This window comes from Rhamphochromis sp. 'chilingali', assembly GCF_963969265.1.
Source record: "Rhamphochromis sp. 'chilingali' genome assembly, chromosome: 18".
In the NCBI taxonomy this organism is placed as follows: domain Eukaryota; kingdom Metazoa; phylum Chordata; class Actinopteri; order Cichliformes; family Cichlidae; genus Rhamphochromis; species Rhamphochromis sp. 'chilingali'.
Genome location: NC_137945.1, coordinates 23068749 through 23140837, shown reverse-complemented (window position 1 = coordinate 23140837; position 72089 = coordinate 23068749). Strand labels below are relative to the sequence as shown.

General features: G+C 42.0%; 3 protein-coding genes across 3 annotated transcripts; all 3 read right to left on the bottom strand.

Annotated features, from left to right (window-relative positions):
* Positions 1-32928: 32928 nt before the first annotated feature.
* LOC308385399 (B-cell receptor CD22-like) lies at positions 32929-39849 on the bottom strand (the record flags this gene model as incomplete). Its single annotated transcript, XM_080864250.1, has 6 exons — positions 39790-39849; positions 39163-39546; positions 38513-38818; positions 38140-38409; positions 37736-37817; positions 32929-33187 (listed from the first exon to the last, which is right to left on the bottom strand). The coding sequence occupies exons 1-6, from the start codon at positions 39830-39832 to the stop codon at positions 32929-32931; spliced, it is 1344 nt and encodes a 447-aa protein (XP_080720376.1). The 5' UTR covers positions 39833-39849.
* On the bottom strand, positions 39847-54704 carry LOC308385398 (B-cell receptor CD22-like; the record flags this gene model as incomplete). Its single annotated transcript, XM_080864249.1, has 9 exons — positions 39847-39864; positions 42251-42490; positions 42693-42785; positions 50427-50660; positions 51873-51886; positions 52537-52797; positions 53226-53531; positions 53857-54240; positions 54677-54704. The coding sequence occupies 9 exons, from the start codon at positions 54702-54704 to the stop codon at positions 39847-39849; spliced, it is 1578 nt and encodes a 525-aa protein (XP_080720375.1).
* A 5287-nt stretch (positions 54705-59991) lies between these two features.
* On the bottom strand, positions 59992-66074 carry LOC308385833 (myelin-associated glycoprotein-like; the record flags this gene model as incomplete). Its single annotated transcript, XM_080865013.1, has 6 exons — positions 59992-60238; positions 63674-63764; positions 63958-64215; positions 64303-64608; positions 65469-65852; positions 66026-66074. The coding sequence occupies 6 exons, from the start codon at positions 66072-66074 to the stop codon at positions 59992-59994; spliced, it is 1335 nt and encodes a 444-aa protein (XP_080721139.1).
* Between the last annotated feature and the right edge of the window lie 6015 nt (positions 66075-72089).

The window sequence follows — 72089 nt, the reverse complement described above, 5'->3', positions numbered from 1 at the left end:
GTGCAGTTATGAAGAGGTCTGCTTCATCAGGGCAGTCAGCCAAAGCATCTGTAAATACAGCATTATAGACATTTTTCCCCTCCGTTTAACAGTGTGTGCTGATATTTTTCAATCAGGGAATGAGCAGATGGCTCCATCTATAATGGTCTTTTGGCATAATTCTAAATTAATGTAGAGTATAAATTACCCTTATAATATCTTTGAATAACTGAATAAACAGCTCACCTGGAACAAAGAGGACAATCAGTATCATGCCAACTTTCACCATGTTCATAGACAGAATCTTGTTCCCTGGGCTGGCAGAAAACTTGTTAATTTAATAATATAACTACAAAAAACTATAAATAAAAATGAAACTATAATAACTCGTGTTTTCGTGACTACAAGTAAAGCACTAGTAAACACAATAATATCTGTCAGTACGGTAAAAGAAAAACAACAGAATAAGTTTCAGTATCACAAAACTAAGAAATAAAAGCACAAAATATTTTCTTACCCAACGAGTTCATGTCAGGTCTTTTTTAGCAGAATTCTAATAACCCAACTGAACTACTTTTTGTCATGTCAGAAATGAGGAAGTATAAAGATACTCACTGACAACAAGTGTGAAACAGTCAGTATTATGCTTCCTGCTTAACATGCAAAAGAGGAAGTCAGAGTCTAAAATGACTTGTCCACCCTGCAAGACATCTTGGACTCCTTAAATGCCCTTAAGTTAAACCTGGTGCAGCGGGAATTATAATTACAGCAGACCTGCTGGAGCGGCATTTGAAGATGCTGCAGCATAAAACCAAGGTGCAGAGAGCCCTGTTACAGGTTGTGACTGAATTAAAATGTATGTTGCTATCTTCTTTCGGAGCTGCCAGCAACACGCCTCCCCGCTGCTGCCTGCCCTCTTCCCTCCTCCCCTCCTCTTCTGCCTCACAAGCACCCTGTGCCTGCTCCAGACAAGTTTTCTGAAGAGCTGGACAAGAGCGGAGGATTTCTGACACAATGTGCTCTCATTTTCAGGCAGAGGCTCCGAGGAGCCTTTTTGAACAGCCTGAAATGTGAGTTGGCCATAAAGGACTTACCAAAATAATTAGATGAATGAACTAATATGTGAACTAATATGTGTATTAGGTTAGATGAGCCCAGACCAATGGATGCCCTTTTTAACTGTATTTTAGATATAAGATCTTGGATGGCAGAAAACTTTTTACAGCTTAACCAGGACAAAACTGAAGTTTTAATCGTCGGTCCTGAGGCTCAGAGAGAGAAACTCTTGTCTAAATTAGAGTCATTTTCACTATGTCCTTCGCTACAAGTGAAAAACCTGGGTGTTATTTTTGACTCTGAGCTTGGTTTTATCCCACATATTAAACATGTGACCAAAATTGGATTTTATCATCTAAAAAATATAGCCAGAGTCCGCCCAATTCTCTCTCAGGCCAACACGGAGATGCTGATGCATGCTTTTATTACCAGTCGCATTGATTACTGTAATGCCCTGCTCTCTGGTCTTCCTAAGAAGAATATTTCAACTTTACAACTTTTGCAAAACTCGGCAGCTCGTGTGCTGACGAAGACCAGAGGGCGGGCCCACATTACACCGGTTTTAGAATCGCTGCATTGGCTCCCCGTGTGTTTCAGGATCGATTTAAAAGTTCTTTTATTGGTTTTTAAATGTCTTAATGGTCTTGGGCCTTCTTATCTCTCAGATCTGCTTTTACCATATGAACCCTTGCGGACCCTGAGGTCCTCTGGTACTGGCCTTTTGATTGTCCCATAAAGTCAGGACACATACTCACGGAGAGGCAGCTTTTCAGTGGTATGGTCCTCGTCTGTGGAACAGCCTGCCGGAGGAGCTCAGGGCCGCAGAGAACGTACATGTTTTTAAGAACAGGCTCAAGACCCACCTTTTTAATTTAGCTTTTACTTAGCGTTTATTTATTTTATGCTTATTTATTCTATCCTGTTATTTTATTATTAATTTAGACTTTACCTAATATTTATTGATTTTATTCTTATCCATTTTTTAATCTTCTTACTCTATTTATATTTATATTTATATTGTATCCCGTTCTTTATTTATTTTATCATTTTACCCTGTGTATAGCCTATTGTGGCATATCTCCAGTGTTTCCTCGGAGGGGGCTCTCTGCACTGGGGCTGTGATTGACCATGGCTGCTGGGTCTCTGGGGGTCCTCTCAGCCTGGCTGGGGGGCTCCTTTGCCTCCCTCCTGCTGTGTGCCCAGCCTGGAGGCTTCGGTCTGTGACCGGCTCTCGGTGCAGACGGCTCCCTGTTATAGTGTTTCCTCACTTGGCTCATGTGAACCCAGCCCAATTTTTACTCTTTAAGTGTGCGTGTGGGTGGGTGGGTGGGGGTGGGGGGGGGGATGGGTGTGTATTCACATCATTTATGTTAATGAGAGTGTGGGGAGTGAGTTGGAGGGTGGGGTGGGCTGCTTTTAACTATGTAAAGCACTTAGTGCTACATTTTTTGTATGAAAAGTGCTTTATAAATAAAGACTGATTGATTGATTGATGACAACATGCACAAGTATGGAGGAATGGAAGAAAGTCTGGGGGTTTTTGGGCGAAGTCTCCTCCCTGGAAGTGGAGACGGATGGAGATCACGCAGGCAGACGAGGAGGAGCCCATGCATATCAACCATCATCAAACAACATTTTACTTTCTGTTCCGTGAACTTTAGTTCTGGGTCATCAAAAGCTTCTGTGTACCACCTGTAGGGTGATCATGGCTCAAAGAGTTGGCAGTTCGTCCTGTAACCGGAAGGTTGCTGGTTCGAGCCCCGGCTCGGACAGTCTCGGTCGTTGTGTCCTTGGGCAAGACGCTTCACCTACTGCCTACTGGTGTTGGCCAGAGGGGCCGATGGCGCGATATGGCAGCCTTGCTTCTGTCAGTCTGCCCCAGGGCAGCTTTGGCTACAACTGTAGCTGCCTCCACCAGTGTGTGAATGTGAGAGTGAATGAATAGTGGAATTGCGCTTTGAGAGCCCCGAAAAGCGCTATATAAAATGCAATCCATTATTATTATTAGGGTTTTTAGTCACACAAATCACAGAAAAATCATTGAAAAGCAAAATAGCTAAATAGTTTTAGACTATATCCCTCCTTTTGACACATGGTCCTTCCCATGTGTCACTTCACCATAACTAGGAAAATAACAAAAGTTATTCTGTTCCATTATTATTCTGTTATTTGTCAGGCAATATCAGAGCTTATCCTCTGGAGTAGCTTCGCTCCAGGCCTGTAAACCTGTGTTAGGAAATGAAATCAGTGTGGTTTTCATGTCGTCTGTTTAACTCCTTGCTCCGCCTGGAGCCTGCATTCACACCACAAAGTCAAAGTAAACTTTATTGTCATCTCCACTACATACAGTCCAGTATATAGAGAGACGAGACGACGAGCCTCCAGTTACAGCAGTGCAAGTAAACAAACAACAAATATGAGAAGAGTAAGAAAATAAATATACACTTTAGGACTCGGGGTAAAGGGATCAATAAGATTTAAACATTTATAATTTACAGTTTGATGATTTAAATTCTCACACACAACCCGTCGAAAGGTGAGGGAGACCCGCTGCTTCCAAATAGAGCACATTTCATTCATAATTATGTAAATCCAAGCCCATTATGTATTCATGATTTGAAATACACCCTCGACAAAGTGAATCTGGGAACTAAGGTGTAGGTCCATTAGGTTATGTTGTGGCGATCCTCGAGTTGGGGGATTTGTGTTCATACTGGAGTGCAAAATTAAAACCAATGGAAGATGGACAAGAAAAGTTCAGAGCCATCAGGTGCTCAGTTTAGAAAAAATAGAAAAGAAGAGGAGAAGAAACGAGCAAAAGATACAGGTAAGCAGATGTGTCATTGGATAATGGCAGGTCATCCTAAAACAATTAGAATCAGATACTTTATTAATCCCTAAGGAAATTATGTGGGTTACAGTTGCTCCAAGAAGAAATGGTAAAAAATAGCAACAGTAACAGACTAAACTCCAAACAATTCATTATGTTACAGATTTTAATATTAATTAGTCATTGTTAATTGTTGATTTGTCCTGTTCTCATTGTATGATGAATTATGATGGCTGTTTGGTAGCTGTTTGCATGCATACTCCCTCTCTCTTCATATGTGTGTGCGCGCACCAAACAAGCTAGGACCGCCACTGATAGTGACAGACTCCTTCTCCTTCAGATCACCTGCGATTGTAATATTGGGCCCCCAAGGAGAATCTGTGGTTTCACATCACAAAGATATTAACACTACAGAGCACACTAAGGGTACAGATTGTACAGATTTTAAAGTCTTCAAACCTTATCTTGTGAACTTTTACTCTTAAATTTAGAAGTTCAGAAATTTAAGCAAGTACTCAGAATAATAACAGTGCACAAATTGAAATAAGTATAAATGTCTTCTCATTGTCCGGCTGTTACATTAATGTGAGTCCAATGTAATATTTATATAATAATTCCTCAACAATTATTGATGAAAATTAAACAATTAAGGGTGAGTTTTCAAATGAGTGTTACATTATTATGTAATCATCTTATAAAATAAATCTGAAAAATTCTTTACCTCTGACCAATGTTCCCTCTAAGCTGCGCACGTGCGCAATTGCGCACTGCTGGCACGGCCTCTGCGCACAGAAAATATGCATTGCGCACAAAAAAAAAAACTCACCTGAATTGAAATTAAAATTAATACATTAACAATTCTGTTTTGCAGTGTTAGTCAGTAAGTGACTGGCTGCTCCTGTATGGGATTAGAACGATGCCACCTTATCCCGTAGTCCAGCCAATAATGCGATTCACATTCGTATATACGCAGATAAGCAACGTTGACAGGCTATGACAGCGTCCTTATGTGCCGACACTGGTGTTTTAGCTAGCAAAGCGGCGTGGAGCCACGTTAATGACAACGTGTACAACCATTGGAGATGTGAGCAGGACAGACGGAACAATTGACAGAAAAAGTGTGGACTTTATACCAGTTTTGATTTTGTGTTGATAGGCCACGTAAAAGTTATGATAAAAAATATATGAAATGCTTGGTTTTCTTCCTGAATACTATTGTTGTTTATATTTACTGCGGGAAGAAACGGTAAAAACGGCGTTTTATAAGGAAAATGCAAGCACTCTCCACCTGTGAGCAATAACAAAACCAAAAACCCCCAGCCTTTCCTATTGGTCGAAAAAAGTACCATGTCGACCAATCAAAAAATGATATGGCAACGTGGCATCTAGTTGTTAAGAAACGGGGGGAAGTTTTAGGAGTGACGGCGGTGTTTTGAGATGTGAGAAATTTGAGACGTTTAGCGCAAATCTTGTGTAGTTAGTGTGTAGTGTAGTCAATAGTTTTGTTGTGTGTGTCAGAACAATGAGGCCACTGCTGATTGTTACAGGTGTTACAGGAGTGATACATCTCCTGTTGTCAGGCCTGCAGGTATCAGGCTTGTGACGCTCTCCTTTATCTCATAGTGGACAGAAATTATTTTTTGGAGTGGCACAAATAATTTGTGTGGCATCAGATTTGATGCAGAACAGCTGATTGTTCTGTAAATAGTTTGAAATGTTTGTTTAAAAGCGCATTGGCTGCATTTAAAAAAAAATAGCTGCAAAAAACTTTGCAGCTACTAGACCACATAGTCATACTCATAATACAAGTCAGAGCTTTACATATACATATATATATATATATATGTATATATATATATATATATATATTAGGGGTGCAACGATATTCGTATCGATATTGAACCGTTCGATACAGTGCTTTCGGTTCGGTACGCATATGTATCGAACAATACAACATTTGTAATTTATTTTATCAACTTTCCTTCTGACGATGCTGTCTGTGTGGAGCGCTCAGTGAATCTGCGTTCGACTACTCCGCCTAGGCTGCACTGTCGAGCGCAGATCCACTGAGTGCTCCACACAGACAGCATAGTCAGAAGGAAGAGCGCAGGGCACCTCCCCCACCCTCATTCAGATCTGGCGTTTGGAATTATTTTGGTTTTCATGTGACGTATGACCCTGAAGGTAAGCGAGTCATGGACTAAAGTAAAACAGTATGTTGGATATGCCATGCAATGCTCAATTACATGGGTGGGAACTAGTGTGTTAGCGCAGTTAGCTCGTTAACGTGTTGGCCGTCTAGCCCCATGCACGGGGCGATCGGCGGTAGCTCGTTAACGGAGATTTGCCGTGTTGTGGTGTTAAGGTCATTTCAACGAGATTAACCTGAAAGCACTAGTGGGAACACAACGAATATGACTGCACATTTACGCCGACATCATCCTAGTGCAAAGACAAAAACAACAAGCATGCTACTAACTTTAGCCGAGTCATTTAGACAGCTGTTAGCACATGATTCTCCTTATGCTGCTGAGAATATAGCCCAGAAGAAGCGGATAGTATAGCTTTTATTTTGGAAAGAGACATTTCTCTGTAATAAACTCTTTTCCAAAGATGAGTGATTCCTCAATCAGATACAGGGCTTGCAATATCGCTAGCCCGACGTCCCGGAGCTAGCGATTTTTTCAGTCGGGCTACCAAAATCTATCTCTTCCCTGCCCGTTGGGCTATTGTAGGAAGGAAAAATATATGTCAATGCTTTTGCATTCTTTCAGAAATGTAGCTGGGTAATTATGTCATTGGCATCGGTGAGCCACTGTCAATATGTGACATATTGAAATCGCGTTTGAATTTGCGCTTGTTTTTTTGCTTTCACTTTGCAATCGTGCGAACTGTGTATAGAGAGCGACAGCACTGATCTGTGAGTGATGATAATTTGCGCACCAATTCCTCTGACATCGTCTTATTAATCGTTAGCTTATATGCAAACATGACAAGTGAAATCTCCCGCAGCAAGCTTAAACATGTGAGAGGTTGATCGCGCAGAGAATCGCTGAGCTTATGTGAGTGCGCGTGTAAAATCAGCAGTATATATATTTTAGTTCTGCTGAGCCAAATAAGACAGGTCAGGGTGAAGAAGTGACAGCCAAAGAAAAGCTTACCATAAAACGGAGAAGTTATCACAAATCAGACTATAAGGCAAAAAGAAAGTGCAGCTTTATGGTTTCATGGACAAAATAATTTCTGTGGCTGCAATATGACGAGCTAAATAACCAGGGCTGCACATAAGTGGTCCGCAGGTGCGCATTCGCTGTCAAAACAAAAAACACGCACAAGGGTTAGGGTTAAATTTAAAAACTGTACTTTTGAGTTAAAATATATATTTATAATTTTAATAAATGACAAATTAAAAAGGCATGAACATTTTTTTTGTATCGAAAAAATATCGAACCGTGACACCAAAGTATCGAACCGAACCGAACCGTGAATTTTGTGTATCGTTGCACCCCTAATACATATATATATATATATATATATATATATATATATATATATATATATATATATATATATATATATATATATATATATATACATATAGTTAAAAAGTTCAAGTTTTTTTTTACTTCCAATAGTGTTAACATACTGCACAGGTCAATGACTAGATTTTTTTACATTTTCATTGTAAGTGGGCTAAAGCAGTTAATGAAAAGTAGTCTAACATAAATGTAAATGCTGTAATTTGATTATTTTAATAAACCATGTCACTTGGATGGATTAGATGGTGGCGTGACCACAGTGTACATGTCTGATGTGTCATGATCCGGAGTCTGCGACTCCGTGTTTGTTTAGTTTATTAGTATTCTGTGGTTTTGGTTACCTTGGGTGTTTATACTCTTCTGTTTCATGGTTCATGTTCCTATGTTCTGTGTCCCCCAGTCTGTGTTAAGTTGGTGTGTTATGTCATTGCGTGTATGTGTTTCCTGTTTTATTGTGAAGGTCTGCGTCTTATGTGAGTGTTTCAGTTTGTCTCCCTACTCTCGTCACGTGATCACTCCCAGCTGTGTTCCCACCTGTATGTAATCTCCCTGTGTTCTCTGAGTGTATTTAAGTTGTGTCTTCTGTCATAGTAATTGCTGGTTCGTCTGTGTTGTTTCCCCTCGGTCTCCCTGCGTCTTCCCGTATGTATTTCTCCGGACCTCCCTGCATCCTCGTTTCTGGTTTGTCTTATTAGTTTACCCAGTTTAGGTTTCCAGTTTCATGTTTTGTCGCCACCGTTGTTTGTACTTACCCACCTCTGTGAATCAACACTCACCTGCACCAGAGCTGCCGCCTTTTGGTCCCTTTCTACAATTCCACACGGCTTGCCCCGGCAATCCGTGACAGTACGAACCAGCCACCATGGACCCAGCGGCAGTAAATCCGTCCGAGGAGCTCCGGGACGACGTTACATATAACGTGGAGATTCTCCTCGGGCTGTGGCTTGAGGACCCTCCAGAGGAGCTTCGCCGCGCCGTGGAAAGTCGGCTACAACGGCTCTTTTCCGGCCTGCCATGGCTTCTAACTTCGCTTCCTCCGACCGTGCAGGCTTTTCTCCGGCACACACCCCACCTTCTCTCAGCCACTCCTGCCTCGCTGCCCGACTCGCCGGATGTGATCTTGCCCGGCCCGTCGGAGCCGTCTGCGGGGAGGAAACGCTGATCGCGCCGCAAGCGCGCCACCCCACAGCCGGACGTTCGGGCTTCTAAATCGCCGGCTGTGGTGAGTGAGGACTCTTTTTCATTTTCGGACTGCATGACTGTTCATTCAGGGGCTGCGTTTTGTGTGAGGGATGTCAATGCGAGCTGCTTATCGCCTGTGCAGCTACCGGCAGCTCAGTTAGCTCCCCCGCAGCCACTCTCAGCTCGGTTAGCTCCCCCGCAGCCACTCTCAGCTCGGTTAGCTCCCCCGCAGCCATTCTCAGCTCAGTTAGCTCCCCCGCAGCCAGTGCTCCTCTCAGCTCAGTCTCCTGTGCCTCCTTCAGTTCAGTCTCCTGTGCCTCCTTCAGTTCAGTCTCCAGTGCCCCCTTCAGTTCAGTCTCCAGTGCCCCCTTCAGTTCAGTCTCCAGTGTCCCCCTCAGTTCAGTCTCCAGTGTCCCCCTCAGTTCAGTCTCCGGTGTCCCCCTCAGTTCAGTCTCCAGTGCCACCCTCAGTTCAGTCTCCAGTGCCGCCTGTAGCGCAGGCCCCAGTAGCTCCAGTGCCGCCTGTAGCGCAGGCCCCAGTAGCTCCAGTGCCGCCTGTGGCGCAGGCCCCAGTAGCTCCAGTGCCCCCGCTACCCATAGCTCTGGCTCCAGTATCACCGGTTTCACTCATTCACTCCATGCAGGGAGAAAGTCTAATTTCACCTCAAGGTGCTTTTCATGGTTCAGCCGCCATTGGCACAGTTTGCCGCTCCAGGGCTTCCCCAGAGGCTAGGTCTCAGTCCCCGGCTGATTCTGGACCCCTGAAGTTTATGCAGCCACCTGAGAACTGCACCATGTCAGCGTTGCCTGGGCAGAGCCAGTGCTCAGTGCATCGCCAGTTGCCTTCGTGTTTGCCAGAGGACTCCATGGCTGCTGGCTTAGTGGTGACTTCTGCTGGAGGGTCCGTAGGACCGCTCCGGCCTTCGTCTCTAGTCTCCGCTGGGGGGTCCAAGAGACCGCTCCGGCCTTCGTCTCCTGTCTCCACTGGAGGGTCCGAGGGACCGCTCCGGCCTTCGTCTCCTGTCTCCGCTGGAGGGTCCGAGGGGCCCGTTCAGCCTCCTGCCTCCGCTGGAGGGTCCGAGGGGCCCGTTCAGCCTCCTGCCTCCGCTGGAGGGTCCGAGGGGCCCGTTCAGCCTGCCCAGCCGCCTGCTGTAGCTCCATCATCATCCTCGCCTGCTGCAGCTCCAGGGCCTTCAGCCTCGCCTGGTCCGGCTTCAGCCTGTGCTTCGCCTGGTCCGGCCTCTGCCTGTGCTTCGCCTGGTCCGGATCGCCATCGCCTGAGTCGCTGCCGTTGCCTTCCGCGCGGTCGGCCCCCTGAACTGCTCCGTCGTCTCCCTCGTCGCCGCCGTTGCCTTCCGCACGGCCGGCCCCCGGACCCTCTTCGCCTGAGTGGCCGCCGTTGCCTTCCGCACGGCCGGCCCCCGGACCGCCATCGCCTGAGTGGCCGCCGTTGCCTTCTGCACGGCCGGCCCCCCGAACTGTGTCCACGTCGCCGCCGTTGCCGTCCGCACGGTCGGCCCCCTGAACTGTTTGGACTCCTGTGCTGTCGGCCCCCTGGCCGGCCCCCTGAACTGTTTTGGACTCCTGTGCTGTCGGCCCCCTGAACTTTTCTGTTTTGGACTCCATTTTTCTTGGGCTGTGGTGTGTTTTGTTTCATTGGTTTTCTTGGGTTGGGTCTCGTGTTTTGTTTCTCTTTTTGTCTTCTGGCCTTCTGGTGCTCCTGTTTTGTTTTGCCTCGAGCCCTCCGTCCTGGACCCCCGCTGCCCGCCCTGGTCGGGTTGTTTTCTGTTTTTTCTGGCTGTTTTTCTTGTTGGGCTGTCTGGAGCCAGCCTTTGAGGGGGGGGGGTCCTGTCATGATCCGGAGTCTGCGACTCCGTGTTTGTTTAGTTTATTAGTATTCTGTGGTTTTGGTTACCTTGGGTGTTTATACTCTTCTGTTTCATGGTTCATGTTCCTATGTTCTGTGTCCCCCAGTCTGTGTTAAGTTGGTGTGTTATGTCATTGCGTGTATGTGTTTCCTGTTTTATTGTGAAGGTCTGCGTCTTATGTGAGTGTTTCAGTTTGTCTCCCTACTCTCGTCACGTGATCACCCCCAGCTGTGTTCCCACCTGTATGTAATCTCCCTGTGTTCTCTGAGTGTATTTAAGTTGTGTCTTCTGTCATAGTAATTGCTGGTTCGTCTGTGTTGTTTCCCCTCGGTCTCCCTGCGTCTTCCCGTATGTATTTCTCCGGACCTCCCTGCATCCTCGTTTCTGGTTTGTCTTATTAGTTTACCCAGTTTAGGTTTCCAGTTTCATGTTTTGTCGCCACCGTTGTTTGTACTTACCCACCTCTGTGAATAAACACTCACCTGCACCAGAGCTGCCGCCTTTTGGTCCCTTTCTACAATTCCACACGGCTTGCCCCGGCAATCCGTGACATGATGTCGCTCACAGTGGTCCAAGGGATTGCTCAGGGAGTTTGTGTGTTCGCTCAGACACATTAAAAATTAGAGGGAACATTGCCTCTGACTGTTATTTGAAGAGGATCACAAGAAGCTGTCGCTTTGAATGTTTCACTCTCTTCTCTGAAGAAGTATGTGTCTGTGTATGTGGTGGTTAAATTAGAAAAGTGGTGGTGCAGTCTCTCTGACTCAGGTTTCCAGTAATACTTATTCAATAGTAGTGATATGTCGGTCGCGAACGAAACGACCCAAGTCGCTGGAGAACAAAAGTTTTTTCTTTCTCTCACCTTCTCTCTCGCCCTTTTTTTCAGCTTCAATCTGCAGTTTTTAAAAACGTATATAATGTTCGGCAACCTTCCTCGCCTAACTTTGCTAGTTTTGAAGGTCAGTTATTGGAGATGACTGCTTCCACGATCACTCTGTGTGTGTTGGTCTACCGCCCAAATATAACAAGTGTTTTATCTCGGACTTTGCTGACTTCTTGGGTTCCGTTCTTTTTAAATATGATTCTGTTCTTATTCTTGGTGATTTTAACATACACATCTGTTGTAAGGATGACCTACTTGCTAAAGACTTTCTTGCTTTAATGGACTCTTTTAACCTATTCTTTAATGGACCTCCTTCAGTGGGTAAATGAACCAACCCACGTTAAAGGCCATATTTTGGACTTGGTCTTTACATATGGCCTGGATATCTGTATTAAGGATATAAATGACGCTGGGATTTCAGATCATTTTCCTATTTCCTTTGATATTGGCTTATCTGCCGCTGGACCGCAGTCTGGAGCTCTTTCTCTGTCATGACCCTGTGCCTTCTCGGCTGACTCTGTATGGCTACAAGTGTTTTTGTTGTGCTGCATCTCTCTCTCTCCCCTCCCGCGCACTGCGCTCTACCGGGGCGGAGTCGTGACGCCTCCAGCCCCTGGCTCGGACACCTGCAAGCAATCATCTCACCCACTTCTTAAGGCAGCTGCTGAGAGTGCTTCCTCGCTGGATTATTGTGTAACACTCGTCAGTGTCATCACCTATCTGAGCCGTTTTTCGAGTTTCTGTCGTGCCACTACTTACCTGCCTTTCCTCTCTGTGCCAGAATTCTCGCCAGCCTGAGGACCGCCGTTGGTGAGCTAAAGCCGGAGTCCGAGCTACCTGAGCTTCAGTGGATTTTGTACCTAGCCCTCTTCTTCCCGTGCCTGTGTTCCCCGGAGACCCTCTTCCTGTGCCCCCTCACCCGTATATGTTCGCACCTGGTGTCTGTGTGTGTAAATAAATCACGAACTTAAGTGACGGTCTGCCTCCGAGTCCCTCCTGAGCCTGACAGAATAATCCAGCCACCGCTATGGACTCAGCAGGCCCAGCCTCGGCAGCGACAGCCCCCATGTCTCTGGAGGAGCTTCTGCACCGACACGAACAAATGCTGGTGAAGCTCAGCGGAGACGTGGTGTCTCTAACGCAGGCCTTCGCCCAACGGATTCCGCTGGCCGAGGACCAGCCTCCCGCGGCCCCTCCCCAGGTAACGCACGCTCCTGCCGTCACTACAACAGCCACAGCTACCCAGGCTGCTAGCGCGGTAGCGTCAGTAGCCTCCGCGGTTTCGCTGGATAAGCTTTTGCCTTCACCTGAGGCTTTTTCTGGGGAGATGGGAAAATGTGCGGGATTTTTGTTGCAGTGTTCTATGCACTTTCAATTACTGCCCCATGTGTTTGTTTCTGACGGGGCTAAGATCGCTTACGTCACCCAGCTACTACGTGATCGAGCCCTGGCCTGGGCCCAGGCCCAGCTGCAGGCTTGCCCCGGAATGTCTTATGACGACTTCCTGTCGTGCTTCAAGTCGGTGTTTGATAAAGGCTCTAGTACGGAGGCAGCTGGCTATCGTTTGATTAATCTGAAGCAAGGTAGGCGAAGCATGGCTGACTTTTCTGTTGATTTCTGGACCCTAGCTGCACAGACCAAATGGGGACCTGAGGCTCTGAAGACCACTCTGTTAAATAATATCTGCGAAGAGCTCAAGGATGAGATAATGATGCGGGAGCTTCCTGCCTCTCTGAATGCATTAATGTCCCTGTGTATTCAGGTGGATGATCGCCTGCGGGCGCGCCAGAGCTCACGAAGGCGGCAGTTTCGCGAGCCTCTGGCTTCTCGGGAGCCCCAACCCGACGCACGGGAGGCTGGAGCGTTTGGAACGGAGGAGGAGGTACCCATGCAGCTGGGACGTTCTCGACTCACTCCTGCGGAGCGACAACGCCGGTTTTCCGCGGGTGAGTGTTTGTATTGCGGTCGCAAGGGGCATTACATCTCTGCCTGCCCGGCGCTGGCAAAAGGGGGCGCCCGCCAGTAATTGAGAGGGTACTGGTGGGCGACCTGTCCAGCAACAAGCCTCTTCCCCGTCTCTTGCTGCCTGCAAAACTCACCCTCCGGTCGTTGTCCCATTCCCTCTCTGTGTTAATTGACTCTGGTGCAGAACAGAATTTCATTGATGCGTCGCTAGTCTCCAAGCTCAACATTGGCACACAGCCACTGCCTCATCCTCTCCGCGTGTCCGCCCTGTCCGGTCACCGGTTGCCTGACATAACACACGTCACCCTACCCGTCACACTCACTCTCTCCGGTAACCACGTTGAGAACGTTTGTTTCTGTGTGTTTAAGGCTCCAGTAACCCCGCTTGTACTAGGTTATCCATGGCTTTCACAACACAACCCACACATCGACTGGAGGAAAGAGCAAGTTATGGGGTGGGGTGTGGGCTGCCACATGACCTGCCTTCGGGCCGCCACGCCATCTGCTCCCTCTTCCCCCCCCGGGAAGCCTTCAAAGTCACCGGAGCTGTCTTCGGTTCCCTCCGTCTATCATGACCTCGCAGCAGTTTTTAGTAAGGATGAGGCGGGCTCGCTTCCACCACACCGGCCCTATGACTGTGCCATTGATCTTCTCCCTGGGGCGCCTCTCCCCTCTGGCCGCCTCTACAGCCTCACACAGCCCGAAAGGGAAACCATGGAGAGATACGTCAACGACTCTCTGGCTGCTGGGTTAATTCGCCCGTCATCCTCCCCCGTGGGGGCAGGATTCTTCTTTGTTGCAAAAAAAGACAAGACGCTCCGGCCATGTATTGATTACCGCGGCCTCAACCAGATCACTGTAAAGAACAAGTACCCTCTTCCCCTCCTTAATTCTGCTTTCGAACTACTCCAGGGGGCCACGGTGTTCAGCAAACTAGACCTACGAAACGCTTACCACCTGGTGAGAATCCGGGAAGGAGATGAGTGGAAGACCGCTTTCAACACGCATATTGGACACTATGAGTATCTCGTCATGCCCTTTAGCTTAACCAATGCGCCCGCGGTCTTCCAGGCCCTTGTTAACGATGTTCTGAGGGATTTTATTAATCGATGTGCTTTTGTGTACCTTGATGATATTCTCATTTTCTCTAAGTCCCAGGCGGAGCACGAGAGTCACGTGAGGCAGGTCCTGCAGCGCCTCCTGGAGAACCGGTTGTTCGTGAAAGCGGAGAAATGTGAATTTCACGTTGATACGGTGGCCTTCCTTGGCTATATCATCTCTCGGGGGGATCTCAAACCTGACCCCGAGAAGGTCCGGGCCGTGGTGGACTGGCCTCAACCGCCGAACCGCCAGCAACTCCGACGGTTCCTAGGATTTGCCAACTTCCACCGACGCTTCTTAAAGGACTACAGTAAGATTGCCTCACCTCTCACTGTACTTACCTCTCCCAAAGTTCCTTTTCAGTGGGACCTCTCTGCTCAGGAGGCCTTTTCCCTACTGAAGGAGAAGTTCACTACCGCCCCCATCCTCCGTCAGCCCAACCTCAGGCAACCGTTCGTGGTGGAGGTGGATGCTTCGGACTCTGGAGTGGGAGCAGTTCTGTCGCAACGATTTGAAGGTACGCTCCCATCCCTGTGCATTCTTTTCTCGTCGTCTCTCACCCGCAGAACAGAACTACGGCATCGGTGATCGGGAGCTGCTAGCGGTCAAACTGGCCCTGGAGGAGTGGAGGCACTGGCTTGAGGGCGCGGAACACCCGTTCATCGTGTGGACCGACCATAAGAACCATAATCAATTTTAAATCATGCTTTTTATTTGTTCTTGTTTCTAATGTCTCTGTAAAGCACTTTGAATCACCTTGTTGTTGAATTGTGCTATACAAATAAACTTGTCTTGCCTTGCCTTGCCTTGCCTTGAGTACATCCGGTCCGCCAAACGCCTAAATTCACGACAAGCCAGGTGGGCCCTCTTCTTCACAAGATTCAATTTCTCCATCACTTACAGACCAGGGTCGCGCAACGTGAAGCCCGATGCACTCTCCCGTCAGTTTTCCAGTGCGGAAGGAGACTCCGATCCAGAACCGATTCTTCCAGCTACCTGTGTTATTGGAGCTGTCACATGGGAGATCGAAGCTCTCGTGCGCGAGGCCCAGGATACTAACCCCGACCCGGGGACGGGCCCCCCTGGTCGGTTGTTTGTCCCTGCTGCTGTCCGACCTCAGGTACTACACTGGGGCCACACTGCCCGGTTCACCTGTCATCCCGGAGCCCGCCGCACCATCACCTTCCTCCAGCGGTTTTTCTGGTGGCCCTCCTTGGACAAGGACGCCAGGGAGTACGTCATGGCGTGCACCACGTGTGCCCGGAACAAACGTCCCAACCGACCACCCGCCGGGCTTCTTCAACCGCTCCCCACGCCAGGACGGCCCTGGTCTCACATAGCGCTGGACTTCGTTACGGGGCTCCCACCGTCATCCGGTAACACCACCATCCTCACTATTGTTGACCGTTTTTCTAAGTCGGCTCATTTCATCGCCCTCCCGAAGCTCCCTACAGCCCTGGAGACCGCCCAGCTGCTCACCACCCACGTCTTCCGGCTTCATGGCATTCCGATGGACATCGTTTCCGACCGGGGACCCCAATTTACCTCTCGGGTTTGGAAGGAGTTCTGCATGCTGCTCGGCGCCGCGGTCAGCCTCTCTTCGGGCTTCCACCCTCAGAGCAATGGACAGGCCGAGCGTACCAACCAAGAGCTCGAAGCGCCACTCCGCTGTGTCGTCTCTCTCAACCAGACCACTTGGAGCGAGCAGCTCCCCTGGATTGAGTACGCCCACAACTGCCTGACCTCTTCAGCCACTGGACTGTCGCCGTTCGAAGCCTCATTAGGCTACCAACCACCCCTGTTCCCGGCCGTGGAAGGTGAGCATACCGTTCCATCAGTGCAACATCATTTCCGCAGGTGCCGCCGGGCCTGGCGGTCCACCCGAGCCGCTCTGCTGCGGACGGCGGAGCGCAATAAGGAGATCGCCGACCGCCACCGGATCCCTGCGCCTGCCTATACAGTGGGGCAACAGGTATGGCTCTCCTCACGCTTTGTTCCCCTTCGTGCCGAGTCGAAGAAGCTTTCCCCGGCTTTCATCGGTCCGTTCGAGATTGAGGCCCTGGTCAATCTGGTATCCATCCGTCTGAAGCTGCCTCGCAATATGCGTATCCATAATGTTTTCCATGTCTCCCAGGTCAAGCCCGTGCTCTCCAGCCCGTTGTGCCCTCCTTCCGGGCCCCCTCCGCCCGCCCGGCTCATGGATGGGCAGGAAGTGTTTGGCATCACCCGCATTATGGACTCTCGGCGGCGGGGGAGGGGCGTTCAGTACCTGGTGGACTGGGAGGGCTACGGGCCAGAGGAACGTTCCTGGGTGCCCCGGTCGGCGGTTCTGGCTCCTGGTCTGCTCCGCGAGTTTCACCGGCGGCATCCGGGTAAGCCGGGTGGGTCGCCGAGGGGCTCCCGTTGAGGGGGGGGTACTGTCATGACCCTGTGCCTTCTCGGCTGACTCTGTATGGCTACAAGTGTTTTTGTTGTGCTGCATCTCTCTCTCTCCCCTCCCGCGCACTGCGCTCTACCGGGGCGGAGTCGTGACGGCTCCAGCCCCTGGCTCGGACACCTGCAAGCAATCATCTCACCCACTTCTTAAGGCGGCTGCTGAGAGTGCTTCCTCGCTGGATTATTGTGTAACACTCGTCAGTGTCATCACCTATCTGAGCCGTTTTTCGAGTTTCTGTCGTGCCACTACTTACCTGCCTTTCCTCTCTGTGCCAGAATTCTCGCCAGCCTGAGGACCGCCGTTGGTGAGCTAAAGCCGGAGTCCGAGCTACCTGAGCTTCAGTGGATTTTGTACCTAGCCCTCTTCTTCCCGTGCCTGTGTTCCCCGGAGACCCTCTTCCTGTGCCCCCTCACCCGTATATGTTCGCACCTGGTGTCTGTGTGTGTAAATAAATCACGAACTTAAGTGACGGTCTGCCTCCGAGTCCCTCCTGAGCCTGACATTCTCGTCCGCTACGCGTAGGGTTGCCAACCGTCCCTTAAAATACGGAATCGTCCCGTATTTAGAAACAAAAGTACACGTCCCGTATTGAGCTAATAAGGGACGCACTTTGTCCCGTAATACAGGGAGAATCACAAAAAGTCTAAAATTTTAATGGATTTAACGCTTTGTTTGAAAACATAATTCCCAGCCCCTCTCCTGCTCTGATACCAATGAGCTGACAGCACACTTAGCACGAGTATAACAATTCAGATTACCGCTTATCTAATTGGTCGAGGAAAGGTCGCGTGCGGAGAAGATACCGGAAGACAACAGATGATCAGCATGGCCAACAGAGAGACAAACACTGACACTGCGGCGCGACTCTGGGACGACAGTACACCTTTGAACAACAGTGCTTGTTCCCCTCCTAGAAAGAAAAAAAAAAGGTTGCAAAAATACAGGGAGGAATGGGAAAATGAAAACAACTGGCTGGGAAAAGTGCGCGATAACACGTATAAAGCGCACTGCACATTGTGCCGGCGCACTTTTTCCATTTGCCATGGTGGACTGACTGACGTTAAGCAGCATGCTTCTACACAGCAAATCCAGCATGTCCAAATTAACACTGTCGGATTTGATTTCAACACTATTAAAGTGTCTATATGGGTCCACACCAGAGAGTGTTAATTTAACTCTTTTTGGAGAGTTGGTACATTAACTCTGATTTAGTGTTAAACACCAAATCTGTCTGGAGTTGATAATTTAACACTGGGTGTTAAGAGTTTATATATTAACTCTCAAAGAGTATTTTAGTTTAACTACGTAAGAGTTATCTTCTAATTCATTCTAAAAAGCAGGAATTTTACTGTTCTGAACTTCTAGAAATTTCTTTTGGAAATGAACATTTACTAAAAAGATGCAATGGTTTTTGAAAAACATTTATTCTGAACTGTGCACCACAATTTCAAAACATTTTCTGAAAGATGTAACAGTATACATGTTCTCACTTTCATTAGAATTTTGTTTATCAAAAGGTCTGACATGGTAAATGCAAATAACAGCATTCTCATCACTTATTTCTTCAATACAATATGCATGTCCTTCATTCATCCCTTTGTGGAACTTCAACGCACTTCTGCTCTCCCCAATATTCCCTCTCCCCAATATTCCATCTTCACAAGCATATCCTGTGCGGAGATTGAATAAAAATTAGTTGACACTAATTAACGGCACAAATAATCCAGTAAACAATTGCAGCACAGTAAAAAAAAAAAAAAAAGGAATCCTCTTTGAGCCATTACTTGTGTAAAGTATTTTCCCAAAAGAAGACACAGGCAACAGGTAATACTGAACTAAATGTAAAACCTCAACCTTTTTCATTTTTACCTAAACCGTGTGCACAAAACTCTGGAGGGATCTATGCTAACGTAGAATCCAGTCAGGACGTCTGCTACTGCTGTTTGCTCGTGTGGTTTTTTTTTTGGTTTTTTTTTTGGGTTTTTTTTATGGGCGATCGTTTTCAGGCTTCAAGTAGCACCATTATACCAACATTTCACATTCTACACATTGTTTTAGGTGTATTTGACCAAAAGTTTGACTGAAAATTCACATGCAAGCTTTTTTTCAAGGCTGTGGTATTTGCCCGCAAACAATACCTTTCAGCTAGCTAAAACAGAATATTATGCTATCACCGAGCAACATGGCTACTGCCTTCCACACAGCTTTGTCTCAACTCCAAAGAGCCACAGAAGTAAAAGCTCATAATAATAATTGAAACAATATTTGAAAAAATGACTTACCAAGCATGGCAAACAACTCGAATATGTAGAGCAAAATGTTCTGAAACGGCTTCACTTCAGCTTCGATTGGAGCCGTGCTGGGGGCGGAGTCTGTGAATTTACTCTGTTGGTGTCATAGCCCCTCTAGGAGTTCAGAGTTAAGAGGTCAAGAGTTAATGTTTCCATTGTAACACCTCCAGATTTGACATAGAAACACTCATTTTTAACACTCGATTTTAACTACTATCATTTTACACCTCAGAGTTACATTAAAAGAACGTGACTCTGCTTAGAGTAAAACTAACTCTACTTTTGCAAGAAGACTATTAACACCAAAACATTTAACACTTTTGAATTTGCTGTGTACTTGTGGGCACATGATGAATATGAGGGTCGTGAAAGAAAGAGGAACCCTTGACCAATTTGTTGTCCACCAGGCCACGGCAGAAGCAGATATGGTATGTAAACATTGTTGTTTTTTTAAACCCTCTGGTTAAGGTTAATATGGGCATGTGCAATGAATATCAGCACTGTGTGGCCAGAAGTTTGATAATATAATTTGTTTTGTGTAATAAACAAGGATAGATAATTACAACAAATAGATGACTAATACATAAAAGTAATACATAGATGAATAATGATGATGAGTTATGATGCGTAATCATGGGAACAAGCGGGTTTACAAACTGGAGCAGCTGATTAGCATTAGAAAAGCTGAAATAATACCTCAACTGAAGCCACAAAGCCCAAATAAGTTGACACAGAAGAGACTTCAGTTTCAAGGCAAGGCAGAGATCCTTCCTTCCCACAGTGATTGTGGTCTTCAACAACTCTTTGAAGACTTGATTAGTCTGAGCTGCAACAACACCTAATTTCCCTCTGGGATTAATAAAGTATTACTGAATTGAATATATATAAGAATACACATTATATTGAAAACATACATATATATGACCATACCCATTTCTTACAAGTTGCATGCGTAATTTATACTTTAAAGTCAGTTGATAAACTACACAAACTATACAGATATACTGTAATATATATATATATATACAGTGGGGCAAAAAAGTATTTAGTCAGCCACCGATTGTGCAAGTTCCCCCACCTAAAATGATGACAGAGGTCAGTAATTTGCACCAGAGGTACACTTCAACTGTGAGAGACAGAATGTGAAAAAAAAATCCATGAATCCACATGGTAGGATTTGTAAAGAATTTATTCGTAAATTAGGGTGGAAAATAAGTATTTGGTCACCTCAAACAAGGAAAATCTCTGGCTCTCACAGACCTGTAACGTCTTCTGTAAGAAGCTTTTCTGTCCCCCACTCGTTACCTGTATGAATGGCACCTGTTTGAACTCATCATCTGTATAAAAGACACCTGTCCACAGCCTCAAACAGTCAGACTCCAAACTCCGCCATGGCCAAGACCAAAGAGCTTTCGAAGGATCTGGGGGTGGGCGTCCGGGTACACACCGGCTCACTCCTTGGCGGCCGCTTATTGGGGCTCGCTCGGGCCACTTTGGAGGTGGGGTGCCCCCGGCCTCTCGGCCTGGGGCTCGGTCACTCAGGCACAGCTGGCTGCCGGCGGAGCTCACGGGCGCGTCACTGCAACTCCCCCTGGCTTCTGCTCCGCGGCTGCTGAATGAGCTCTCATCTGGGACTCTCCTTAGCTCTTACTGGGACAGTGGCGCGGCTGCCCCTCTGTGGGTCTTCCTTGGTCTCTTGTGTTCTGGGGGCCTCTGGATGTCTGGAGTTTTGATCTCCTCCATACCTGCTTGATACCATAGAGGACAGGGCTGTGGCTCCCCACACTCTCTAGCAGATCATTACATGGAGAAACCTTTGGAATGCAAGCATGCTGATCCACACAGGTATGCACACAGGTGTACACATGGGTATTCACAGATGCGGACTACAGCTTTCTTGGCTGCTGCCTCAAAGCACACTGTGCGCTGTCTATCTTGCGTGCTGCACAATATCGTTTATTATTTAGTAACTATTGATATCTATGACTAGCTAGTTTATTGTGATGGTGCTTTTTTTTTTTATTATTATGTTGCTCTTTGTTGTTTGCTGTCTCCCCTGTTTTTTTTGTTTTTCTTTCTCTCCATACAGGTGACCCAGGAGTTTTTTTTTTTTGTTTTTTTTTTTTTTCTCTCTTCCCCCCCTTCTCACCGTCTCTTCTCCCCTTTGGTTTTCTTTCTTCCTCTCCCCCTCTTTCTTTCATTCTTTCCCCCTGTCCTATTAAAAAAAAAAAAAAAAAAAGATGACAAAGGATGAACTGAAGCTCCGCCATCACGTGATGTCACATGCTGCTGTTTCTGATGTCACTTCCAAAAAAAAACAAACAAAAAAAACAAAAAAAAAAACCAAACTCCGCCATGGCCAAGACCAAAGAGCTTTCGAAGGACACCAGGAAAAGTATTGTAGACCTGCACCAGACTGGGAAGAGTGAATCTACAATAGGCAAGCAGCTTGGTGTGAAAAAATCAACTGTGGGAGCAATCATCAGAAAATGGAAGACATACAAGACCACTGATAATCTCCCTCGATCTGGGGCTCCACGCAAGATCTCATCCCGTGGGGTCAAAATGATCATGAGAACGGTGAGCAAAGATCCCAGAACCACACTGGGGGGACCTGGTGAATGACCTGCAGAGAGCTGGGACCAAAGTAACAAAGGTCACCATCAGTAACACACTACAACGGCAGGGAATCAAATCCCGCAGTGCCAGACGTGTTCCGCTGCTGAAGCCAGTGCATGTCCAGGCCCGTCTGAAGTTTGCCAGAGAGCACATGGATGATACAGCAGAGGATTGGGAGAATGTCATGTGGTCAGATGAAACCAAAGTAGACTTTTTGGTATAAACTCAACTCGTCGTGTTTGGAGGAAGAAGAATACTGAGTTGCATCCCAAGAACACCATACCTACTGTGAAGCATGGGGGTGGAAACATCATGCTATGGGGCTGTTTTTCTGCCAAGGGGACAGGACGACTGATCCGTGTTAAGGACAGAATGAATGGGGCCATGTATCGTGAGATTTTGAGCCAAAACCTCCTTCCATCAGTGAGAACTTTGAAGATGAAACGAGGCTGGGTCTTCCAACATGACAATGATCCAAAACACACCACCCGGGCAACAAAGGAGTGGCTCCGTAAGAAGCATTTGAAAGTCCTGGAGTGGCCTAGCCAGTCTCCAGACCTCAACCCCATAGAAAATCTGTGGCGGGAGTTGAAAGTCCGTGTTGCTCGGCGTCAGCCCCAAAACATCACTGCTCTCGAGAAGATCTGCATGGAGGAATGGGCCAAAATACCAGCTACTGTGTGTGCAAACCTGGTAAAGACCTATAGTAAACGTTTGACCTCTGTTATTGCCAACAAAGGTTATGTTACAAAGTATTGAGTTGTATTTTTGTTATTGACCAAATACTTATTTTCCACCCTGATTTACGAATAAATTCTTTACAAATCCTACCATGTGGATTCATGGATTTTTTTTTTCACATTCTGTCTCTCACAGTTGAAGTGTACCTCTGGTGCAAATTACTGACCTCTGTCATCATTTTAGGTGGGGGAACTTGCACAATCGGTGGCTGACTAAATACTTTTTTGCCCCACTGTATCTCTATTTTATAGGTGACTGCTGCAGAGGTGACCCATGTCTACCACACTGTAAAGCACGGTTTAAGTTATAACTCGGGTGACTGTGCACTCAAACTGACTGTACGAATGCTGAATGACTCCAGTATTGCCAAAAAGATGTCCTGTGGGAGGACTAAAGCTGAAGCAGTTGTCACAGATGTCCTGTCTCCAAAGGCAATAGAAGAGGTGATCAAAAAATTGAAAAGTGGTGCAACTCCACTCCCATTCTCTCTTCACACTGATGCTTCAAACAAGGGAAATCGGAAGATGTTTCCCTTGGCCTTGCAGTTTTTTACACCAGAGGCTGGAGTTGTCAACAAGATGTTGGATTTTGTTGAAAATTCAGATGAGTCTGCAGAGGGAATAGTAAAAATAATACAAAGCTCTCTTGAAAACGTGGGGCTATCCTTAGATCAGGTTTCTGCATTCAGTGCTGACAATGCAAATGTAAATTATGGCATCCACAACTCAGTCTTCACAAAATTGAAAGAGACCAACAGTGAGATCCTTCGTGGCAACTGCCATGCACATATTGTTCATAACACTGTGAAAAAAGCCCTGGACAAGCTCTCAGTAGATGTGGAAAATATTGTCCTGAAGATATACAGCTTCTTTTCCACCTCTTCCAAAAGGAGAGAGTCCCTGAAAGAGTTCTGTGAATTTTGTGACGTTGAATTCCATGATATCCTGCGCCATGTTGTGACGAGATGGCTGTCACTCAACCCTGCAATCACCCGCCTGCTGCAGAACTGGGACCCGCTGAAGTCATATCTCATCAGCATTGGTGAGGAATGTCCAAGGCGCCTGAAGGAATTGCTGAAGTTGACAGAAGATGCTGCTGGAGTTGAGGGAGAGGCAGACATTGTGGAAGTCTACCTCCTCTTCTGTAATAATGTCATGTGTCTGTTTGAAGAAGTGGTGAAAAAACTGGAGAAGAATGTAACCACGTCTGTTGACCTCTATTCCATCATGGAGTGTTTCCTGACAAGACTTATTCAGAGAAGAGATGATGGGTTCTACGGGTACCTAACAAGACAAAAGCTCCAGCATCTCTCGCCATCTGATGCTGATGGTGCCAGGCAGGAGTTTACAGCCGTCCTAGGCACTGCCATCAGTTATGTCCTGAAGTGGTTTGACTTTTCAGAAGAAAACTGGCTTTTCCACCTGCAGCCCCTCTCTCTAGCATCTGGGAAGATTTCCTTTGATGACATTGAGAAGATCATTGAACGGCTTCACCTGGCTGGCAGGTAAGAAGAAAACATTTGCCAGTGAAATGATAAACCATGTTTTAATAGTATTGATGGTTAAAAATAAACAAATACAATTGATAGATAACATATATAAATAAAACCATAATCATTAACTTTGTTTGGAGTGTATATATATTAATTAGAAGTGAGCTCATTGTCAGTCTAAATTATGATATGTCTTGCTCAGAGTTTTACTCTGCAGTACTGAAAGACAAACAACTCCTAACTGCAGCAAGAGCTAAAAAAAAAAAATACAAATGGAAAAAGTAGTCTGTTTCCACATAATGTAGCATTGAGCTTGAGTTCATGAGTTTGTTGGGTTTTTTTTTACTTCAACTTTCAGCTACAGTCAAGGCCTTTGAGGCACAAATGTTGTGTTTACAGGTGTTCCACAAACTTTTTTTGCACTTTTCTAATTGCACTAAATGTGCACTGTTACAAGAATGTTTTTCTTTCTATTGTTTTCTATTAATTTATATAATTTTAGGTTAAGCAGGACAGAGTTCTTTGTGTTAATTTTGTCATTTTGCACAAAAAGTGAAGCGTACCAGTCTTTCGTTTAGGAAAGAGACCTATTTTATTGTGTTAATGTTGTCATTTTGCGTTAAAAATAAATGGATAAATGATCATTTGTTTCCCATGTGTTCATATCACAAAGAATATGCATCTACTTAAATCAACTTCAAGTCAAATGGTTAAAAAAAAAATTTCACACTCAAAAAAAAGAGCTAAAAAAATTCACCACACAGGGAAGGATGACGACAATTGGGTCGCCCGGCCCTGGCCACTAGGTGTCCCTTATTTTTTTTTCAGGGAGTTGGCAACCCTAGCTACGCGTACTCAGCTCTGAAGCTGTGTCAAAGTTTGCTGTGTCTTTTTTAGATTTGGCGTTTATGATTCCTGACTGCTGCTCAGTTTGCTCATCTGATGGTTATGCTGATATTTTGTTATCATTATTTTCATCTACCCCTGATTTGGCTGTACCTGATGACTGTTCTTTCTGCTCGGTTGATGGTTGTGCTAATATCCTGTTATCTTTTTGTTCTTCTATTCTTGATTCTGTTGCTCCCATCAAAATGAAGCACTCTAGAACCTACTCTCATTGCTGGCTAAATGATACTACGCGTGCCTTACAACGTGTTTGTCGCCGCGATGAGAGGAGGTGGAAAAAAGATAAACTTCAGCTTTCTTATGACATGTTACAGACAGTTTCAAACTGCTGCTAGAATGGCTAAGGCATCTTTTCTTTCCAAAGTCATTCTGGCTAATGGTCACAACCCCCATATGCTATTTAAAATTTTTCATTCTGTTTTTAATCCCTGTCCTGATATGCCTTTACTGTATTCACAAGCTCTTTGTGAGCGTTTTCTTTTTTAGATGAGGTTTCATCCCTTAAGCTTTCCTCTTCGTCTGCCTCTTATCCCGTCTTTTCTTCTGAGTGTAATTCAACTTTTCATCAATTTGAGCCCGTGTTACTTTCAACTCTGAAGCAGCTGGTTGATCAACTGAAAAACACCAATGCTCTGTTTGATATTCATTGTTAAGGGCTGCTTTGATGTAATTGGACTGAGCATTCTATCTTAATGAATTTTTCTCTACTCTCTGGATCTGTCCCACTGACCTTTAAGCATGCTGTAGTCCAGCCTATTCTGAAAAAAAAAGAATCTTTATTGTTATGATCTTTTGAACTATAGACCAAACTCTAAGCTTCCGTTTCTGTCCAAGATCCTGGAGTGACTAGTTCTTTCTCAGCTTCAGGCGTATTTAGACGCGAACAACATTGCAGAGAAATTTCAGTCTGCCTTTAAGCCATGGCATAGCACTGAAACAGCCTTGCTTAGAGTTCTCAATGACCTTCTTGTAAGCACTGACTCTGGACGCTCTGTGGTCCTGGTTTTATTGGACCTTTCCTCTGCTTTTGATATGGTCGATCATAACATTCTTTTACTAAGACTTGAGCATACTGTGGGTATAAGAGGCACTGTCCTCAACTGGTTTAAATCTTATCTTGCTGACAGGTCAGTTTCTCGGTTAATTTGGGCAACTTCTCATCTTCCTCGGTACCTGTGCGCTGTGGTGTGCCTCAAAGATCTGTATTAGGACCTATTCTCTTCTCACTATATCTGCTCCCTCTTAGAGCAATTTTTGAGAAGTATAATATTGCCTTTCATTGCTACGCTGATGATATACAGATTTATTTTGAGATTACTGACAATCTTGCTATGTCTTTTCACTATTTTCGTGAATGCATGCATGAGGTTAAAGATTGGTTCAAGAGTAATTCTCTTGTCCTGAACGAAAAGAAAACGGAGATCGTGGTGTTCGATAGTAAAATACCCCACGTGTGCTGCTCTGATGCCTTTTGCTAGCTCCCCTTCTGATTATGCAGGTAATTTGGGCATATTACTGGATAGCTCATTTAAATTTGACAAGCAAGTGTCTGCTGTTGTGAGGTCTAGTTTTAATCAGCTGTGCCTCATTTCTAAGGCAAAGCGCTATATTCCGCACAATGACCTGGAAAAACTTATTCACACATTCGTGACTTCCAGGTTGGACTACTGCAACTCTCTTTACATTGGCCTTTCCTCCTCCCTTCTCGTTAGATTGCAGACTGTCCAGAATGCGGCGGCACGCCTTTTGACAGGTAGTAGGAAGTTTTCTTCTATCACTCCTGTTCTTGCTGGTTTGCACTGGCTGCCAGTTAAGTACCGTATTCAATTTAAAATTCTACTTTTCACTTACAAAATTTTTAATAATTTGGCGCTGAGCTACCTCAATGAGCTTCTTAGGTTACACACTCCTGTCAGACCACTGCTACCCAACTTCTTCTGGAGCAACCTCGTTCTCGGCTGAAATCTCGCGGCGACCGTGCGTTTGCTGTAGCTGCCCCAGTCTTATGGAACAACCTTCCTGTTGCTATCTGGGCGTCTGACTCTATGCCACTGTTTAAATCACGGCTGAAGACTTATTTATTTAATCTTGCTTTTCCACCTAGTTAACATTTGGTGTGCGTTGGTACATTTTTTTGCGTTATGCTTGTTAACTACTTTTATATATTATGATTGTCAAGGTTTTATAATTGATACGTGCCATGTCCTTTCTCTTTTCCCTCCCATCTCCTTTTTCTTATTTTATTTTTTGTCAAGCACCTTGGTATACCCTTGGTTTTTTAGTGTGCTTTATAAATAAAGTTTATTATTATTATTATTATTAAGTGACCAATCACCTTCTCCTGACGTCATCTGCTAACTCGAAAAAACAAACGCCTTCAAAAAATCTACTTCACTTGCGAGAAGAGAAACTGCCCCTGTAAGGACAATATGTATAATGCTTACCATTTATTAAAGAAAGGTATCCTGAAATGCAAAGAAGTTCCTGGATCGGCGGACAGAAGCGGTTTCTCTTCTCGCAAGTGAAGTAGATTTTTTTAAGGCGGTATTTTTCAAAGGTACAAAAGGGGGACATCACAACAATGTGATTGGTCACTTGCAATGTTGAACCTGGAACAACATTTATTATGATGATGTGGGAACAATACCAACACAAGGATATCAGATCGTCCTTTTTGGAAGACATGTATACCTATATACCTGTATACACTATATACAGCGGGGAAAATAAGTATTTGACACATCAGCATTTTTATCAGTAAGGGGATTTCCAAGTGGACTATTGACACAACATTTCCACCAGATGTTGCCATCAAGCCAAATATTGAAGTCATACAATCAAATCAGAACATATAAGTATACAAGTTAAACCATAATAAATAAAGTGAAATGACACAGGGAATAAGTATTGAACACACTTTATTCAATACTTTGTAGAAAAGCCTTTGTTGGTGATTACAGCTTCTAGACGCCTCTTGTATGGATAGACCAGTCGTCTGCATTGCTCAGGAGTGATTCTGGCCCATTCTTCCACACAAACGGTCTTTAAATCTTGAAGGTTCCTTGGGCCTCTTTTATGAACTTTAATCTTCAGTTCTCTCCATAGATTTTCTATGGGATTTAGGTCAGGTGATTGACTGGGCCATTCAAGCAACTTGATTTTCTTTCTTTGAAACCACTTCATTGTTTCCTTGGCCTTGTGTTTGGGATCATTGTCTTGCTGAAATGTCCACCCTCTTTTCATTTTTAGCTTCCTGGTAGATGGCAGCAGATTTTTATCCAGAATGTCCCGGTACATCTCTCCATTCATCCTGCCTTCAATAATATGAAGTCTGCCAGTACCCCTTGCTGAAAAGCAGCCCCAAACCATGATGCTTCCACCCCCAAACTTGACTGTTGGTATGGTGTTCTTGGGGTGGTGAGCAGTGCCATTTCTTCTCCAAACATGGTGTGTAGAATGACTGCCAAAAAGTTCAATTTTGCTTTCATCTGACCATACTATAGTCGTCCAATAATCCACAGGCTTCTCCAAATGCTGTTGCGCAAATTTTAACCGAGCCTTGACATGCTTTTTGTTCAGCAATGGAGTCTTGCGTGGTGAGCGTGCATGGATGCCATGGCGGTTCAGTGCATTGCTTATAGTTTTCTTTGAAACAACAGTACCTGCTGATGCAAGGTCTTCCTGAAGTTCTGTCCGAGTGGTTCTTGGCTCTTGGAGAACCCTCCTGATTATTCTTTGGACTCCTCGGACAGGGATCTTGCGTGGAGCACCTGATCGTGGCAGGTTTATGGTGAACTGATGCACTTTCCATTTCCGGATAATGGCCCCCACAGTGCTCACAGGAACATTCAGCATTCTGGAAATGCACCTATAACCATTCCCATCAAAATGCTTTTCAACGATAAGATTACGAAGATCTTGAGAGAGTTCTTTGCTTTTACCCATCATGAAGTCTTTCCTGTGTGCCTTCTGGGTAATGAGGAGCCTTTATAGGCCATCAATTAGGACTAAAGCAGCTGATATCAATTAGTACTGATAGGGGACAGGATTTCTCTATCAATACTGACAGATTTCAGGTGATCTCCTGGCTTTCTATGTCATTTTGCCCCTTGTTATCTCCATGTATTCAATACTTATTCCCTGTGTCATTTCACTTTATTTATTGTGGTTTAACTTGTATACTTATATGTTCTGATTTGTTTGTATGACGTCAATATTTGGCTTGATGGCAACATCTGGTGGAAATGTTGTGTCAATGGTCCACTTGGAAATCCCCTTACTGATAAAAATGCTGATGTGTCAAATACTTATTTTCCCTGCTGTATCTATCTGCATTGAACATACATACTATAACGTTCCCGTAGACTCTTAAGCACGACAATTTTTGCCCTTACCATGGGTTATTAAGGTAGTACAGTAACAGGGCAGATAATGCTAGGGAGAGTCCTTCCAAACACCTCACTCTCCAGCTCCAGTAACTAACAGAGGTGGGACCAAGTCATTGTTTTGCAAGTCTCAAGTAAGTCTCAAGTCTTTATCCTCAAGTCTCAAGTCAAGTCTCAAGTAATGTCAGGCAAGTCAGAGTCGAGTCTCAAGTCACTGGTGTAAAAGTCCGAGTGAAGTCACAAGTCTGAAATTTTGAATTTCAAGTCCTTTCGAGTCTTTAAAAAAAAAAAACGAAAAAAGCATGTTGCAGTTATATGCTAAATGTAAATATTAGACCATGTAATTTTTAAATCTGTGTTTTTCTCAACACATGACAAAATAGTGAACTTAGAAAATATACACAAATTGTGAAATTGCACCTCTTTAAAATGCAGCTCAATTAAACCTAGCTCCAAGAATAATTTTCACCGACAGTTCTGAGATAAGCTGCATGTTATTCTTGGATGCGGTTGTAGGACCGGCTTTAAAATCGCATGACAAAAATATCATACACATTAAAAAAACTGCATCACCAACGTAGCCTGAACAACATTTGCTAGTTAGATGAAGTCAGCTATCTCATTGTAGCATATTTATATGCATATTTATAATCATACGGTTCTTGGAGTGAGTGCATACACTCATGAAGTTTAGTAACTTCAGGTCACTGCAACAAGCCCAGGTACAGTTTACCGACGGATGGGTGCAGGACCTTGAAATGCACCGTGTAGAACAAAAGACCATCGTACGTATCATAAGTTTACCAGTCTCACAAATCGTCTTCATAAATACACATTCGTTAACCGTTTATTAATAGGACCTTTGAGCTCAATGGTAATTAATTAGCAGTGGAAATAATTTCTGGTACGCATCACAGAAATGTAGCAGTGACAATAATATTGTATGCTGTAATCGCACTGGGCAATTAGTGATACAAAACAACTGTTTTATCCTGTGAATAAAAGTATATGTTTTTGTCAATGTACCATGGTAATAACAGAAGCGAAACGCAATACTGTGTCAGGACAATTCACTATTTATGCACAATAAACAAAGGAGCATAGCGCGACAATTTCTGTTCAGCGCCAGACTTGCTTGTAACCTATATCACCAATTATGTTATGAAAATGACGTATTAACTACAACAGAAGACTGACCTTTGTGGGAATGCTTGGAGCAGACTAACCTGTGAGCTGGAGTGTTCTGGGACGTTATATTTGATCTTTGAATGGCTGCAATCCAGGCCATCCGTCGCCTGTTTGTCAGTGCCAAGAAACATCATGTTTCCGCTGCTGTTATCATTTTGTACATAAAACATGTTAATTTAAAATCAGGATAGTGTCGTGGTTCCGGGTCATTTGACCACGAGTTTTGAGTTTACTTGTGTTTTGGTGACTGTTGTGTATTATGATTTCAGTTAAACTGGTTAGTTCTGAGTTAATTCTTATTAAGTCTCTGAGTTTAATTGTAATCAGTTTAGTTCCTTGTTTATTAGTTCCTTGTGTCTTGTGCTCTGTGTCCCTCTCTGTGAGTTTGCGTTCCTTCATTTGCCCATATGTGTATTTATGTCAGCTTCTCCCTTTGTCCTGCGTCACAATCTCCCTCATTCCCTACTGTGTTTTCTGCCTGTACCTTAGTTACTAGTTCTTTTTTCATCCAGATATAAAGCTGTGTTTTGAGTTTAGTTCTGCCTTTGAGTTTAGCATTTGGGTACAATCCTGCCTGCCGCACACAGTAACACATGCCAGATATGTTTCTAAATAAAGTTCATGTTGTAAAATAACTCCAATAATGACTTTAAAATACTGAAATACTCACCTAAAACAAACAGGGGAATCAGAAACATGCCGACTGCCTCCATGTTCACAGACAGGCTACTCTACTGCCTGGATTAAAAAAAGAGAGATCATTTCACGTATGGAGCTGTAACACTGTGCTTAATATTTTTAAAGCAATTTCATAATAAAAATGTTCCTTGTCCATTCATACATTCCTTTTTCTTGTAGTTCTTTCTTTTTAAAATATGTTGAAATATATTTTAAAAAAAGCCTCTGTTCCAAGTCCGCTTGCATCTGCCAATCCCTCGCAACCTTCAGCGGGCCCAGGTCTGAGGTTGAGGGGCTTGTCCTTGGCTTGTCTCCTTCCCGGACAAATGTTGATGAAAACTGACGCTCCTCTTGGTTCTTGAAAGGTTGAGCGTTGATGGATTTTCTTTTGCACTCCACTTTCTCAGCTAGAGACCTGAGAACCTGGTTGTGTCTCCATGTGTATCTGCCCTGAGTAAGGCTAGTCCTACAACTAACCAAGATGTGCTTGAATGTTGCTGGGACTGTACACAGGGGGCAAGATAGGTCCTTTCAAAACCACAGCTGCAGATTTATTGGGGAAGGTAGCACATCGTATGTCGCTCGGATGATGAAACTTAGTCTATTAGATTCCACGCCCCAGATTTCACTCCATGAGAGTTTCCTCTTTTCCACACGCTCCCAATTCACCCAGCAACCTTGTTTGGCCAGTGCCACGGCTCTGGCATGTCTGGCTGTTTCCTCCTGTCGACGCACCTCCTCCACCACCATTTTTCGACATTCGGGTACAGATGCCTGTTGCCACCGAGGTGTTACTGCGCCAAGACCAAATCCTCCTCTGCCCTGTTGGACGTGACCCATCACGTCAAGATGCCGTAGAGCGGATTTTGCCTGTAGCACAGATGTGGCTGGGGTCCACTTCCTCCCCGTTGCTAGGGTGGGATCAGTGCCTCTCACTATGGGGTCCCGGGAGTCCGTGAGTGACATCGCAAGCCTCACTTTTGCACATTTAAACTCCTCAACCAGGCTAGGGACAGGCAATGACAGTATACCGTTGCTGTAGAGTCCAACACTGCTGAGGCATTTGGGAAGTCCGAGCCACTTCTTAACGTAGGAGCTCACTAGCCTCTCTAGTCGACTGGCATGATTGAGTGAGACCTCGTACATTGTCAGCGGCCACAGTAGTTTGGGTAATAACCCAAACTGGAAGCACCAGAGTTTCAGTTTCCCTGGGAGTGCAGTGTTGTTAATCCGCTTGAGGTCATCAGCCAAGTTCTGCCTTAGTGGTTCTAGTTACCATTTATCATTGAGGTCTGCATTATACCACCGTCCCAGGCTCTTTATGGGCTTCTCTAAGACTGTTGGAATTGGTTCTCCACTGATATAGAATTGCCCGGCTGTCAGCTTTCCTTTTACGATGGAGATGCTGCGCGATTTACTTGGCTTAAACTCCATTCTTGCCCATTCTATGTTTTTTCTGGAGCTTCTGTAGCAATCGCCTAGTACATGGTTTTGTTGTTGTACTGATGGTCATGTCATCCATGTAGTCTCTAATGGGAGGAAGACGAAGGCCACTCTTAAGTCTCTCACCTCCTACTACCCACCAGGATGCCCACATGACCAACTTCATTGCCGTGATAAATGCCAGAGGGGAAATCGTGCAGCCTGCCATAACTCCAATTTCCAGGTGCTGCCAGACTGTGGTGGTGTTCTCAGATATCACACAAAACTGTAAATCCTGAAAGTAGATCTTGACCAGTCCTGTAATGTGGTTTGGTACGCTGAAATAGTTGAAGGCCATCCACAAGGTCTAGTGCGGAACTGACCTAAAGGCATTGGCAAGGTCTAAAAAGACCACATGAAGGTCTCTTCGTTCTTTCTTGGTAGTTTGAATCTGGTGCCAGATGATGCTGGCATGCTCCAGACATCCCGAGAAGCCCCGGATGCCAGCCTTCTGCACTGATGTGTCAATATAGTTGTTTCTTTGCAGGAAAGTAGATAGCCTTTGGGCCAAGACACTGAAGAAGATCTTTCCCTCTACGTTCAGCAGGCTGATCTGGCGAAACTGGCTGATGGATGAGGAGTTCTTCTCCTTAGGGATCAGAATACCTCCTGCTCTTCGCCAAGCCTTTGGAATCACTCCTTTCTGCCACGCTACCTTTATCAAAGTTATTGAATATGTGCAATACAATGTTTGCTAACCAAATAAGGCCAGGTGTAGTCTTATCCCTTAACAGTTTTAGCAGAATTACAGTGAACCGTGTTGGCCAGCCAATGTTAGAAAGAAGGAAATGCAAAGACAGAACTTGCTTTTTAAGAAGGTGCATTGAAGTCAGTTTATCACAAAGCTGCTGAAATAAACTCTTCAGTTCTGTTAATGTTCTGTGAAAGAGGAAGTCTGACACATATTTAAAGATGCAAATTACCGACACACTGTCAAAGACCTTTTTACTCACTTGAGTTTTTTTCAAGCTATGCAAACACAAATGATGTTGAAATAAGTAAGATTCAGAGTTCCTGAAAACTAACATTTTCAATTTCACTTTCCTTATATATTAAAAGTGCAGATATATGTTATTAAATATATTTCATATACTTATTTGGTGGAAGGTTTGCTGGTCCTATCCCCTGCAGGTTAAATTTTTTATTTAAAAAAAACTAAGAAAAAAACACTCATCTTCTCATGGAAGCAGTCCCTGCTGTGTGACCATGTTTGTTTTTGTTGGTGTTGGTGTTTCCCGGAGGCATCTGGCTCTGAGGGTTTCCTGCCATTAAACCAGCCACACGTGGAAGACCATGACAGTCATCTGTTGCTGATCAGCCTCTTCTGAGTAGCTCCTTAAAAGAGGAGCTGAGCCTCAGTCGATGCTGGATCGTTAAGAGAAATCATTTAGTTCAGTTCCCAGCAAGTGAGTGACAGTGTTTCCGGAGTGAAGTGTGGCGTGTACTTACCGGTTGCTTGTTGTTTTCCAGAGTGTGCCAACACAAGTAGAGGGAGTTAAGCACTTTGTACATATACACCACGAGGAGGAAGGAAACTCACCACTTACACTAGAGAAGTCACAGCACAGGAATATGGAGCAAGCACAAGGGGAAAAAGAAACTCACACATGGAGGATTGTTTTACTTATCGTCATTGTCATTCACTGTAAATAAATTCAGAGTCCTGTGTTTCAGTCCTGCATCCACACCGCCCTTGACACATCTGGCATAATTATTTTAAGGTTGCCAATACCAGGAGCCACACACTAAAAATAAAAATGATTCATAATTTGGGGCATAATCAGGAGCAAAAAACAACAACAACAACAACAACAAAAAATAGAATGTAGCAGGGAAACTGAAAAGTACCACGCCAAAGACAATGGGTCACGCCAGAACTTCCAGCAACATGCCCCCCAATCCAACAAGTACCCGAATCCCAGGAAAGGGCAGCAAGTAGTGGTATAGGGAGAGGCAACACCACTCTCCATGACCAGGTGCCACAGTATTTCTATGTATCATGGTGACTTGTTATGTCGATTAATAATAATAATAAATTTCTGCTACATCCTGGTAGGATTTCTACTGTGCTTTAAATACTACAGAAATGCTGGAACTGCATTTTAAAGTTATCAGACTCAGTAAACAGTTAAAAAAAATGTACCCTTTAAAATAAGCATGTTTTAGAAAAAGAATAGAATACCCACTTTATTTTCCATTCAGAACACACACCAGTTAATGCACATCAGAGGAAAGTATCAGTGCATTTACTCACCATCAGACTGCACAATATGGTCTTTCCGTTTTCATGTATTGGCCTCCTTGACTGGAGACCATTACAGAGGCTGTTTGGGTTCCCCTGGCAATCCTCCTGGGACTTCACAGCCTAAACTATGTTACTCTGTTTGTGACGGGGGGAACCGATCCTTGGGGTGGACCAATTTCATCAAATTGTAATGAATATTCTCTAGATCAGACATGAAGACAAAGAAACAATCCATTTTCTTTTTTCCCCCTCCAGTATTCAGTCACTCTCCATCTCACATCCAATTTCCAATCAGAGAGGAGATTACTCTGACTGAAAGCTTGTTGTTGAAATCTAAAATAAACTGAGGTTCACACAAACAGGTTGTCTTTATAAGTTTTATTTACCTTTGCAGAGAGGTCAAACAACAGCACAGACAGCAGTCTGCATGCGCTTTTTTTTTTTTTTTAAAAGCAAGTGGAATATTTACAGAGAGACAGTATCTACCTCCCATGTTCACAGAATACATTCAGAAAATTGTGTATAAATGATAATTTATTCACCAATATGTGGTTTAAAGATGACAGCTAGAAAGGATTAATTACATTACAGCTTTAAGAGAAAAGATGAACATAGACTATTAGACAAAGAGTGGTCAGTGGTTTTCTACACCAACCCTCTTGAATATTAATTTCAGGGAATTCCTTACTGAAAGCGTAAAATAGCAAGTACAATATTTGAATCAAGTACACAAATGGATTTATAAAATAGTTTGATTCATGATCTCCAGATAATTGTTATAATGTAGCTACATCTTAATTTCTCCCTAGGATTAATCCCCAGTTAGTTTAAGAGCTTAAGCTAAGTTGCGTGACTGGCAGATCAGACATGTCATACCGAAATGAACTGAATGTGCCTGTAAAACTAACCAGACCTATCAGAAACATTTGGCCATGATATTTTGCTCTGTTTAGTAAATCTCGCTCTAAAGATGCAAAACTGAACAGTTCAATTTTGGGAAGACAGCACCATCTCTGTACTCAGAGTATGATGGTCATGTACAGCTGTTGAACAAACAAACTATAAAGAATGTAAAAGATTCTACTAATTCTACAACATTGGAGTGAATTAAGTGATATTTTACAGTGGAGTTTGTCCTGCAGACACTTTAGTTGATGTGTTGTGATGTGACTCTGCTCATCTGACAGCTTTCTGTCTCTGGATTGTTGGAGCGACTTGATCTGAACCAGCTGAGGGATAAAAACAAAACAAATGAGAAGCAATAACTACTTAGTATATAGTTTTAAATCTCCCTGTACAACTCATGCACTTAACACACTGTTTACTGCAACAGTTACACCCTTCTTGCATATGTTCTTTTTCAGCTATTTATTAATAAGTGACTTTTATGTATATATATATATATGCCTATATTGTGCTATTCTTAGTTAGTGTATTGTCTGTCTCTGTTAATGTTTGTTTATAATGGAGCACTGTAACGAAAAATAATTTCCCCTAGGGATCAATAAAGTATTCTGATTCTGATGATTCTGATTAAATGAGCAGAGGTGGGAAATAATGAAGTGCAACTCTTTATGTATGTGCGTATTTTACTTAAGTAGTTTTTTAATTAAATCTTTTTTACTTTTACTCCCTAAATTTTACAATAACTATCTGTACTTTCTACTACTATAAAACCACGTGGCATAGTCAGAGGTTAAAGTAGGCTGCAACTTAGTTGTTCTCCACGCCTCCTCCTCTCTTGCTCCTCCCACCCTTCTGTCTCTCTTTCACTCGGCCATCTCTCCAGGACGCACCTGCTGTTCATCACCCTCGTTTGGCACCTCGACCCAGTCAGCAATCACCTCGGAAGTTATATAGGCTGGGGAAGAACTGTGTGGTGCAGGTTGTTTTTTGTCCTGTGATTCTACACTATCTTTCTAGGTGTCGGAAAGGTCCAATTACATGTTTGGTCTGCCTGTGGCGTTAAATTGAGTGAGTAGACGGGCCCGTGGGCTCCGTAAGTGTCTCCCCGTGGTGAGGAGTGAAGTGGGAAGTGCCTCGTTTATTTGTTTGGGACTTTCGTCCCATTAGGTTACATAAAGGACAGCCGAGATTAATATGAATTATGGCTGATAATGAATTCCACCTTCATACCAACAGTATATGGCATAATATAAATACAGCATAAACAGTGTACTGTCAGTATAGAGGATGGAAATCAGTCAGGACAACTCATGAAACATTGACATACATCTGTTTAAATTTAGTTGTGTAAATCCACAAAAAGCAGTAAACCTCAGAGCAGCAGTTAAAACTGGAGCTCTCAATAGAAATTATTCTGTTGATGAATTTTTTCCCCCCACACTGAGCCACTCCTTCTTAGGGTTCCCCCACCCTCTGAATCCGACTTTAACCCCTGAATGTGCTCATTTTCCTGTTTAGAGGTAAACCCACCGGTTACAATGTGATCAACTGAAAATTTAGTTATTTTTAATTTTCCTTCTTTTTCTCTGCTCATGTTCTACTTAACTGATACTGGCAGAGATAGTTTATTTCAGTCTAATACCAAGACTGAAATAAAGTTTGTATTGCTATTTACCAATATAATGTTATTATTACATTAATATAGCACATTGTTCATTTAGCTTTGCATAAAAATAGGTAGTAAAAAGGTTCTTCTAGGAGTTCATTTTACATTCTTACTTTGAGTATATTTCAGAGCCGGTACTTTTTGACTTTCACTTTTACTTCCAAACAAGCTGAATTGGCATTTCAACTTTTACTCAAGTATGTTTTAGCACAAGTATCGCTACGTCTACATAAGCAAAGACTCTCTGTGCTTTTGACACCTCTGCAAATTAGTGTATCATAGAAACATTTTTCTTACCACTCAAACATGCCCAGTGTGCTCACAAGCATTATGATTCCCACAGTCTTCACTATAGTGTAGATACCATCCAGTGTTTCAGCTGTAATGCAACAGGATTGTAGAGCAAAGAAAAACTGTAATTGACAGAATAACTGATTAACAGTAAATAAAAGTTTTTAAAGTGAATCAAAATCATAATTTTGAAACAAGGCTGAAAAAACCCATGAAGAAGGATCTTTAAAGTTCATTAAACTAAATTCAGTCTCACTTAAACACATTTCCTTCTCTCCACTGTGGTAAGGTATGATGCAAAGACAATTTAGCAAGAAGGGGGGGGGGGGGGGATAAACACTTTATACACTTTGATGATTGAATTCATTTTAAAAAAATCAAGCTAAATGTTAGCTGTGACTGACTTTTACCTTCACAGTAAGTAAGAGTTAGATGAATCACTCCTGATGTCTGATTACCCAGATCATTAGTGGCCACACAGTAATAAACTCCTCCATCTGTTACATTGAAGCTGTAAATCTCTCCTTCAGATACTTTCACAGCTCCATCTCTGCTCTTCTTGAACCAGGTGAAGCTGCTGACTGGAGGTTTGGCTCTGCTGGAGCAGGTCAGCTTCACCCAGCTGCCTGCTGACACCAAACCTGATGGACTGATGGATGCTGAGGTGTACTTGGGAGCATCTGAAGAAAAGGAGTGACACAGATTACATTTGTTACAAAGAGCTGACTTCCCATAAATCATGATATGTTGACAGGATCCAACAACAAACTCTGATTGTCTTACATGAAACACTGAGAGTCTCTTCTGTCTCTGCTGTCTTGGTGTCTTTTCCTTGGTTCACAGGATATCTGGCAGAGCAGCTGATCTTCTTTCCATCATGTGTGTCTGACAGAGTGATGTTCTGCTGGATTTTAGTTGTAAAGCTTCCATCTGTGTTTTCCTCTATTTCGTTAGCAGAGTCTTGTTGGAGATTCCAGGTGAGTTGAGGAGGTGAGTGTGGACAGGGAGTGAGAGCTGAGCAGGTTATAGTGACAGACTCCTTCTCCTTCAGATCACCTGGGATTGTAATACTGGGCCTCCAAGGAGAATCTGTGGTTTGACAACACAAACATCAATACTACAGAGCAGACTGCACCTCATACCAGCTTTTAAAATCTTTAAAAATCTGTAAAATGCAACTCTTAAATTCAGATGTTTAGAAATGTAATCAAGTACTCAGAATAATAACAGTGCACAAACTGAAATAAGAAAGTAGAAATGTCCACTCAGTGGACTCCGTATAAAAATCATTATAAGTGTAATATACAATTATCAAATTGAGTTTAATTTTCATTGATAATATTAATGAAAATTAAAATATTAAAAGTAAGTTTTTAAATGAGTGTAACTATATTGTATAATTATCTTATAAAATAAACTTGAAATTTCTTTACCCCTGACTGTTATTTGAAGAGGATCACATTCTGCTGTTGCCTTGAATGGTTCACTCTCTACTCTGAAGAAGTATGTGTCTGTGTATGTGGTGGTTAAATTAGAAAATAGAGTTGTGCAGTCTCTCTGACTCAGGTTCCCAGTAATACTGATTGGATAAATCTTAACTGCTGCACTACTGTTGAAGATCACATTGTTTGGATTTTCGCCAAATTTGGGTCGATTTTTAATCCACACTCCAAAGATTTTTCTTGGGCTCTTAAATTTCTGTTCGTCTTTGGGTCTGAAGCTACATGGGATTTGCAAACAAGATCCACTCAGTGCTTCCAGCTTCTTTGATGCATTTATGAAGACTGCTGCTTCATCAGGACAATCAGCCAAAGTACCTGTAAATACAACTGAATAATTATTACATTAACACCCTCATTATTCTTCTTTAAACATTATTAAATGTTCATCAAACTACACTTATACATCCTAGTAAGTCACTGAGATTTTCATATGTAAAGTTTTAACAGATATTCCTGAGGTGACAGCCATTTATCCTCCACCATTTAAAAAGTTGGATTCATTGTAAAAACTCAGAGTAACAAACATTAAAGACAGTGATCATATATAAAACAGCTCACCTGAAAGAAAGAGGACAATCAGTAACATGCCAACTGTCATCATGTTCAGATTGAAGTTCAGTGGAGCTGTGTGCACTGAAAAACAATAACAAAACACAGAAAACTGAATTCATACAGATAACAAAACATCAATAAATACCCACTTAACATGTTGATGCTGAATAGCCATCAGCTGACCCCCTTTTGTTTCTTGTCTTGGTTGAAAAACAGCTTCAAAATCAAACTTCTGCCGACACCAAAATAGCACAGCAGTAAGTTTAATGTCTGCTGAACATGTTTTTGTAACTTTGCTTGGATGTTACTGAAAGTAAATCTTTATGCTGGTGGTGTTTGTGACAGTGGCTGCATTAAGGTGCATGAAACTGGATTTTTTAAAAAAGTTTTCTACATACATGTAAAGTTCACCATTAAACAAAAGGCCCGATTAATAAAAAGGCCCAGAATCTGCATGTAGATAATCAATAATGATTTTAAAGTGTTTATCTTTAGACAAACAACCATTTAGTAACCAAACCAGTTGTGAATCAAATGTATTTTTTAAAAAAAGACATGTGTTTCCCTGCTTTCAATATATACTGCAGTCATAAATGTCTCTTCCTCTGAAATAATACTACTGTTTTAAACATGATTTCTGGCTAACAATACTGTGTATCTGTATTAGATGAATTACAAATTTAAAATTTAATTTAAGAAGGAAAAAACCAAACACGAAAGGATCTCTTACCTAAGGAGCTCAAGTGAAGTCTTGTAACTGTAGAATGAAATGAAGCAGAATTACAATAAAACATGAACTAGTTGCTGCCAATGTCAGAAGAAGAACTAATGAAACACCCAAAGACTAAAACAATGTAAAAAGTTTCTTGTCCTTCCTGATTATGTTCAGCAAAAGAGGAAGTTACTGCAGCAGTCTTTTTTTCTGCCACTCACTTGTAAGTTTAACCTTTTAACAGAACTGCACAAAAAGTAACAGACAACGTACATGCTGTTTAGAAAAGTGCAGTTTTTTTGGGATGCAAAGTGAAATATGTTCTTATAAATTAAGAACAGTAGCGGTTATTGATACGGGCGACACGGGCGGTTGCCCGGGGCAGCATCGTGGTGGGGGGCGGCATCACGGGCATCGGCAAAAAAACAAAAATAAATTGCTCGTACTCATTTTGCCCCGACATCAGCCAGCGCATATTGGGAATGTCATAGGCACCTATTGGTTTTCTATCGCCCATTTGCTGGGAGTAAGGGCGCCCTCCGTTTGCGAGGTGCGCCTGCTGCTTGCGGCACAGGGAGGAGAGGGCGGGGCGGTGAGGGATTCACTGGTGGCTGGAGCAGCATCTAATAACCAACTCGCAAAATAAAACAAAATAAAAACAAACCAATAAACACGAAAACACCAGACATCATGATACAGACTTATAATTTGCACCGATGTTTTTTCGAAATTCTATATGCGAAAAGTGAGCACGAGAGCCCTCGGTGCGCCTGCTGAAGTCAAAGTAAACTTAAACCCCGCTACATACAGTCCAGTATGTAGAGACGAGACGACGAGGCTCCAGTTACAGCAGTGCAAGTAAACAAACAATAAATATAAGAAGAGTAAGAAAATAAATATACACTTTAGGACTCGTGGTAAAGGGATCAATAACAATTTAAATTTTATAATTTACAGTTTGCTGTTTTAAAGTCTCACACACAACCCGTCGAAAGGGGGGGGGGCGGCTGCTTCCAAATAGAGCACATTTCATTCATAGTGATGTAAATCCAAGCCCATTATCTATTCATGATTTGAATCCTGGGTTGTGTGCACTGTAAGAAGTCATCTATAGAATTTACCCAATAAATCTGAGGTAACAATTTGCATAGACTTTTTTGTGGTAGATTTAGTTCAATATATTGTGTATAAAATAGCTTCAATAAAAAGCTATGGAATACTTAATTAAATTGGGTAAAATTTACCCCATATTTATGTATACATTCAACAGCTACTTACTCATTGAAATGAGGTAAAATTATCTCTTGTTTGCTAGTTGGTAATACCTGATAATTACTAATAAAATTTAATTATTATCAGTTGATAAACATTACCTATTCATATAAGGTAAAATGTACCCCCCCAAAAAAGATATTCAAATGGTTCATCATCTCAATGTTTTTATTCCATAAAAACACAGAATAAAGTGCAACACAACAGCTAATGCAGACAACACTTTCAAAGGCCACTTAGTCCATTTTAAAAGCCAAAAGCACATACAGAAACTCTACGAGGTTGTTTCTGTGCATGTACGTTATCAAACATATGTATAGATAGAACAGAACACTAACACCAACATTCAATAGTTTCTGTGCTTGCTGTCAGCTCCATCAAGCTATGTCTGGACAAAATATCCTCTGGGAACATGAGGGGAAATGTGTGTGCATTGCATAAGCTTATTTTTGAGGCCGTGGACCCTTTTCAGTAGTTTCGTACCGTCAAGTTCCAAAAAAGTTTTTGAAAAGTGTCAGATGTGTTCTTCAGCTCCTTCGGATATTCGAGGTTGAGGGCATATATCAGTCCCATCAGCAGTACACATGCCTTTGTTCGACTTCCACATCCCTCCATCACTTGGTTTCCCTCAATCACAATGAACACATCTGATGGATCCTCCTCAGCCATGATGTTGTGGATCACAATCACCTTCATCATATTGTCTGTGTAATCCTCACATTCCTACGTGTTAAAAAGAAAGAAACAAAAAGCATACACGTTTTATTTTATTTAAGATGCTTTTTCAATATATTTCAGTTTATCTAAAGAGGGGAGCAGACAGAAGATGAATGGAGAAGGGGAGAACAGGGGATAGGAGAGGACAGGAGAGAAGAACATTCGGATCCCTTGAGTTAATAAGTAATCTGTTATCAATATGACAAACCTGGCAGTCATGAAAAAGATCTTCTTGTCTTTCCCCGAGGTAGCTAATGAGGCAGCAGATAAGGAGATCCCTTTTCTTCTCAATGCTCTGTGTCTGTAGGGAGATACCATTTAGTGAAAAGACTAAGTGGAGTGATTTACTTACATTAAGACTGAATTACTTAAAAACAAAAACATGGTTGATGCCTCTCTCCAGCTTTCAACAGGTGAGAGGCTGGGTACACCCTGGACAGTCAATCACAAGGAAACATAGAGACAGACAGGATAAACAACCATGCACGCACACACTCAAACCTAAGGTCAATTTGGAGAGACCAATTAACCTAACAGTCATGTTTTCTTAATTTGATCTGTTATTGTATATTTTACATGTTTGTATGGGATATTGTATTTGTTTTAAATGTTATATACCTATGTGGTATGTGACTTTTGTTGTTGGAGGAAGCCGGAGTACCTGGGGGGAACCCACACATGCACAGGGAGAACATGCAAACTCCATGCATAAAGACCAGGTTTTGAACCCAGGACCTTCTTGCTACCCACTGCCCTCCATAATTACATATTTGTGAAAAAAGTCAAATAACATAGGTCTTTCAAAGTGTCCAGCAGAGGTTTCATCTTGGAATCAGCAGCTCCTCCTTTGGCACGCATAAGCTGCAAAAGATAATCACAATCCTCAAAAACACATGGCACAGTTTCAAACATTTTTAGATGGCCACCAGAATGTTCAAAAAACTGCCTCTCATTGTCAAAAGAGCACGAATTACAGACAATGCATGTGAACGAAAGGATGTTGCCTGGCTAGGATGACTGTGAATGATGCCTTGACAAATGTGTCCTCAATGCACCCCATGTCTTGACAGTGCAAGGGCAATCTGCATGAAGGCAGGGTATGGAGTGGACTCGACCAAAATACCCATGTATTAGCCTGATGTGTTTCAGCAGGTCTAATCTTTTTGTGGTTGTGAAGTTGCACAACTTGCATTTCCAATTCATTTTCACATAACTGAGGACTTTGGTTAAGATTAACCACATTTTCAAGGTCAATGTGATTTATTTCATTTAGAAACTTGCATACCTATAGGGCTTTGGAGCGTGATGTCACGGGGGGTGGGCGTGGAAAGGATTTTGGCCCGATCCGCCATTTTGGGGGTCTAGCGCAAGTGAAAAGGGAGCGAAGTCACACACAACAGCCATGGTTCGTATTTGCTGTGTGGTCAGCTGCAATGTTCGATCACATGACCGGCAAGAGAATAAGGTTGAAAATGGTTTATCTTTTCATTCTTTCCCAACCTGGAAGCAACATGAGGCAGCTCGTGTATTGATGTTACCAAACGAAGGCGTCTAGCCTGGATAGCAGCTGTGAGACGAGCTGACGTGCAGTTCTCTTCCATCTCCAAATATCTGTTGGTGCTTCAGACATTTTCATTCCGGTAAGTTCTAAATATGTTCATATCACTCTTTATAGCCTATTAGTTTTATTTTCTATGCGCTCTGAGCTCATAGCAAATTAGAACAAATATCCTACTGAGTGATTTTGCAGAACTACTTTCTATCTATAGAGATGCTAATTATTTGGCATTATTGCAGCAAACCAGCCAATGAAATGGATGAAACACATCATGACTGGGTTCCAGCGCTACACAAGGGACCTGCTGCAAACATACCACCATGCCAATCAGATTACTTCTTCCATGTGAGGGTGAAGAGTTGACCCTTCTGGATAAGATGGTGAAGGTTTGCTGCGTTTTGGTGAACAGTGTGATAATAAAACCAGGGAAGAATGAAACCTGCTCCTGTTAAATATTCTTAAGTCTTGTGCTGTTAAAATTGCTGTATTTTTTCAAAAGATACAGTAAATAAAGTAATGTTAGTAGTGGGTGATGTCATGTAAACACTCATGATTTTGTGTAAACATTTTGTCATTTGTAAACTATAAATGACATGGATTCTACATTGTAACTGATGTGATGTTCTATAAGGTGGTTTCAATTTTAAAAAAAAAGAGGCAAAAATTAGTTTGTTTCTTTATTCAACTTTTGAACAGTGGTACTCAGTCAGTATATATTCAGTAAATGCAAATTATTTACACGGCAGTGCACTACAGGCATAAATGTAGACCCCTAGATAAAACATTATGGGTCATTCCCACAACCCACAGCTTTACTGTGTTCCAGCAAAGTATCCAATAGCAGTGACAACTCCTCCAAAGTAGCAAGTGGGATTTTTCTGTTTTGAGGACGGCTCCTTTTACCTGTCACTACAGATGGTCTGTTTATGTTTTGATCAAGAGCCTTTTTTTGGGCAGCTGAAGAGGAGAAGTCTATCTTATGGCCAACCTCTGGCTGTATTTTGGTCATATTACCCAGCAAAACCCAGTATGCAGGTTCATCTGTAACAGTCCTCGTGCCACAGATCAACACTGCTGCTTCTACATTAAACAGAAGAGCAGCGACATGGCTGCAGGTCTCTGCGACTCCGGCCTTACAGCTGCAGTGGGCGGCTTCAACCTTCCCTGTGATGCTCACAGTGACCCATGGCTGCAATGCTGGTTCATTCACTCTTTGAGAGTGCAGGACCTGAAACACACACAGACAAAGTTCATTTAAAGACAAGAACTATGAGCCAAGGCCGACGTAAATGTGTTTTATCTACTTTATCATAAATGTAACAAAGTGTTTAGAAAGTTAGCACATACATGTAATTTTTCATTTCTTTATGTGTCCATCTATAGAACGCTGCATGTTATAGTGTAAATCTGCCTGCAGAAAATGAACCTAAAGTATGTACCGGTAATGCAAGGATGTCATCACTTTAGAGATGGAGAAAGCATAAAGTGACAATTATGAATCCCTTAATATGATAAGGAGATTCTGCAGGTCATTGATCAATATATAAAATTAAAATAAAATGTATTTTTAGTGACACAAGATACAAACATGGAAGCAAGATGTTTAATTAGGATTATTTATAATAAATATGAATAAATTAGTGCAATTTCTTTAACCATAAAGAATAACAATCCTTCAGGAGAATGTCACATCAATGCACTGAACTCGCTATGTTATCCACCTAACAGCCTCCACATGTTGTCACTGTAATTTCCCCTCATGAATGAATTTATGCTGCACTAATTTGAATGTTTGCAGGGAAATCAAACGCATTTCACTCGCAGTACTCGAGCTGACTTACCTTTGCTTGAATGACGACTTGTACGCGCTGATTCCACAGATAAGGTACGAAAATATGTCAGGCTACGTCAATAGCGGTTGGTCTTCAGGGTTTCTACTCCACGGCCGTATTTCATACGGGTCCACATTTCCAATGCACGCTATTTTCTGCAAGTACCGCTGCTTCGCCTCTGAATGAAATCGGTCTCTATACAGTTCATTCTCTTTTGAGCTGCTTTTAAGCATCTTTCTTGTAGTCGTCGTTCCAACACAGTGTGTTTGGTTTGATTCGTAGACCCCGAAAATGGCGCTGCGCTCCCATAATGCATTGCGGCGTGACGTCAACTCCAAAGCCCTATTCCAGCAGCAGCACAGCTCCCTCTGCCTTTCGCTCGCTGGCTGTCGCATGCCTTCGCCACATACTGCACAGTAGTGATGTGTCAGTCACGAACAAAATGGCTCTTAGAGCCGGCTCCTTATCGCAAGCCGTGGGTTTTTGGTTTTTTTTCTTCCCTTTATCTCACCCTCTCTCACACTTTTTTCCGCTTCACTCCGCATGTGAGCTTTGTGCTTTGCGCTGGGCAGAGGGGGGAGGGGCGGTAGTCACACTGGCAGTAGCACAGGAACAGAGCGGGAGAGAGAGAGCCAGGGACAACAACGTCTAATTTATATTTAATTGTGCTGCGGTTTGCAGTGTTTTGTGTTGTTTCACTTTAAATTGGTTTAAAAGGAAAATGCTGAACATTTAAATAGTTAAAAGTTGAACTGTGACTAGTTGGTTTTTGTATTATATGAATATTTATTACATTTTATGTGGAGTGAATAAATAAAAGTATATTTACGGTGGCCCCTAAAGACAAAGCACGTAAAAACTCCAAAACACGTACAAACTCTGAAGCACGTACGAAACACAACAGAAGTGCTCCAGAATGCTAGGCGCAGTGTTGAGCTTTTGTTACCTAGTGGCTACACAAGCCTGCAAGTACCAACGACAAATGAACATTTTTTTATTATTATTTGAATATATACGAGTGCTTGTGTATAAATACACATATGCTTTCAATTGTGTAATTTAAGTGATCTAGGTAGCTCGGTTTTGGAAGTTCAGTTAACTCTGGGAATGTGCTTTGGAGTTTTTACGTGTTTTGTCTCTAGGGGCCACCGCATATATTTATATATAAACATATATAAATAAAACCACTTTTTTTTACATTAGTAATTCCTTTTGTGCATAATTTTATATTATTGTTAATAATAAATTAATTAAAGCAACAAAACAACATGAAGAGCCGGTTCGGAGCCGAAAGAGCCGGCTCTTTTTAGTGAGCCAAGCCGAAAGAGCCGGTTCTCTAAAAAGAGCCGGAAATCCCATCACTACCGTCTCGCCTGTGTGATTAGCATCCGCTGTGTTTCCCGGGGTTTCCTCTTTGCCCTGTTCCCTTCTCATATTTAGTGTCTGTTTCTTTCTCTGCTCGTCGTTGCGTTCTTTTTGTTATAAAATTTCAGCACTCATCTAGATGACTTCCTCAGTCTCAGCTTTGCATATTGACGGTATGGAGTCAACAATGCCAATGAAACTGACCACATCCCACTGTTGGTGGTGCTGTTTGTGATCTGAGACTGACAAAGTCACTTGGATAAATGATGAAACTTTCTCCCATTGAAAACACAACCATACCTGGATGACTAAGCATGCTTTGAGTTATTATATGTTATAATTGTATTTATTATATGCACACACATTTTTTAAAACCTTCTTCTCATTGATTTTATTTTATTTTATTTTTTTATTGAGGATGAAGACTATGAGCCCCGACGGCCCTCATCCTCTACATGGCGACATGCAGCAGCTCTCACACCCAAGCAGGCCAAAAAGGTGAAAACTGGAAAGGCTAAACCAAAGTTCAAGGAAAATGGGTCTCCTGGGGTGGGAGAACTGTGGAAAGACAGGAATGAGGAGGACAGAAATCCTAACCCCTTCAGGTTTAAGCCAGCAAGGGACCCAGGCCCTACATTTAACACCACAACAGCATGGTCTCCTCTGTCGCTGTTCCAGCTATTCTTTTGTGAGAACGTTGTCAGAACAATTATTGAGAACACAAATGCCAATGCTGCAAAGAAAAGGAGGGCTGGCAGCAAGTTTCCATGGACTGCTCTCACGGTGAAGCAAGTTTACATCTTCTTGGCAATTCTTCTTTACACAGGCCTTGTAAGTGTACACCACAGAGCTGACTATTGGAGAAAAAAATGGCCTTATAACTTGGCCTTATAACTTTCACTTCCCTCGTGACACTATGTCAAGAAACCATTTTGAAGCCATCTTGTGGTCATTGCACCTTAGCAGCCCAAAAGATGACGAGGACAATTAAAATAAAAGAAACACCCCAGAGTACGACCGGCTTTCCAAAATAAAGCCACTCTACAACCAGATTGTGACTGCCTGCAAAGCCCTTTTCCAGCCATATAAAAACATTTGCATCGATGAGAGAATGGTGGCATATAAGGGTAGGATATCAATGAAACAGTTTATGAAGGACAAACCCACAAAGTGGGGATATAAACTGTTTGTCTTGGCTGATTCAGACACTGGCTACACCAGTAAGAGTGAGGTCAGCACAACATATGGGCTTAGCTACTCAGCTGTTATGGATCTTTTACATCTGTCATTGCTTGGGCAGGGCTACATTTTGTATGTGGACAATTTTTACACAAGCCCTACACTCTTCAGTGACCTATATAAAGAAAAAAATGGCTGTTTTGGCACTATTAGAAAAAAACAGACAGGCTTTCCGCGCACGCGCAAAAATTACTTTCCTAAGAAGGCTGAGAGGGGAGATGTGCGCTGGATAAGGAAAGGCGAACTGGTGTTTGTGAAGTGGACTGACACTCGAGAGGTCACAATGTGCTCCACAGTGCACAAGGCCTTCAGCGGGAAGACTGTGAAGCAAAAAGTGAAGGAGGCTGCAGGTTGGACAACAAAGGCTGTACCTGTTCCAGATTGTGTTGTAGACTACAACAAGAACATGGGTGGTGTTGATTTGTCCGATGCTCTGATTGGTTATTACACTGTCCTTCATATAACTATGAAATGGTATAAAACTTTGTTTTATCATTTCTTAGACATTGCTGTTGTTAATAGTTTTCTTTTGCATATGGAGTTATGCAAGAGGCAAGGTAAGGAGCCAATGACACAAAAAATGTTTCGGGAGCAGCTTGCCAAGGAGATGCTGGACTTTGCTCCTGCCTCAGCATTACCACCACCAACACCATTGTCTAACCTCACCTGCATGCCATGTTATTTTGGCAGCAATGCAACAGATCTGAGGAGATATTGCTGGAGGTGCCAGGATGTTGGCATCCTGAGGGTGAAAACCCCAATTTATTGTAGGGCTTACGACGTCGCTCTGTGCCTCACATCAAAAAACAACTGCTTTAAAGACTGAGAGTCTCTTCTGTTTCTGCTGTCTTGCTGACTTTTCCTTGGTTCACAGAATATCTGATAGAGCAGCTGATATTCTTTCTGTCATGGTCTGGGTGAGTGCCAGTGTGTATCTCTTGAGCCGGCAGTTCAACCTCTCGGAGGAGCCACTGTGTTCCTGCTCATTGCTCTCACCTGTGGGTAATTAAGCTGTGGACTTTAAAGGCCACCACACTCAACCACTCTTTGCCAGATTCTCAGCTAACTACAGTTAGTGCAGGCCACCACTGTGTTTTGTACACTTTAATAGCAAACTACCTTGTCTCACCTTTTATCGCTCTTTCATGACTACTCACCAGATTACCAGACGCAAATCTCCACCATACTACAGTGGAGAGCTCTACCTGGATAGTAGGTAGGTAAAAGGGTCTGCACACTGACAATTACCCTACAGTACACCTGTTTGGGTTATGACAAACTTTGAAGGAGAATTCAGGCTGGACAATTCAAAACTTCAGGACAGAACACTTTAATTTGTTTTATTCATTCAAAAGATTGTTTAAAAAACCCATAGAAGTCACCTTTTTATTGTTGTATTTATTAAGAGACATGTATTACTTACAAAAAAGCCACCACACAAATAGGATTTGTAGAATATGATGGTGGACATTTAAGAGATTATACAGTGTTTAAAATCTGTTCACCTTCAATAGTTGCATAGTCTGTTTAACACTCATCGACAGCATGTTTCTGCAGAATAATTACAACTTACTAATTATATTACGTTTTGGGTTTTTTTTAAATGCAACTTGCTGCCACAAGATAGTGACATCAAAACTAAAGACAGATATTCAACATGCTCATGGAGCTGACATCCCACTTCATTCAGAAAGTTGGAGCAAGTGAAGGAGAGAGTTAAAAATCACATTGAGTTCTTTTCTCCACCAGAATACTAGCATTGATGTTTGCATTCTAAAAGCTGTCTGTGTCTACTTAAAGGAAAAGCCAGATGACCTATTAAAGAAATTCTTGGTAAGTTGGAAAAGGAACTGTTGGCAGTCACAACGACATATTTTCATGTAAATGCTCCACATTTATATTTTATTCTTCATAGACTGTAAACAGATACTTCTCATTTTTTCTTCACCTCAGCGTAGAGTTCCTCTTGGCCATTAACTCTCTGTGTTAAGCTGTTTTCTGGCTTGTTGACTTTCACCTGTGCGTACACCGTACCCTGCTGCTGCCCTCTGTCCTGCATTGAGTCAGAGGATGCTTCATATCCCAGCTTAGAGAAGCTGACCTCACCATAATGGATGTTTTCTTCCTCTTTTTCTGTGTTATTTGCTGGCCCTTCAACAACCTGCTCTTCATGAGGTTGAATCTATTAAAAAAAACAAATAAGAAAATCTGTGATGTAGACCTGTTGAGTCCATTCTTAATCATGTTTTTAGAAATTTGAAATCATGTGACTGTGGCTGTTATAGAAATACAGAAGTAAATATTCATGGAAACAGGCAGGTAAAGTGATTGAACAAATTTAGTATCTTCTTACCTGAGTGTGTTGTATAGTTTGACGCATTGACTTTAAGCACCTGGACATAAGAGGCAATAAAATAAAATATTTTTATACTAAATATATGTATGAGTAAATCTAAGCTTGGTGGGGGAAAAAACACATTTTATTGTGCAGCTAAAATATGAGTGACAAAATATCATGTTTCCTACTGTCATGTGTGATACTTGCCAAAGAAATATTGTCAAGAAAATTAGTAAGATGGTCCCAGTGATTCCTCCAAGAACTAGTCCCAGTGTGAAGTGATCATTCTGCTCTCCTGGTACAAGATAAATATGAAACACCATGTGAGTCAAACATTGTATAATAATCTAGACACAGAAAGACAGCCATTGCTAAAGTTTTTTCACATCCTCTTTAAATTTCAGTGTAGCAATGTAACTGAGAAATAAGTAAAAGCATCCAGTCAAGAAGAAAAGGGTGCCAAGGTCTGTGCCTATAGACTGTGTTGCTTTTGATGGGAACCCAAATATAGACAAAACGAGGTGTGGAAACAAACTTAAATTTAACCAAGGGTGAGACGTTTATTTAGGCTTAACACAAGAACACAAACTAAAGAGAAAACTAGAACACAAAAGTAACCTAAACTGGAAAACTACAAGGAACCTAGAAAACTATGAAACCTGGAGAGACAAGGAAAGACAAGAATGAGTGACAACTTACAACATAAAAACAAAAGAGGGTGATGAGGGAAAAGGAAACAAACAGGGAACACGACCCTGTCAAAGTAAAACAGGAAACACTAAGGTGCAGACTTAAAACACGTGGCCAGACACCGGGCCAGGAGGAAGGAACACACAGGGGAACGAGACAGACTGGGGAAAGAGGGAAACATGGAAACAATTAAGAAAGACAAGACACAAGGAGTGTGTGTGTCTGAGAGAGAGAGAGAGAGAGAGAGGAAGGGAGTGAGTGACACTGAGGGAGAGAGAGACAAGATGGGCTGGGGAGAAGAAATATGATGCAGGAGACAGGGGAGACATGAAATATGAGGAGTATGTGGGAACAGGAAAGAGAGACCCAAAGGGGAACACCTACAAGAGAGAGAAACATACATGAACGGGAAGACAAATTTTCACAGGATGCAGGGATGATGGAAACGCAAAAGGAGCCTAACACAAGAAAGCATAACACAGGCAAACACGAAAATTTCAGACACAGAGTCAACTAAACTTTAGGATGACTGTAACACTAAATCGTAACCTGTCTTAAAAATGCAAAAGTCACAAAACCCCAATAACCTCAGAGCTAAAAAATAGAAAACTAAAACATGACAACACAAAGAAATCACAAATCACAATAAAATCAAAATGACTCAGAGCCATGACAAAAGAGGAGAAAAGCAAGTCATCGGTTCTTAACAGCTCTGTTAAGAAAGAAAAACAAAAACAAAATAAGGGAAAACAAAAATAAATAAACAAAGAGAAGACAACATTACCTAAAGAAATAATAACAATAATAATAATAATAATAATAATAATAATAATAATAATAATAAGTAAGACAATTTAAGGTGAATAAATATTTTCAAGTCTAACGCATGAACAACCACACATTATAGGATAAAGTACAAGATTTGAACTTCATCAAGCTAAATGTACTTCCTTCTCAACTCAATTTTAATGAATACGTCAAAAAATTATTAAAAAAACAGCTTATGAAACTTAGTGCTGAGTAATTTTACCTCCAACAGTCATGTTAATCTCTGCTGATGTCTGATTACCCAGATCATTAGTGGCCACACAGTAATAAACTCCTCCATCTGTTACATTGAAGCTGTAAATCTCTCCTTCAGATACTTTCACAGCTCCATCTCTGCTCTTCTTGAACCAGGTGAAGTTGCTGACTGGAGGTTTGGCTCTGCTGGAGCAGGTCAGCTTCACCCAGCTGCCTGCTGACATCAAACCTGATGGACTGATGGATGCTGAGGTGTCTTGAGGAGCATCTGGAGAAACAAAAATGGAAAGAATTATCCCATAAATCATGTTGGTCTCCTCAAACTTTCACACGTGTCCCTGCTGCTAGACACCTGAATAAAATTAGTAGGTCATTAGCAAGACTTGACTGAATGCTGAGGTGGCAATCCCAACCCAACTCAAGTAAATTTAAGTAAATGTCAGTGCTTGGAAAAATGTACTTCTAAAAGTAATTTTATTGCACCATGTTCATTCACTCATGTGCTGCTGTAACATGAAACAAATGGCTGAATCGCCACCTCAGCATGCAGTCAAGTTCCACATAGTCTTGCAAATGACCTACTAATTTGATTCAGGTGTGTTGCATCAGGGATACGTGGAAAGGTTTCAGGACACCAGCCCTCCGGGACTGCAGTTTGACACGTGTGTCTTCAACAACAAACTCTGATTGTCTTACATGAAACACTGAGAGTCTCTTCTGTCTCTGCTGTCTTGGTGTCTTTTCCTTGGTTCACAGGATATCTGGCAGAGCAGCTGATCTTCTTTCCATCATGTGTGTCTGACAGAGTGATGTTCTGCTGGATTTTAGTTGTAAAGCTTCCATCTGTGTTTTCCTCTATTTTGTTGTGAGAGTCTTGTTGGAGATTCCAGGTGAGTTGAGGAGGGGAGTGTGGACAGGGAGTGAGAGCTGAGCAGGTTATAGTGACAGACTCCTTCTCCTTCAGATCACCTGAGATTGTAATACTGGGCCTCCAAGGAGAATCTGTGGTTTCACATAAAATCACACTGCTCTTTGCACCACTGATTAAAATCTGCAAACCTAATGCTTTCAAAACCTGTTCTAAATTCATACTTTGATTTATAAATGTAATCAAGTCTTGAACATAAAAGTGGAGCAGACGTTATAATAAGAAACAATTTTCTGAGTGTCATGCTGGGACAATCATTACAACTTTAATACAAGATTTGCTCAAGTGATATTGATTATATTCAAAAAATAGATCAAAGACTAGATAGTCAGTACTAAATGTTAGTTTAATGTTAATGTGATACATAAACAAAAAATAAACAAACAAACATACTATTACCTGTGACTGTTATTTGAAGAGGATCACAAGCTGCTGTTGCCTTGAATGGTTCACTCTCTACTCTGAAGAAGTATTTGTTTGTGTATGTGGTGGTTAAATTAGTAAACAGAGTGGTGCAGTCTCTCTGACTCAGGTTCCCAGTAATACTTATTGGATAGATGCTAACTGCTCCACTACTGTTGAAGAGCACATTGTTTGCCTCGTTGGCAAATTCGGGATTATTTTTAATCCACACTCCAAAAATTTCACTTTTGCTGTTAAATTTCTGTTCTTCTTTGGGTCTGAACCTACATGGGATTTGCAAACAAGATCCACTCAGTGCTTCCAGCTGCTTTGGTGCAGTTATGAAAAGGTCTGCTTTATAGGAATAACCAGCCAAAGCACCTGTAAATACAATTTAATGATTAATCCATTCACATATCAGTATTAAACAAAATAACTACATGTTTTTCTACTCCCAAACAAAACTCTCATCTCTGATTAAACTATTTGCTACACTTTAGCGTGAAATTTTTTTTTGCATATTTCCATTTTAAATTAAACATTTAGCTGATATTCCAGAGATGGTAGGAACATTTCCACCACCATCTGCTGTTTGGATGTAAGATGGAAATCTTCATAATCAGAGTTTCAAAAACTGTCTAGTGTAATGCTTGAAAGTGCCACCAAAGTTTTTTGTTCCTTAGGTGTTAACATTTTGTACAAAAACATTTTAATTTAAAGTCAGTACAAAAAGTAGGTCTATGTTCACTCTGTTAGTAAATGAAGTTTACGTTGTAAAATAACTCCAATAATGACTTTGAAATACTGAAATACTCACCTGAAACAAACAGGACAATCAGTAACATGCTGACTGTCTCCATGTTCACACACAGACTACTCTACTGCCTGGATTAAAAAAAGACAATTTCATGTACGGAGCTCTAACACTGTACTTAATATTTTTAAAGCTGTTTTATCATAAAAATGTTCCTTCTTCATTTATACAGATCTTGTTTTTATTTTCTTGTAGGATTTTGCTTTGAAACATGGTGAAATATAAAAAATGTAACACAAAGCAGTTCATATAAAACTTGAACATCAGTAAGTAAGATTACTTTACATGTGCCTGTCAGTGCAATGAAAGAAAAGTAAAAAGTTATTGAATAAAAGCAATAAAATGTTTCCTTACCAAACAATCCCAAGTGTAGAATTATTGTTTTGCAGTTTTAGAAGAATTACAGTGGACCGTGTCGCCCAGCTGATGTTGGAAAGAAGGAAGTACAGAAAGAGAACTTGTTTAAGAAAGTGCAATAAAGTCAGTTTATCACAAAGCTGCTGGAGGCGTCACTCGATGCCTCTGACAAAAACTCTTCAGTTCTGCTTTTCTACAAGTAGGCTACTTACATTTACATGTATCTTTTAGCAAATCTGCAGTGACTGCATCAGCACTAAAATTAATCACAAAGTGTGGGAAAGAGCACAGTAACACTACAATTTGGTTGTTGAGCAGCAACACCAGGCATTTGATTTCTGGCACATAAGTTTAGTTGTGGAAAAATCTTATTTTATATCTGAGCTCAATAAATGTTAAGCCATTTTTAATTTAGCCATGTTGTAATGAGGCCACAAATGTAAATTTGGATTTGGGAAATATTAATTATTATGATACATGATAAATATAAACTATTAAATCCCCCCATCTAATGAACTAACATGTATCTATAGATATAGATACATGTATAGATACACTAAATGACAAATACTTTCTAATTTTACTGGTCAAAATGCAAAACCCTAATCAGTCCATCTAGTAGATTATTTAATAAAACATTATGGTACAAATATTACAAATTGTTCATCTGAATTAGTTTATTCCCAAAATCAGATCTCAGTGAATACACGTACTGGCTTGCTGTCGTAATGATCGTTTAAGTGGTCCAGTCTACTTAAGATCAAAGTGGGCCATATGTGGCCTGTGAGGTAAAATGAGTTTGACACACCTGATGTAGAGTTCTTCATGGAATTGGTTTCCATGTTCAAGGAGCTTCATGGGTTCATCACCAAGCACAATGCAAAGCATAGACTACAGTGGCATAAAGCACACCAGCACTGGACTCAGTGCAATGGAGACGTGTTCACTGGAGTGATGACCTTTGACGTTTACCAGGATTTGCTCATTCAGTGCTGTTCTGCTTGTCTTGTGGCCTGTTGATATCCAGCTTTAATAGTAGTTATTAATGGAAGATCGCTGAGCTAACAGGTGCTTTACAGTCAGGGTGGAAACTGGTCTTCTGCTCAATCACACGTCTCACATGTGTTACACGTCATGCATGTCATTGGTTCTGCTATTATAGTACAGATACAGTGACTTAAAATGGACAGCAGATCTGTGATGGGCCCTTAGCTGGGCCTTGGCTGGTCTTTGAACTTAATAACATCTCTTCTAGTGACATCAAAGAACAACTCAGTCTGAAACTAAGAACATGTATTCTTCAGTGTGATCTATGTGTACAGTACAGTTGTAAATTTTATAAAGTTTCAATTCACACGTATCCATAAAAGACCCAAAGTTCTTCACAAAGAAAAAACAAAAACAGGTTATTGGAGTATTTTATAGATTTAGTGACAATTAAAGCCTAAAATACTCTTTTCATAAACACTACAAAGAACACTTGTGACACTCACAGTGCAGCTCTGGTGAAGCCTACTTCTTACTTATTCAATTTGATTGATCGGCCAGGAAGCCAAGAACCCACGCATGCACTGGTTTATGACTAAAGAATTACGGCAGATCTTTCAAAAATTGCACGAACAATGGAAGACCTGCATCTAATTTATTATGAAATTGTAGCTCTACACATAGCCATTTGAGAAAGAAATACTTTGGTTCCTCTATTGCGTAGTGTTTTCTTGAGATTGCAGAATAAAATGAAAGAGAATTACAATAAAACATATGAACTAGATGCTCCCAATGTCAGAAAAAAGTAGTAATGAAACACCCAGAAGACTAAAACAATGTAAAAGTAGAGTCAGTCTTGTCCTTCCTGATTATGTTCAGCAAAAGAGGAAGTCACTGTGACAGTCTAAATCTTCACCCTTAAATATTTGTTTTTTCTGTCACTCACTCAAAGCTTGTAAGTTTAACCTTAGAAATTTAAGGACAACTAAACAGCAGGTACAGACAGAGTACACGCTGTTTAGGAAAGTGCAGTTTTCTTGCATGCAAAGTAAAATATGTTCTTATAAATTAAGAACATACGAACAAGAAATTCAGTTGCTCTGTGACAGATTCACAGCCTCTGTCTCACGCTATCTCCCCCTATTCTAGCTTTGATAGGCTGCACTGCCCAGCTGGCTGCATTTATAAAATCAAACTTCCAGTGTTAAAGCTGAAGAGAAAAATTTCAATCTTTGTGTGTACATCAGCTTCAGTACTAACCAGTGTCACAGCAAAGCATTTACTGTGGTATTATGTGGTTGGTTTGATCTACCATATCTATGTTTTCCATCCTGCAGTGTTTTGCTTAATGATATGCTTTTAGCTTCTCAGTATTAAGTCATTACAATTTTATTTATACAGTGTCAAATCACAAAAAACAGTCGCCTCAAGATACTTTACATTGTAAGGTAGATCCTAAATTAATACATACAGAGAAAAACCAAAATAATAATTTAACCCCCTATGAGCAAACACATTTGAGAGAGTCTGATACTGTCACGGTTCTGGGTCCGTTGGACCCAGTATTTTCAGTTTTTTATGTTTTGGTTCACTTTTGCATCATGGATTATTCTTTGTTTCTCTGGTACCTTGTGTTTCAGTTATCTTGGTGTTTTGGATTGTTTCTCATTCTCTTGTTGTGATTATTATTATTATTATTATTATTATTATTATTATTATTATTATTATTATTATTATTATTATTAGTTTCATGTTTCTATTATCCATGTTTTAGGAATGGTGGTTTCATGTATAGTTCAGTTCCATGTTTCATTTTCTGTCTCTGTGTTGAGTCCATGTCTCTGAGTTGTGATTCATGTTTCCTGTTTTATTGTGAAAGTCTTTGTCTTATGTTAGTGTGTGCAGCTTTGTTCCCCATGTCTCGTTAGCCCTGATCTCTCCCAGCTGTGTCTCCCTTCTGTGGCCCATTTCCTCATTACTACCCTGTGTATTTAAGCCCTGTGTTTTCCCATGCCCAGTGTCGCGTCGTACCCACAGATTATGCCTGTGTGTCCTTGGTCTCAGTGTTCCATCCTCACTTCATGTTTGTTTTCCTGCCAGCAATAAAGCTGAGGTTTTTGAGTTACATTCCGTTTTCCGAGTCCTGCATTTGGATCCTCATCTCTGCCTGCCCGCACACAGAGCCCTGACAGATACATTTATTAACAAAGTGCTCAATTTTTACATACTGAAATTATATTTCAAACAGCACCAGGCCATAAAAGGGTTAATCATCAGTAAATGTCTAAGCTGTAACTAACAGCAAACAATATGTGTTTCATTGCAATGCAAATGATCACACCAAAGCTTTGAAGGAACTACATTCAGTTCACATGTACATACTCTGCAAACAAGTTAGGCATCAGTACTCGAGTAAAATTAGAAATGTAAAATTAGAAATGTATATCACATGAAGCAGATTTTGAAGGAAGTGATGAAAATAGTAGAAGTTACTCTGCTCTTACAAGAGCAGCACCCAGATGTTTTGATGTGATTGCCCTACATGGCTAAGCTGAAGGACAACAAAGAGTCACTGCTGAACACAAAAAATGTCCATTAAAAAAATTTCCACTCACAATATGAATGTCAATATTACAAAAATCAGTGTAGCCAGTGTATTTAAACCCTCAGTTTCCACCAGTTCCTTGTCGTGTCATTGTAGATATTATGTTGTCGTTCCCACATGTTGTCAGTTGTTCAGCCAGCCATTCAGTCTTTCAGTCAGTCAGTCCTGTCGTTCCTGCTCTGTTCTTTCACTCGCTCCAGTAAAACATCATCATTCTACACCGTGAATCCAGTGTTTGGGTCATCTCTTCCTCGCCTCCACACACAACCTCTGACACAGTCATAAATCTTAAAAGGCTGTACCTACAACCAGATCAAAGTTTTCCATGCTGTTGGTTTAAATCTCAACACATTCGTGCATAAACTATGTGACCACATTGAAATGTCCAAAGACAAAAAAGCACCATCACCACCCTCAATCAGTAAATAAACTGTTATTATAGTAAGTTATATTCATAAAACCCACAGGTCCTTTACCCAGAAAACTGGCACCACACCCAGCTTCCATAAATCATTGCTCTGCTAGTCAAAAGGCAGATACACCACTCCTTTACAACACACACCAAATCATTCCACAAAAATTCCATCTTTGTCCTTCATCTTTCAGTGTACCAAGGTATATGCAGCAACCAATTACTTTACGTGTGTCTGCAACCAAACCTCCTCGTTTTCACTCCCAGCACTGGACAGTCTTGCGTCAGTTGTTCTCAATAGGTCACATGATAGGGTGAGGCAGGGTCTCTTTGACTGTTATAAGTAATTACCTAGCAGTGTCCAACATTTGAAACATGGAGAGCTTGAAGACAAAATAAATTTCTTACCCACTTATTTAGATAAGAAAAAGACATCCAGCACTTCACATCACAAAATACGGAGTAAACCTTCAGCACAAATTATATTAAATATCACACAAAAACACTTTAAATTAAGTAAACATATTTTATTGAACACAAATTTACATGTTTTGATGCCAGCTTGCCTGCAGCCATTTAAATTACCTGTGACAAACTTTTTCATTTCAACATGTCTACAATGTAAATAATAAATCATTCAAGAGCACACACAACATGCAAATACTGTATGAGCACGATGAAAGCTAAAATAAGTTTGTAAGTGGAGGTTTCTAGTCATCTGCAGAAATGTCTCAACTGTCATGTAAAGTAGTTCCTTATTGGAGTGCTGCAACATCTATTTACACGTATTTAAGAAAAATCTAAACAAAAAAGTCGACTGAAAACAGCCGTGTGAGATTAAAGCTGAACATAAAAAGCTGCAGGATTTTGTTTAAGTAACTACTTAAGAACAACACTAAACCGGAAAAATGACATTTGTATGTGCAGGTTCTGTGTGTGTTTCTTTAATACACTGTGTTAATGTAATGTTACTTTTTTCTTCACCTGAGTGTAGAGTTCCTCTTGGCCGTGAGCGCACTCTGTGTTTTCGTGCTTTTTGACTTTCACCTGTGTGTACACCGTATCCTGCTGCTGTCCTCTGTACTGCACTGAGTCAGTGGATGCTTCATATCTCAGCACAGAGAAGTTGATCTCTCCATAATGGATGTTTTCTTCTTCTCCTTCTGATTTACTTGCTGGCTCTTCACTCACGTTTCTGGGGTTCCTGCTTGAAAATCAAATAGCCAAAATGAATAGAGTATCTTTCTGCTATTACAAACGCTGTGTAAACAATCTTGGTATCAAAATATAGCTAAACCTTGTAAACCTTGTTCATGAGCTGTTTAAGTATCAGAGTCAGAGACACTTTATTTATCCCCAAGGGGCAGTTAAGATAGATGATACCTTGCCGACCGTACATACAATACACAAACATCACACTGGCAAGACAGGTCAGGCTAGGTAGCACTGGCCACATGAGCAGCGACCTGGAACCAAAACAATGGAAAATGCACAACATGAGGAAAGACGAGGAGAAAAAAGAACTCCGCCCAGACTGAGCTCCAACGAGGAGATCAGTTTGAGAACAGAAAAAAAGCCCACCTCAGCACATAGCACATAAATCATCACATCTCACAACATAGAAGACATAAGCTTCGAAGGCATTTGGAGGGGGTGGGGGGGTAAGTGTAGGTCTGTGTCAGAGTACATGCATATGTGTGCGTGTGTGTGTCTGTTCCGTGTTCAGCCGAGAGAAAGTGTCCCTTCACTTGGTTGGGAAAAAGTCAACAATCTTCGGTCGACGCAGGTAGCCTTGAAGGAGGAGGGAGAGAGTCACAACATAGTCTTGTTATCTAAGGAAGAACTTTGTTATTCCCGTCAGCTTTTGCCTTGAGCATCCAGCTGGCACCAGGGGGGCCGCATGAGATGGAGATGGTAGTTGTTTTGGTTAGTGCGAAGAAACTGCTTCCAATTTTACAGTTGGTCTAATGTCTTTCACTGGTCACCAGGTCTCTCAGATCCTGTTGTTCTTCTCCAAGATCTTATCCATATTGCAAAGCCGTGAACTTCTTGAAGATCTTCCCATATGGTGTTCAATAAACACAGTCTGAGTACTCACAGCTTGCACATCGTCAATCATGACGGCCAGCCTAATGCAGGTTTTGAATAGCTGTAACTAGGGATGGGTATCGTTTAGGTTTTATCCGATACCGGTGCCAAACCGGTACTTTTGAAACGGTGCCGGTGCTTAAACGGTGCTCAAACCGGTGCTTAAAGAATGGAGAACACAAAATTGGTCCAAAAACCTCTCATGTTCAGCTGTTTTTTTGTAAAAAGATAACAATGTTAGCCTTTTCTGCAGCTATGGGGCATATATGGTATCACTCTTGGCTGGAAGCAGTGCTTAAACAATGGAAAAAACACAAACTTTGTCCAAAAACCTCTCATGTTTAACTGTTTTCCACTTTTTCTTTGGTCATTTTAGCCTTTTTGGCCAGGGTGAAGGGAGTATCTGCCATCAAACAAGAAGACAGCTGCATGTAGCTACGACGGTGTTTGCTAGTTCACCTTACATGCATTAATATAATAACGTGGTTAGCCTACTCAACGTAAATTACACATGAACAACATTAAGATACTCACGCAGAGAAGAACGGCTGCTGCTGCATCATCATCCTCATCATTTCTGCTACACTGGCAGGGCTAGGGGCCAGGACTCTCCTCTTCGTGTTTTTGGGGATGTTGCTAACTCCGGGTCTGATAACAGGCACCACACCCGTAGTAGATGTGCTCGGTGTGAGGTCTCGCAGCAAGCTATCAAATACAGCGCATTTCTTGGCTTTTAAAAAAACCCGCTATGCGTCGCCAGGTGTTTCATCGGATTCGAGGTGTTACCTCCTTTGACAGTATCACAGTATCAGCTTAAAGCACTTGTTGCTGCTGAGTTTGCATATTTTGCTGTGAAGTACAGCGAGACTTTTGACCGCTTGCCTTGGGCATTTTTAATCTGTAGCTCTGCTCTAAAAGAACGTACGTACCTGGACCCGCCTACTATCCTTGGAAACGTAAAATGATTGGCTAGAATCGAAAGTGTATCACAGCTCAGGAAAAAAAAAGCACCGAAATAAAGCACCGAAATGTGCGCTGCTTTTCGGTCTGGTTACTACCGTTTATGTCAGAACCGGTGCCATCATGGCACCGGACACCGGTACCCATCCCTAGCTGTAACTGCTTTCTTTGTTCTTCGATAAGCCACGTCTGAGCCAGCTCTGATCAGCCAGAACTCTGTTATCATCTTTCCGAATGGTAGATGTCATTCAGTGTCCTCTATCACGGGTGTCACCAGGCACGCGACACAATCGGGTATCCGGCAGCAAACGACTCTGAAGAACAATCGGGCTCTCCTGAGTAGGGATGGGTATCCTTTAGGTTTTATCCGATACCGGTGCAAAACTGGTACTTTTGAAACGGTGCCGGTGCTTAAACGGTGCTCGAACCTGTGCTTAAACAATGGAAAACACAAACTTTGTCCTAAAACCTCTCGTGTTTAGCAGTTTTTTTTGTAAAAAGATAACAATGTTAGTCTTCTCTGCAGCTATAGGGCATATATGGTATCACTCTTGGCTGGAAGCAGTGCTTAAACATTGGAAAAACACCAACTTTGTCCAAAAACCTCTCATGTTTAACTGTTTTCCACTTTTTCTTTGGTCATTTTAGTCTTTTTGGCGAGGGTGAAGGGAGTATCTGCCATCAAACAAGAAGTCAGCCGCATGTAACTACAACGGTGTTTGCTAGTTCACCTTACATGCATTAATGTAATAACGTGGTCAGCGTACTCAACGTAAATTACACACGAATAACATTAAGCTACTGACCCAGAGAAGAACGGCTGCTGCTGCCATCATCATCCTCATCATTTCTGCTACACTGGCAGGGCTAGGGGCCAGGACTATACTCTTCGGGTTTTTGGGGGATGTTGCTAACTCCGGGTCCGATAACAGGCACCACACCCGCAGTAGATGTGTACGGTGCTCGGTCTTGCAGCAAGCTATCAAATACGATGCATTTCTTGGCTTTTAAAAAAACACTATGCGTCACCAGGTGTTTCATCAGATTCGAGGTGTTACCTCCTTTGCACAGTATCACAGTATCACCTTAAAGCACTTGTTGCAGGCTGCTGAGTTTGCATCTTTTGCTGTGAAGTACAGCCAGACTTCTGACCGCTTCGCCTTGGGCGTTTTTAATCAGTAGCTCTGCTCTAAAAGAACGTACGTACCTGGGCCAGCCTACTATCCTCGGAAAGGTAAAATGATTGGCTAGAATCCAAAGTGTATGACATCTCAGGGGAAAAAAAGCACAGAAATAAAGCACCGAAATGTGCGCAGCTTTTCGGTCTGGTTACTACCGTTTATGTCATGGCACCGGACACCGGTACCCATCCCTACTCCTGAGCCCAGGCTTTTCGTCTAGAGTAGAGTGCCAATATCCATTGAGGAACCAGTTGATCAGATCCACAATTCTTTGGGTTTTAGAGAACAAGACTGAGAAACTCTGAGGGTTAGAGTTAGACGAGATTAGACAAGGATATAGAAGCCAAGCAGGAAAGATAAGGGAGGGAGAGGGTGAGAGATCATATTTTCTGCTGTAATGTAATATTTACCAAACAAAGATAATCAGGCAGACGAGTAAGATGAACCCAAGGATTCCTCCAAGAATTAGCCATGTTGGGAAGGAGCTACCATTCTGCTCTCCTGAAAAACAAGATCAATAAGAAAAAACATTTCAGTTAAAGAGTTAAACAGAAGCCATATACGGATTCATTTTATATTTTGTATAGCTCTGTTTAGAAAAAAAGAAATAAACAAAGAGAAGACAACAGTAGATAAGATGAAGAAAAATTGGATAAGAACATGCAACACATTAGTGGTTTCGACCTAACTTTACCTCCAACAGTCACGTCAATCTCTGCTGATGTCTGATTACCCAGATCATTAGTGGCCACACAGTAATAAACTCCTCCATCTGTTACACTGAAGCTGTAAATCTCTCCTTCAGATACTTTCACAGCTCCATCTCTGCTCTTCTTGAACCAGGTGAAGCTGCTGACTGGTTTGGCTCTGCTGGAGCAGGTCAGGTTCACCCAGCTGCCTGCTGACACCAAACCTGATGGACTGATGGATGCTGAGGTGTCTTTAGGAGCATCTGGAGAAATAAAAGAGAGAAAGTGATATCCCATATACCATGGTGTCCTGAAGGATTCAGTTCAACAACAAACTCTGATTGTCTTACATGAAACACTGAGAGTCTCGTCTGTCTTTGCTGTCTTGGTGTCGTTTTCTTGGTTCACAGGATATCTGGCAGAGCAGCTGATCTTCTTTCCATCATGTGTGTCTGACAGAGTGATGTTCTGCTGGATTTTAGTTGTAAAGCTTCCATCTGTGTTTTCCTCTATTTTGTTGTGAGAGTCTTGTTGGAGATTCCAGGTGAGTTGAGGAGGGGAGTGTGGACAGGGAGTGAGAGCTGAGCAGGTTATAGTGACAGACTCCTTCTCCTTCAGATCACCTGGGATTGTAATATTGGGCCTCCAAGGAGAATCTGTGGTTTCACATCACAAACGTGTTAACACTAAAGCATACATGCAGTTTGAACTACTATGGATTCTCAGTTTTGTCAATATAAACAACAACTGACAGTCAAATCGATTAAACCTGAAACATCACTGGTTAAAAGTGAGACATTTGATGTTTTTTCTTAATATGGACACATTTCTGCACCAAGAATTTCAAATTGTTCGTCTATAATGAAAAGAAAAAACATATCTACAAGAGGAACCACACACACAGCTGCTTTCTCTGGGCATGTTTGCAAAAAAATGAAATTTGGGTTGTTGTTACATTTACAAGAGTCCAAAGTGAAATTTGAACAAAATACTTTTATGTTTCCACGGTGAACTGAATTAAATCATCGACGATCTGCATGAAATTCAACAACTTAAAACTAGTTAATTGTATTCTTGTTGAGATGACATGATACAATTGAATAGGAGTGGTTAGTTGCCTGAACTTGTGATGTTACAAGATCACGTGAGATTTCCAACCACAGGAAAATCACTGGGGTTATGAGAGGCAGAAAAGCGTACACACTCCACATGTCTGCTGTTGCTATTGGTAAATGGACTGATTCTTATGTAGCATTTTTCTACTCTCCCAGACCATAAAGCGCTTTATACAACATGCCACACAAGCACTTTCTCAATGCTTTTAAGTGCTTTCAAACTAACATTCACAAATCTGAAAAAACATCTTCTTAAAAAAATTACAATAAATTTTCTCTTCTTTATCTCATATTATGTTCTTTTATAAATGATTTGTAAATGTCTGCATTCATTAAAGAGAGTGAGTATCAGAACAAAGGTTTATATTATTTTTTTGATATAAATGGACTTCAGTCTTTACCTCTGACTGTTATTTGAAGAGGATCATGTTGAGCTGTTGCCTTGAATGGTTCACTCTCTACTCTGAAGAAGTATGTGTTTGTGTAGTTTGTGGTTAAATTAGAAAACAGAGTGGTGCAGTCTCTCTGACTCAGGTTCCCAGTAATACTCATTGGATAGATGCTAACTGCTCCACTACTGTTGAAGATCACATTGTTTGGATTTTTGCCAAAGTCACCATTATTTTTAATCCACACTCCAAAGATTTTTCTTTTGCTGTTAAATTTCTGTTCGTCTTTGGTGCTGAAGTTACATGGGATTTGCAAACAAGATCCACTCAGTGCTTCCATCTGCTTTGGGGCAGTCATGTAGAGTGCTATCCACTGAGGATAATCAGCCAAAGCACCTGTAAATACAGTTTCATTATTAACAAGCTGCTGTTCATTGTTTGTAAACTGTAAACATTTTCAATCACAACACAAAGCGCTGGCTCTGTCTTTCAGGTTGTTTTAAAATGGGTGAAAGTTAAATTACAAATGAATCCAATAATGTCTTTGAATAACAGAACAATCAGCTCACCTGAAACAAAGAGAACAGTCAGTAAAATGCTGACTGTCACCATCTTCATCTGGATTCACAAAATACAAACAAACAATAAAATCAACAAAAAAGTGAATGATAATGATTTAGTTATTATTATTTATATCTGTGGTGCTGTGTGCTTTGAAAATAGCTGAAATATTAAAACAAGGTAAAATGACATGATGTGTCAGTCAGTTGACTGAAGGAAAAATAAGAAAAAGGTTAGTCTATAAAGTTAATGAATACAATGAGTAAAATGTGTTTTACTGTAACATTAGGCAGTTTATAAGGAAGTTTATAAAGACGACATGCTCTTTAAGAAAGACAAGTTCAAAATAATAAATGTGTTTCAGTTTAGAAATTTAAGAAATAAAAGCAGTAAAATGTTTCTTTACCCCACATTACATCTGATGATTGTCTTATGAGTGAAACAAAGCAGCCTTCAGCAGAACTACTATAAACTGTAAAATACAAATGACCATCTGAGGAAGTACATGTAGAGACACCCACTGACTGTAGCGCTGCATAATGAAGTCTGTTTTGTGCCGCCTGCTTATTTCCTGTGAAAGAAGTCAGATGTTGCCCTTAAAGACATTTTTAACTTTTGGTCTGTCGAAGCCTCTGACCTTAACCTTACACAAGTGATTGAATCATTTTTAGTATGAATGTACAACCTGTGCTAACACAAATCATGATGATGGACTATGACAGACTGTATCTCTCTCGCTCTACACACACACGTTATCTGGACGTCCAGTATCAAGTGTTGCTTGCCTTTGACTGCTGGGCCCTGAGAGGCCATGCGTGTGCTGCTGGAGTGGTGATACTGGAAGATAGAAGTGGCAAAGCTGTGGGACCTGTTTATGTGATTCATTTATTAGTAGAAGCTTGGTAAAGGTTTTGAATTACATTTTCTCCTTCAAGCAATGGAAACTCCAAATTGAATTCAATGTAATTGTTCTGTGAGGTATTTGGCTACAGGGGATCCTTGTGGTGAATCATCAATCGTGTAGCACAGAGGTTCCCTGATGTTCCAACTTCTGGCTCGCTGATGTCATAAAATGTATGTTTTAGGTCATTTATATCAGGGAGGGTAAGAAATGTTGGTGAGATCAGTAACAGCATGCTGATGCTGAACTCCTCCAACCTACAAGTGCCGCTGTGTCTCCAGCTCCTGGTTGAACCTTTCCAATGGACCTTTTAATTGGGACGTATTCAGAGGGAACATTTCTCTGTAACAACATTTGTTCAACTGCACACTCATTTACTCTGCACTTCTCTTCTGCTCTCAGTCTTGCACACTTACTTGCACACACAGTAGATACAATGAGAGTTCATACTCTCTGGGCCTTCACGTCTCGGCGTTACGCTGTTGCACACGTTGATCTGTGAATGCACTAAATCCTGCTTCTGTGTGCTGTCCTGCACTGAGACTAAAGAAGGTCTCTGCTTTGGTTTCATCATAATGAACATCTTCATTTTCTGCTGTTCTGACTGCTTCTTAAAAAAGACACACTCTGTGAAATCATACAGACCAAACACATCAAACAAGCCCTGTGCTGCAGCCAGAGATCAGGCTGACAGTGATTACCACAATAGACAATGAGGAGCTGGAGGAAAACTGTATTCCACCTTATTTTGTTTGTTTCTTCATCAGTTAATAATTATGCAACGAGTTGATACCATCTGAATAACCACTACAATGTGTGACAGTCGGCATATATCAGTAACGTGGTCAAACACAGAAACTAGCTCCCTGCGGTTGCAAACAAAAAAGGAAGTACAGACAGAGAACCCGCTACTTAAGAAGATGCAATCTTACTTTAGTTGCAAAGCTGTTATAGGCCTGACGTGATGATACCAAATACAACACTGCAACAACAGTTTTGTCCTTTCTGCAAATATCCTGTAATAGACAACACTAGATAATTACTTATCACAGTCAAACAACCTTTTTACTAACTTAAGTTAATTCCAAACCTGCATTGCAGCTTACAGAATACATATAACTCTCAGTATGAATGTCACATTATATCTGTAGACATCAAATATGCAGGTATTGTTAAGCTATGAGCAGTCACAGCACCACCACAGGAGCGATGCGGTAAATGGCCTGTATTTGTATAGCGCTTTTCTAGTCCCTAACCGGCAACCTTCCGATTACAATGCGAACTCCCAACTCTTGAGCTGCACAGCCCAACACACAAAATTTGAGGTCAATAAATACAAAAAGGCATTTTATATTTTAGTTGCATGCCAAGAGCAGTAAATAAAAATATATCTGAAAAAATAATAAATGTGCTTCATCTTCATTCTAGGAGAGTTCAAGACATTTGTACAAAAAAATATGTTTCATCAGGGAAAGACATATTTCAGTGTAAATAAACTGCTTTTGTGACTTCAATTTAATGCCTCCTTTTTAAAAGAGTTTATTTTCAAGTTGTGTGGAAGCACTGCTGACACTAACTTGTATATACATCACACATGAACATGTCAGGGCTAACAGATGGATTCAAGTGCAGACTGCGTTGTGGTAAGCAAAAGGTTGACAATTTATTAACACAGAAGGGAAACCATAGTGATGTGTATATAGAGTGAATGGGGCAGGAAGGAATCCACACTTGCTCTCCACTCAATCCAAACTCCGCCACTCCTCTTCTCACGCACACTCGCCCACAGCCACTCTCGCTCCAAATTCCACTTATGTCGACACACACAGGGATCAGGGTCCACCACCAGTTGCGGGGAGATCTAAACACAAAGAGTCCGATTAGATCAATACGCCACACAATACCGAGAGAGTTTCTTTGAGGAGAACTGAGAGCACGAACACGTGAGGTTCAACGTTCCAGTGCTGACTTAAATAGGCAAGGGAGACCCCACCTGATCAGCAACAGGTGTAGTAATCACCGCAGGTGCGTGGGCCAAGGGTGAGAGCCCACAATGACCTCCACCCAGGGAAGCAGGAGAGAAAAGAAAACAATCCTGTGGCCAACATGAGTGAGCCGGAGAGGCACAGGGACCATGACAGAACAATCTGAACATGATGAAGAGAACATCCACACATTTCTTCTGCACCAGGAGGTGTTGTTTTAAGTCTGTGCAAAATAAGAACCATGTTGTTGATATTGTAACTAGGGCAGTTAACTTTATCTGGGCAAGAGTTCTGAGTAATAGAAGGCTTGGTTCACTTTTGATTCACTAAAGCGGAGCACTTCATGTTACTAACACTGCTGGGTTTTAATTCTTCTCTCAGAGAGGAGAGCTTCCCATACATAAGGAGACATACCCAGAAGATGTTGTTGCATCAGTTATGCTTAGACCAGAACAAGTGTGATAGCAAAGCATTCATTTCTAAATTCACCCCTGTACCACTGCTTCCTACAGCCACTATCTACTCCCATATTTGAGGTGCAGTGCAAAGAATCAGACCAAGTGTCCTGTGTTTATGTATCAGTGTTCTTCCTCAGTAGATGTAGATTTGACTCAATATATAAGATTCTTATATTTCCACACATGGCATCCTTTATCCATTTTCCTCTTTTTCTCTTTTTTAAAAAAGGTCATTATCTTCTCATTCACTGAGCGTACATAACATATTAGCTAAGAATTATTTTTAATGATAGGCAGCAAAAATATCCATGTCGAAAAAGCCTAAATGAACATGCTGTAGAGATTAGATTGATACACTGGCCCTGGAAAGGCCAAGCATTCCCCTGAAGATGGACAAGGTGGGAAAAAGGAGGTCTGGGCTTCCCTGCTTAGACTGCTGCATACTTGAAATAAGCTGAAGATATTGCATGGATGATTTATCATTTATGTTATTTTAGATTTGAACTTTGATTGAAGTGGTTGTCGTGAACTTTTGAACAGAGTGCGTCATTCATAATGCACAGTACAATGCACCACACTTTTCAGTCATTTTTTCAGGTGTTTTAATTTGCCATGTGTGTGCTGCTGGAGTGGTGATACTGGAAGATAGAAGTGGCAAAGCTGTGGGACCTGTTTATTTTGCTATTTGGTAAAGTGATTCATTTATTAGTAGAAGCTTGGTAAAGGTTTTCCGACATCTCTTGTTTTTGCATTATTTTAGCATTCATATTATGGTTTCAGATAGTAATGTTTCTTTACTTTCCTGTAAGAGTGGAGTTTTTACTTTGTTTTTCTGACCTAGGAGATGCTGCTGTTGATTTGCTTCCTTTTTCATTCCTATTTGTTTCAATGTTGTTAATTTTAATTGGAAAAATCATGAATTGTAAATTAAATTTTTATTTTTAGTCCACAACTAATTTGTTTGGACGTTCAGTCTTTGGTTTGCTCTGCTGACACTTTGTGTCCCAATACTAGTTGTAAAAGTCTTTAATGGATTACATTTTCTCCTTCAAGCAATGGAAACTCCAAATTGAATTCAATGTAATTGTTCTGTGAGGTATTTGGCTACAGAGGATCCTTGTGGTGAATCATCAATCGTGTAGCACAGAGGTTCCCTGATGTTCCAACTTCTGGCTCGCTGATGTCATAAAATGTATGTTTTAGGTCATTTATATCAGGGAGGGTAAGAAATGTTGGTGAGATCAGTAACAGCATGCTGATGCTGAACTCCTCCAACCTACAAGTGCCGCTGTGTCTCCAGCTCCTGGTTGAACCTTTCCAATGGACCTTTTAATTGGGACGTATTCAGAGGGAACATTTCTCTGTAACAACATTTGTTCAACTGCACACTCATTTACTCTGCACTTCTCTTCTGCTCTCAGTCTTGCACACTTACTTGCACACACAGTAGATACAATGAGAGTTCATACTCTCTGGGCCTTCACGTCTCGGCGTTACGCTGTTGCACATGTTGATCTGTGAATGCACTAAATCCTGCTTCTGTGTGCTGTCCTGCACTGAGACTAAAGAAGGTCTCTGCTTTGGTTTCATCATAATGAACATCTTCATTTTCTGCTGTTCTGACTGCTTCTTAAAAAAGACACACTCTGTGAAATCATACAGACCAAACACATCAAACAAGCCCTGTGCTGCAGCCAGAGATCAGGCTGACAGTGATTACCACAATAGACAATGAGGAGCTGGAGGAAAACTGTATTCCACCTTATTTTGTTTGTTTCTTCATCAGTTAATAATTATGCAACGAGTTGATACCATCTGAATAACCACTACAATGTGTGACAGTCGGCATATATCAGTAACGTGGTCAAACACAGAAACTAGCTCCCTGCGGTTGCAAACAAAAAAGGAAGTACAGACAGAGAACCCGCTACTTAAGAAGATGCAATCTTACTTTAGTTGCAAAGCTGTTATAGGCCTGACGTGATGATACCAAATACAACACTGCAACAACAGTTTTGTCCTTTCTGCAAATATCCTGTAATAGACAACACTAGATAATTACTTATCACAGTCAAACAACCTTTTTACTAACTTAAGTTAATTCCAAACCTGCATTGCAGCTTACAGAATACATATAACTCTCAGTATGAATGTCACATTATATCTGTAGACATCAAATATGCAGGTATTGTTAAGCTATGAGCAGTCACAGCACCACCACAGGAGCGATGCAGTAAATGGCCTGTATTTGTATAGCGCTTTTCTAGTCCCTAAGGACCCCAAAGCGCTTTACACTACAGTCAGTTATCCACCCGTTCACACACACATTCACACACTGGTGATGGTAAGCTACATTGTAGCCACAGCCACCTTGGGGCGGACTGACAGAGGCGAGGCTGCCGGACACTGGCGCCAACGGGCCCTCTGACCACCACCAGTAGGCGCAATGGGTGAAGTGTCTTGCCCAAGGAACCAACGACTGAGACTGTCAAGCCGGTGCTTGAACCGGCAACCTTCCGATTACAAGGCGAACTCCCAACTCTTGAGCCACGATCGCCTCGGTGACACTCAGAGATGTTACAAAGGAATCCAGTGTTACTGCACAGCCCAACACACAACATTTGAGGTCAATAAATACAAAAAGGCATTTTATATTTTAGTTGCATGTCAAGAGCAGTAAATAAATAAATATCTGAAAAAAATAATAAATGTGCTTCATCTTCATTCT